The following is a 72,089-nucleotide window of genomic DNA, read 5'->3' as shown; positions in this document are numbered from 1 at the left end:
AGCACCCTTTTACGGTCAAGCCAGCCAGCCCTTTACTTATGACACAGGCGCACGCTTGGCACTACATTGTTGATGCACGTGAGGCTACTGCGCACACAATTCACAAACACAGAAAATATTTTTTTATTTGGTTTGGAGTGTACTTTGGGGGTTACAGCACCCTTTAACGGTTAAGCCAGCCGGCCCTTTACTTATGACACAGGCGCACGCTTGGCACTACTTTGTTGATGCACGTGCGGCTACTGCGCACACAATTCACAAACACAGAAAATATTTTTTTATTTGGTTTGGAGTGTACTTTGGGGGTTACAGCACCCTTTAACGGTCAAGGCAGCCGGCCCTTTACTTATGACACAGGCGCACGCTTGGCACTACTTTGTTGATGCACGTGCGGCTACTGCGCACACAATTCACAAACAGAGAAAATATTTTTTTATTTGGTTTGGAGTTTACTTTGGTTGTTACAGCACCCTTTAACGGTCAAGCCAGCCGGCCCTTTACTTATGACACAGGCACACGCTTGGCAGTACTTTGTTGATGTACGTGCGGCTACAGCGCACACAATTCACAAACACAGAAAATATTTTTTTATTTGGTTTGGAGTGTACTTTGGGGGTTACAGCACCCTTTAACGGTCAAGCCAGCTGGCCCTTTACTTATGACACAGGCGCACGCTTGGCACTACTTTGTTGATGCACGTGCGGCTACTGCGCACACAATTCACAAACACAGAAAATGTTTTTTTATTTGGTTTGGAGTGTACTTTGGGGGTTACAGCACCCTTTAACGGTCAAGCCAGCTGGCCCTTTGCTTATGACACAGGCGCATGCTTGGCACTACTTTGTTGATGCACGTGCGGCTACTGCGCACACAATTCACAAACACAGAAAATATTGTTTTATTTGGTTTGGACTGGAGTGTACTTTGGGGGTTACAGCACCCTTTAACGGTCAAGCCAGCCGGCCCTTTACTTATGACACAGGCGCACGCTTGGCACTACTTTGTTGATGCACGTGCGGCTACTGCGCACACAATTCACAAACACAGAAAATATTTTTTTATTTGGTTTGGAGTGTACTTTGGGGGTTACAGCACCCTTTAACGGTCAAGCCAGCCGGCCCTTTACTTATGACACAGGCGCACGCTTGGCACTACATTGTTGATGCACGTGCGGCTACTGCGCACACAATTCACAAACACAGAAAATATTATATTATTTGGTTTGGACTGGAGTGTACTTTGGGGGTTACAGCACCCTTTAACGGTCAAGCCAGCCGGCCCTTTACTTATGACACCGGCGCACGCTTGACACTACTTTGTTGATGCACGTGCGGCTACTGCGCACGCAATTCACAAACACAGAAAATATTTTTTTATTTGGTTTGGAGTGTACTTTGGGGGTTACAGCACCCTTTAACGGTCAAGCCAGCCGGCCCTCTACTTATGACACAGGCGCACGCTTGGCACTACTTAGTTGATGCACGTGCGCTACTGCGCACACAATTCACAAACACAGAAAATATTTTTTATTTGGTTTGGAGTGTACTTTGGGGGTTACAGCACCCTTTAACGGTCAAGCCAGCCGGCCCTTTACTTATGACACAGGTACACGCTTGGCACTACTTTGTTGATGCACGTGCGGCTACTGCGCACACAATTCACAAACACAGAAAATATTTTTTTATTTGGTTTGGAGTGTACTTTGGGGGTTACAGCACCCTTTAACGGTCAAGGCAGCCGGCCCTTTACTTATGACACAGGCGCACGCTTGGCACTACTTTGTTGATGCACGTGCGGCTACTGCGCACACAATTCACAAACAGAGAAAATATTTTTTTATTTGGTTTGGAGTTTACTTTGGTTGTTACAGCACCCTTTAACGGTCAAGCCAGCCGGCCCTTTACTTATGACACAGGCACACGCTTGGCAGTACTTTGTTGATGTACGTGCGGCTACAGCGCACACAATTCACAAACACAGAAAATGTTTTTTTATTTGGTTTGGAGTGTACTTTGGGGGTTACAGCACCCTTTAACGGTCAAGCCAGCTGGCCCTTTACTTATGACACAGGCGCACGCTTGGCACTACTTTGTTGATGCACGTGCGGCTACTGCGCACACAATTCACAAACACAGAAAATGTTTTTTTATTTGGTTTGGAGTGTACTTTGGGGGTTACAGCACCCTTTAATGGTCAAGCCAGCTGGCCCTTTGCTTATGACACAGGCGCATGCTTGGCACTACTTTGTTGATGCACGTGCGGCTACTGCGCACACAATTCACAAACACAGAAAATATTGTTTTATTTGGTTTGGACTGGAGTGTACTTTGGGGGTTACAGCACCCTTTAACGGTCAAGCCAGCCGGCCCTTTACTTATGACACAGGCGCACGCTTGGCACTACTTTGTTGATGCACGTGCGGCTACTGCGCACACAATTCACAAACACAGAAAATATTTTTTTATTTGGTTTGGAGTGTACTTTGGGGGTTACAGCACCCTTTAATGGTCAAGCCAGCCGGCCCTTTACTTATGACACAGGCGCACGCTTGGCACTACATTGTTGATGCACGTGCGGCTACTGCGCACACAATTCACAAACACAGAAAATATTATATTATTTGGTTTGGACTGGAGTGTACTTTGGGGGTTACAGCACCCTTTAACGGTCAAGCCAGCCGGCCCTTTACTTATGACACCGGCGCACGCTTGACACTACTTTGTTGATGCACGTGCGGCTACTGCGCACGCAATTCACAAACACAGAAAATATTTTTTTATTTGGTTTGGAGTGTACTTTGGGGGTTACAGCACCCTTTAACGGTCAAGCCAGCCGGCCCTCTACTTATGACACAGGCGCACGCTTGGCACTACTTAGTTGATGCACGTGCGCTACTGCGCACACAATTCACAGACACAGAAAATATTTTTTATTTGGTTTGGAGTGTACTTTGGGGGTTACAGCACCCTTTAACGGTCAAGCCAGCCGGCCCTTTACTTATGACACAGGTACACGCTTGGCACTACTTTGTTGATGCACGTGCGGCTACTGCGCACACAATTCACAAACACAGAAAATATTTTTTTATTTGGTTTGGAGTGTACTTTGGGGGTTACAGCACCCTTTAACGGTCAAGCCAGCCGGCCCTTTACTTATGACACAGGCGCACGCTTGGCACTACTTTGTTGATGCACGTGCGGCTACTGCGCACACAATTCAAAAACACAGAAAATATTGTTTTATTTGGTTTGGACTGGAGTGTACTTTGGGGTTTACAGCACCCTTTATCGGTCAAGCCAGCCGGCCCTTTACTTATGACACAGGCGCACGCATGGCACTACTTTGTTGATGCACGTGCAGCTACTGCGCACACAATTCACAAACACAGAAAATATTGTTTTAATTGGTTTGGAGTGTACTTTGGGGGTTACAGCACCCTTTAATTGTCAAGCCAGCCGGCCCTTTACTTATGACACAGGCGCACGCTTGGCACTACATTGTTGATGCACGTGCGGCTACTGCGCACACAATTCGCAAACACAGAAAATATTTTTTTATTTGGTTTGGAGTGTACTTTGGGGGTTACAGCACCCTTTATCGGTTAAGCCAGCCGGCCCTTTACTTATGACACAGGCGCACGCATGGCACTACTTTGTTGATGCACGTGCGGCTACTGCGCACACAATTCACAAACACAGAAAATATTTTTTTATTTGGTTTGGAGTGTACTTTGGGGGTTATAGCACCCTTTAACGGTCAAGCCAGCCGGCCCTTTACTTATGACACAGGCGCATGCTTGGCACTACTTTGTTGATGCACGTGCGGCTACTGCGGACACAATTCACAAACAGAGAAAATATTTTTTTATTTGGTTTGGAGTGTACTTTGGTTGTTACAGCACCCTTTAATGGTCATGCCAGCCGGCCCTTTACTTATGACACAGGCACAAGGTTGGCAGTACTTTGTTGATGTACGTGCGGCTACTGCGCACACAATTCACAAACACAGAAAATATTTTTTTATTTGGTTTGGAGTGTACTTTGGGGGTTACAGCACCCTTTAACGGTCCAGCCAGCTGGCCCTTTACTTATGACACAGGCGCACGCTTGGCACTACTTTGTTGATGCACGTGCGGCTACTGCGCACACAATTCACAAACACAGAAAATGTTTTTTTATTTGGTTTGGAGTGTACTTTGGGGGTTACAGCACCCTTTAACGGTCAAGCCAGCCGGCCCTTTGCTTATGACACAGGCGCATGCTTGGCACTACTTTGTTGATGCACGTGCGGCTACTGCGCACACAATTCACAAACACAGAAAATATTGTTTTATTTGGTTTGGACTGGAGTGTACTTTGGGGGTTACAGCACCCTTTAATGGTCAAGCCAGCCGGCCCTTTACTTATGACACAGGCGCACGCTTGGCACTACTTTGTTGATGCACGTGCGGCTACTGCGCACACAATTCACAAACACAGAAAATATTTTTTTATTTGGTTTGGAGTGTACTTTGGGGGTTACAGCACCCTTTAACGGTCAAGCCAGCCGGCCCTTTACTTATGAAACAGGCGCACGCTTGGCACTACTTAGTTGATGCACGTCCGGCTACTGCGCACACAATTCACAAACACAGAAAATATTTTTTTATTTGGTTTGGAGTGTACTTTGGGGGTTACAGCACCCTTTAATGGTCAAGCCAGCTGGCCCTTTACTTATGACACAGGCGCACGCTTGGCAATACTTTGTTGATGCACGTGCGGCTACTGCGCACACAATTCACAAACACAGAAAATATTGCTTCATTTGGTTTGGAGTGTACTTTGGGGGTTACAGCACCCTTTAACGGTTAAGCCAGCCGGCCCTTTACTTATGACACAGGCGCACGCTTGGCACTACTTTGTTGATGCACGTGCGGCTACTGCGCACACAATTCACAAACACAGAAAATATTTTTTCATTTGGTTTGGAGGGTACTTTGGGGGTTACAGCACCCTTTAACGGTCAAGCCAGCTGGCCCTTTACTTATGACACAGGCGCACGCTTGGCACTACTTTGTTGATGCACGTGCGGCTACTGCGCACACAATTCACAAACAGAGAAAATATTTTTTTATTTGGTTTGGAGTGTACTTTGGTTGTTACAGCACCCTTTAATGGTCAAGCCAGCCGGCCCTTTACTTATGACACAGGCACACGCTTGGCAGTACTTTGTTGATGTACGTGCGGCTACTGCGCACACAATTCACAAACACAGAACATATTTTTTATTTGGTTTGGAGTGTACTTTGGGGGTTACAGCACCCTTTAACGCTCAAGCCAGCTGGCCCTTTACTTATGACACAGGCGCACTCTTGGCACTACTTTGTTGATGCACGTGCGGCTACTGCGCACACAATTCACAAACACAGAAAATGTTTTTTTATTTGGTTTGGAGTGTACTTTGGGGGTTACAGCACCCTTTAACGGTCAAGCCAGCCGGCCCTTTGCTTATGACACAGGCGCATGCTTGGCACTACTTTGTTGATGCACGTGCGGCTACTGCGCACACAATTCACAAACACAGAAAATATTGTTTTATTTAATTTGGACTGGAGTGTACTTTGGGGGTTACAGCACCCTTTAATGGTCAAGCCAGCCGGCCCTTTACTTATGACACAGGCGCACGCTTGGCACTACTTTGTTGATGCACGTGCGGCTACTGCGCACACAATTCACAAACACAGAAAATATTTTTTTATTTGGTTTGGAGTGTACTTTGGGGGTTACAGCACCCTTTAACGGTCAAGCCAGCCGGCCCTTTACTTATGACACAGGCGCACGCTTGGCACTACTTAGTTGATGCACGTGCGGCTACTGCGCACACAATTCACAAACACAGAAAATATTTTTTTATTTGGTTTGGAGTGTACTTTGGGGGTTACAGCACCCTTTAACGGTCAAGCCAGCCGGCCCTTTAATTATGACACAGGCGCACGCTTGGCACTACTTTGTTGATGCACGTGCGGCTACTGCGCACACAATTCACAAACACAGAAAATATTGTTTTATTTGGTTTGGAGTGTACTTTGGGGGTTACAGCACCCTTTAACGGTCAAGCCAGCCGGCCCTTTACTTATGACACAGGCACACGCTTGGCACTACATTGTTGATGCACGTGCGGCTACTGCGCACACAATTCACAAACACAGAAAATATTTTTTTATTTGGTTTGGAGTGTACTTTGGGGGTTACAGCACCCTTTAATGGTCAAGCCAGCCGGCCCTTTACTTATGACACAGGCGCACGCTTGGCACTACTTTGTTGATGCACGTGCGGCTACTGCGCACACAATTCACAAACACAGAAAATATTTTTTATTTGGTTTGGAGTGTACTTTGGGGGTTACAGCACCCTTTAACGGTCAAGCCAGCCGGCCCTTTACTTATGACACAGGCGCACGCTTGGCACTACTTTGTTGATGCACGTGCGGCTACTGCGCACACAATTCACAAACACAGAAAATATTTTTTTATTTGGTTTGGAGTGTACTTTGGGGGTTACAGCACCCTTTAACGGTCAAGCCAGCCGGCCCTTTACTTATGACACAGGCGCACGCTTGGCACTACTTTGTTGATGCACGTGCGGCTACTGCGCACACAATTCACAAACACAGAAAATATTGTTTTATTTGGTTTGGACTGGAGTGTAGTTTGGGGGTTACAGCACCCTTTAACGGTCAAGCCAGCCGGCCCTTTACTTATGACACAGGCGCACGCTTGGCACTACTTTGTTGATGCACGTGCGGCTACTGCGCACACAATTCACAAACACAGAAAATATTTTTTTATTTGGTTTGGAGTGTACTTTGGGGGTTACAGCACCCTTTAACGGTCAAGCCAGCCGGCCCTTTACTTATGACACAGGCGCACGCTTGGCACTACTTTGTTGATGCACGTGCGGCTACTGCGCACACAATTCACAAACACAGAAAATATTGTTTTATGTGGTTTGGACTGGAGTGTAGTTTGGGGGTTACAGCACCCTTTAACGGTCAAGCCAGCCGGCCCTTTACTTATGACACAGGCGCACGCTTGGCACTACTTTGTTGATGCACGTGCGGCTACTGCGCACGCAATTCACAAACACAGAAAATATTTTTTTATTTGGCTTGGAGTGTACTTTGGGGGTTACAGCACCCTTTAACGGTCAAGCCAGCCGGCCCTTTACTTATGACACAGGCGCACGCTTGGCACTACTTAGTTGATGCACGTGCAGCTACTGCGCACACAATTCACAAACACAGAAAATATTGTTTTATTTGGTTTGGAGTGTACTTTGGGGGATACAGCACCCTTTAACGGTCAAGCCAGCTGGCCCTTTACTTATGACACAGGCGCACGCTTGGCACTACTTTGTTGATGCACGTGCGGCTACTGCGCACACAATTCACAAACACAGAAAATATTGTTTTATTTGGTTTGGACTGGAGTGTACTTTGTGGGTTACAGCACCCTTTAACGGTCAAGCCAGCCGGCCCTTTACTTATGACACAGGCGCACGCTTGGCACTACTTTGTTGATGCACGTGCGGCTACAGCGCACACAATTCAAAAACACAGAAAATATTGTTTTATTTGGTTTGGACTGGAGTGTACTTTGGGGGTTACAGCACCCTTAAACGGTCAAGCCAGCCGGCCCTTTACTTATGACCCAGGCGCACGCTTGGCAATACTTAGTTGATACACGTGCGGCTACTGCGCACACAATTCACAAACACAGAAAATATTTTTTCATTTGGTTTGGAGGGTACTTTGGGGGTTACAGCACCCTTTAACGGTCAAGCCAGCTGGCCCTTTACTTATGACACAGGCGCACGCTTGGCACTTCTTTGTTGATGCACGTGCGGCTACTGCGCACACAATTCACAAACAGAGAAAATATTTTTTTATTTGGTTTGGAGTGTACTTTGGTTGTTACAGCACCCTTTAATGGTCAAGCCAGCCGGCCCTTTACTTATGACACAGGCACACGCTTGGCAGTACTTTGTTGATGTACGTGCGGCTACTGCGCACACAATTCACAAACACAGAACATATTTTTTATTTGGTTTGGAGTGTACTTTGGGGGTTACAGCACCCTTTAACGCTCAAGCCAGCTGGCCCTTTACTTATGACACAGGCGCACTCTTGGCACTACTTTGTTGATGCACGTGCGGCTACTGCGCACACAATTCACAAACACAGAAAATGTTTTTTTATTTGGTTTGGAGTGTACTTTGGGGGTTACAGCACCCTTTAACGGTCAAGCCAGCCGGCCCTTTGCTTATGACACAGGCGCATGCTTGGCACTACTTTGTTGATGCACGTGCGGCTACTGCGCACACAATTCACAAACACAGAAAATATTGTTTTATTTAATTTGGACTGGAGTGTACTTTGGGGGTTACAGCACCCTTTAATGGTCAAGCCAGCCGGCCCTTTACTTATGACACAGGCGCACGCTTGGCACTACTTTGTTGATGCACGTGCGGCTACTGCGCACACAATTCACAAACACAGAAAATATTTTTTTATTTGGTTTGGAGTGTACTTTGGGGGTTACAGCACCCTTTAACGGTCAAGCCAGCCGGCCCTTTACTTATGACACAGGCGCACGCTTGGCACTACTTAGTTGATGCACGTGCGGCTACTGCGCACACAATTCACAAACACAGAAAATATTTTTTTATTTGGTTTGGAGTGTACTTTGGGGGTTACAGCACCCTTTAACGGTCAAGCCAGCCGGCCCTTTAATTATGACACAGGCGCACGCTTGGCACTACTTTGTTGATGCACGTGCGGCTACTGCGCACACAATTCACAAACACAGAAAATATTGTTTTATTTGGTTTGGAGTGTACTTTGGGGGTTACAGCACCCTTTAACGGTCAAGCCAGCCGGCCCTTTACTTATGACACAGGCACACGCTTGGCACTACATTGTTGATGCACGTGCGGCTACTGCGCACACAATTCACAAACACAGAAAATATTTTTTTATTTGGTTTGGAGTGTACTTTGGGGGTTACAGCACCCTTTAATGGTCAAGCCAGCCGGCCCTTTACTTATGACACAGGCGCACGCTTGGCACTACTTTGTTGATGCACGTGCGGCTACTGCGCACACAATTCACAAACACAGAAAATATTTTTTATTTGGTTTGGAGTGTACTTTGGGGGTTACAGCACCCTTTAACGGTCAAGCCAGCCGGCCCTTTACTTATGACACAGGCGCACGCTTGGCACTACTTTGTTGATGCACGTGCGGCTACTGCGCACACAATTCACAAACACAGAAAATATTTTTTTATTTGGTTTGGAGTGTACTTTGGGGGTTACAGCACCCTTTAACGGTCAAGCCAGCCGGCCCTTTACTTATGACACAGGCGCACGCTTGGCACTACTTTGTTGATGCACGTGCGGCTACTGCGCACACAATTCACAAACACAGAAAATATTGTTTTATTTGGTTTGGACTGGAGTGTAGTTTGGGGGTTACAGCACCCTTTAACGGTCAAGCCAGCCGGCCCTTTACTTATGACACAGGCGCACGCTTGGCACTACTTTGTTGATGCACGTGCGGCTACTGCGCACGCAATTCACAAACACAGAAAATATTTTTTTATTTGGTTTGGAGTGTACTTTGGGGGTTACAGCACCCTTTAACGGTCAAGCCAGCCGGCCCTTTACTTATGACACAGGCGCACGCTTGGCACTACTTAGTTGATGCACGTGCAGCTACTGCGCACACAATTCACAAACACAGAAAATATTGTTTTATTTGGTTTGGAGTGTACTTTGGGGGATACAGCACCCTTTAACGGTCAAGCCAGCTGGCCCTTTACTTATGACACAGGCGCACGCTTGGCACTACTTTGTTGATGCACGTGCGGCTACTGCGCACACAATTCACAAACACAGAAAATATTGTTTTATTTGGTTTGGACTGGAGTGTACTTTGTGGGTTACAGCACCCTTTAACGGTCAAGCCAGCCGGCCCTTTACTTATGACACAGGCGCACGCTTGGCACTACTTTGTTGATGCACGTGCGGCTACAGCGCACACAATTCAAAAACACAGAAAATATTGTTTTATTTGGTTTGGACTGGAGTGTACTTTGGGGGTTACAGCACCCTTTAACGGTCAAGCCAGCCGGCCCTTTACTTATGACCCAGGCGCACGCTTGGCAATACTTAGTTGATACACGTGCGGCTACTGCGCACACAATTCACAAACACAGAAAATATTTTTTTATTTGGTTTGGAGTGTACTTTGGGGGTTACAGCACCCTTTAACGGTCAAGCCAGCCGGCTCTTTACTTATGACACAGGCGCACGCTTGGCACTACTTTGTTGATGCACGTGCGGCTACTGCACACACAATTCACAAACACAGAAAATATTTTTTTATTTGGTTTGGAGTGTACTTTGGAGGTTACAGCACCCTTTAACGGTCAAGCCAGCCGGCCCTTTACTTATGACACAGGCGCACGCTTGGCACTACTTTGTTGATGCACGTGCGGCTACTGCGCACACAATTCACAAACAGAAAATATTTTTTTATTTGGTTTGGAGTGTACTTTGGGGGTTTCAGCACCCTTTAACGGTCAAGCCAGCCGGCCCTTTACTTATGACACAGGCGCACGCTTGGTACTACTTTGTTGATGCACGTGCGGCTACTGCGCACACAATTCACAAACACAGAAAATATTGTTTTATTTGGTTTGGACTGGAGTGTACTTTGGGGGTTACAGCACCCTTTAATGGTCAAGCCAACCGGCCCTTTACTTATGACACAGGCGCACGCTTGGCACTACTTAGTTGATGCACGTGCGGCTACTGCGCACACAATTCACAAACACAGAAAATATTTTTTTATTTGGTTTGGAGTGTACTTTGGGGGTTACAGCACCCTTTAACGGTCAAGCCAGCCGGACCTTTACTTATGACACAGGTGCACCCTTGGCACTACTTTGTTGATGCACGTGCGCTACTGCACACACAATTCACAAACACAGAAAATATTTTTTTATTAGGTTTGGAGTGTACTTTGGGGGTTACAGCACCCTTTAACGGTCAAGCCAGCCGGCCCTTTACTTATGACACAGGCGCACGCTTGGCACTACTTTGTTGATGCACGTGCGGCTACTGCGCACACAATTCACAAACAGAAAATATTTTTTTATTTGGTTTGGAGTGTACTTTGGGGGTTACAGCACCCTTTAACGGTCAAGCCAGCCGGCCCTTTTCTTATGACACAGGCGCACGCTTGGCACTACTTTGTTGATGCACGTGCGGCTACTGCGCACACAATTCACAAACACAGAAAATATTGTTTTATTTGGTTTGGACTGGAGTGTACTTTGGGGGTTACAGCACCCTTTAACGGTCAAGCCAGCCGGCCCTTTACTTATGACACAGGCGCACGCTTGGCACTACTTAGTTGATGCACGTGCGGCTACTGCGCACACAATTCACAAACACAGAAAATATTTTTTTATTTGGTTTGGAGTGTACTTTGGGGGTTACAGCACCCTTTAATGGTCAAGCCAGCCGGACCTTTACTTATGACACAGGCGCACGCTTGGCACTACTTTGTTGATGCACGTGCGGCTACTGCACACACAATTCACAAACACAGAAAATATTTTTTTATTAGGTTTGGAGTGTACTTTGGGGGTTACAGCACCCTTTAACGGTCAAGCCAGCCGGCCCTTTACTTATGACACAGGCGCACGCTTGGCACTACTTTGTTGATGCACGTGCGGCTACTGCGCACACAATTCACAAACAGAAAATATTTTTTTATTTGGTTTGGAGTGTACTATGGGGTTACAGCACCCTTTAACGGTCAAGCCAGCCGGCCCTTTACTTATGACACAGGCGCACGCTTGGCACTACTTTGTTGATGTTACCTGCGGCTACTGCGCACATAATTCACAAACACAGAAAATATTTTTTTATTTGGTTTGGAGTGTACTTTGGGGGTTACAGCACCCTTTAATGGTCAAGCCAGCCGGCCCTTTACTTATGACACAGGCGCACGCTAGGCACTACTTTGTTGATGCACGTGCGGCTGCTGCGCACATAATTCACAAACACAGAAAATGTTTTTTTATTTGGTTTGGAGTGTACTTTGGGGGTTACAGCACCCTTTAACGGTCAAGCCAGCCGGTCCTTTACTTATGACACAGGCACACGCTTGGCACTACTTAGTTGATGCACGTGCGGTTACTGCGCACACAGTTCACAAACACAGAAAATAATTTTTTATTTGGTTTGGAGTGTACTTTGGGGGTTACAGCACCCTTTAACGGTCAAGCCAGCCGGACCTTTACTTATGACACAGGCGCACGCTTGGCACTACTTTGTTGATGCACGTGCGGCTACTGCACACACAATTCACAAACACAGAAAATATTTTTTATTAGGTTTGGAGTGTACTTTGGGGGTTACAGCACCCTTTAACGGTCAAGCCAGCCGGCCCTTTACTTATGACACAGGCGCACGCTTGGCACTACTTTGTTGATGCACGTGCGGCTACTGCGCACACAATTCACAAACAGAAAATATTTTTTTATTTTGTTTGGTGTACTTTGGGGGTTACAGCACCGTTTAACAGTGAAGCCAGCCGGCCCTTTACTTATGACACAGGCGCACGCTTGGCACTACTTTGTTGATGCACGTGTGGCTACTGCGCACACAATTCACAAACACAGAAAATATTTTTTTATTTGGTTTGGAGTGTACTTTGGGGGTTACAGCACCCTTTAACGGTCAAGCCAGCCGGCCCTTTACTTATGACACAGGCGCACGCTTGGCACTACTTTGTTGATGCACGTGCGGCTACTGCGCACACAATTCACAAACACAGAAAATATTGTTTTATTTGGTTTGGAGTGTACTTTGGGGGTTACAGCTCCCTTTAACGGTCAAGCCAGCCGGCCCTTTACTTATGACACAGGCACACGCTTGGCACTACTTAGTTGATGCACGTGCGGCTACTGCGCACACAATTCACAAACACAGAAAATATTTTTTTTTATTTGGTTTGGAGTGTACTTTGGGGGTTACAGCACCCTTTAACGGTCAAGCCAGCCGGCCCTTTACTTATGACACAGGCGCACACTTGGCACTACTTTGTTGATGCACGTGCGGCTACTGCGCACACAATTCACAAACAGAAAATATTTTTTTATTTGGTTTGGAGTGTACTTTGGGGGTTACAGCACCCTTTCACGGTCAAGCCAGCCGGCCCTTTACTTATGACACAGGCGCACGCTTGGCACTACTTTGTTGATGCACGTGCGGCTACTGCGCACACAATTCACAAACACAGAAAATATTGTTTTATTTGGTTTGGACTGGAGTGTACTTTGGGGGTTACAGCACCCTTTAACGGTCAAGCCAGCCGGCCCTTTACTTATGACACAGGCGCACGCTTGGCACTACTTAGTTGATGCACGTGCGGCTACTGCGCACACAATTCACAAACACAGAAAATATTTTTTTATTTGGTTTGGAGTGTACTTTGGGGGTTACAGCACCCTTTAACGGTCAAGCCAGCCGGCCCTTTACTTATGACACAGGCGCACGCTTGGCACTACTTTGTTGATGCACGTGCGGCTACTGCGCACACAATTCACAAACACAGAAAATATTGTTTTATTTGGTTTGGAGTGTACTTTGGGGGTTACAGCTCCCTTTAACGGTCAAGCCAGATGGCCCTTTACTTATGACACAGGCACACGCTTGGCACTACTTAGTTGATGCACGTGCGGCTACTGCGCACACAATTCACAAACACAGAAAATATTTTTTTTTATTTGTTTGGAGTGTACTTTGGGGGTTACAGCACCCTTTAACGGTCAAGCCAGCCGGCCCTTTACTTATGACACAGGCGCACACTTGGCACTACTTTGTTGATGCACGTGCGGCTACTGCGCACACAATTCACAAACAGAAAATATTTTTTTATTTGGTTTGGAGTGTACTTTGGGGGTTACAGCACCCTTTAATGGTCAAGCCAGCCGGCCCTTTACTTATGACACAGGCGCCCGCTTGGCACTACTTTGTTGATGCACGTGCGGCTACTGCGCACACAATTCACAAACACAGAAAATATTGTTTTATTTGGTTTGGACTGGAGTGTACTTTGGGGGTTACAGCACCCTTTAACGGTCAAGCCAGCCGGCCCTTTACTTATGACACAGGCGCACGCTTGGCACTACTTAGTTGATGCACGTGCAGCTACTGCGCACACAATTCACAAACACAGAAAATATTTTTTTATTTGGTTTGGAGTGTACTTTGGGGGTTACAGCACCCTTTAACGGTCAAGCCAGCCGGACCTTTACTTATGACACAGGCGCACGCTTGGCACTACTTTGTTGATGCACGTGCGGCTACTGCACACACAATTCACACACACAGAAAATATTTTTTTATTAGGTTTGGAGTGTACTTTGGGGGTTACAGCACCCTTTAACGGTCAAGCCAGCCGGCCCTTTGCTTATGACACAGGCGCATGCTTGGCACTACTTTGTTGATGCACGTGCGGCTACTGCGCACACAATTCACAAACACAGAAAATATTTTTTTATTAGGTTTGGAGTGTACTTTGGGGGTTACAGCACCCTTTAACGGTCAAGCCAGCCGGCCCTTTACTTATGACACAGGCGCACGCTTGGCACTACTTTGTTGATGCACGTGCGGCTACTGCGCACACAATTCACAAACACAGAAAATATTGTTTTATTTGGTTTGGACTGGAGTGTACTTTGGGGGTTACAGCACCCTTTAACGGTCAAGCCAGCCGGCCCTTTACTTATGACACAGGCGCACGCTTGGCACTACTTTGTTGATGCACGTGCGGCTACTGCGCACACAATTCACAAACACAGAAAATATTGTTTTATTTGGTTTGGACTGGAGTGTACTTTGGGGGTTACAGCACCCTTTAACGGTCAAGCCAGCCGGCCCTTTACTTATGACACAGGCGCACGCTTGGCACTACTTAGTTGATGCACGTGCAGCTACTGCGCACACAATTCACAAACACAGAAAATATTTTTTTATTTGGTTTGGAGTGTACTTTGGGGGTTACAGCACCCTTTAACGGTCAAGCCAGCCGGACCTTTACTTATGACACAGGCGCACGCTTGGCACTACTTTGTTGATGCACGTGCGGCTACTGCACACACAATTCACAAACACAGAAAATATTTTTTTATTAGGTTTGGAGTGTACTTTGGGGGTTACAGCACCCTTTAACGGTCAAGCCAGCCGGCCCTTTGCTTATGACACAGGCGCATGCTTGGCACTACTTTGTTGATGCACGTGCGGCTACTGCGCACACAATTCACAAACACAGAAAATATTTTTTTATTAGGTTTGGAGTGTACTTTGGGGGTTACAGCACCCTTTAACGGTCAAGCCAGCCGGCCCTTTACTTATGACACAGGCGCACGCTTGGCACTACTTTGTTGATGCACGTGCGGCTACTGCGCACACAATTCACAAACACAGAAAATATTGTTTTATTTGGTTTGGACTGGAGTGTACTTTGGGGGTTACAGCACCCTTTAACGGTCAAGCCAGCCGGCCCTTTACTTATGACACAGGCGCACGCTTGGCACTACTTAGTTGATGCACGTGCGGCTACTGCGCACACAATTCACAAACACAGAAAATATTTTTTTATTTGGTTTGGAGTGTACTTTGGGGGTTACAGCACCCTTTAACGGTCAAGCCAGCCGGACCTTTACTTATGACACAGGCGCACGCTTGGCACTACTTTGTTGATGCACGTGCGGCTACTGCACACACAATTCACAAACACAGAAAATATTTTTTTATTAGGTTTGGAATTTACTTTGGGGGTTACAGCACCCTTTAACGGTCAAACCAGCCGGCCCTTTACTTATGACACAGGCGCACGCTTGGCACTACTTTGTTGATGCACGTGCGGCTACTGCGCACACAATTCACAAACAGAAAATATTTTTTTATTTGGTTTGGAGTGTACTATGGGGTTACAGCACCCTTTAACGGTCAAGCCAGCCGGCCCTTTACTTATGACACAGGCGCACGCTTGGCACTACTTTGTTGATGTACGTGCGGCTACTGCGCACATAATTCACAAACACAGAAAATATTTTTTTATTTGGTTTGGAGTGTACTTTGGGGGTTACAGTACCCTTTAATGGTCAAGCCAGCCGGCCCTTTACTTATGACACAGGCGCACGCTTGGCACTACTTTGTTGATGCACGTGCGGCTGCTGCGCACATAAATCACAAACACAGAAAATGTTTTTTTATTTGGTTTGGAGTGTACTTTGGGGGTTACAGCACCCTTTAACGGTCAAGCCAGCCGGTCCTTTACTTATGACACAGGCACACGCTTGGCACTACTTAGTTGATGCACGTGCGGTTACTGCGCACACAGTTCACAAACACAGAAAATAATTTTTTATTTGGTTTGGAGTGTACTTTGGGGGTTACAGCACCCTTTAACGGTCAAGCCAGCCGGACCTTTACTTATGACACAGGCGCACGCTTGGCACTACTTTGTTGATGCACGTGCGGCTACTGCACACACAATTCACAAACACAGAAAATATTTTTTTATTAGGTTTGGAGTGTAGTTTGGGGGTTACAGCACCCTTTAACGGTCAAGCCAGCCGGCCCTTTACTTATGACACAGGCGCACGCTTGGCACTACTTTGTTGATGCACGTGCGGCTACTGCGCACACAATTCACAAACAGAAAATATTTTTTTATTTTGTTTGGTGTACTTTGGGGGTTACAGCACCGTTTAACAGTGAAGCCAGCCGGCCCTTTACTTATGACACAGGCGCACGCTTGGCACTACTTTGTTGATGCACGTGTGGCTACTGCGCACACAATTCACAAACACAGAAAATATTTTTTTATTTGGTTTGGAGTGTACTTTGGGGGTTACAGCACCCTTTAACGGTCAAGCCAGCCGGACCTTTACTTATGACACAGGCGCACGCTTGGCACTACTTTGTTGATGCACGTGCGGCTACTGCGCACACAATTCACAAACACAGAAAATATTGTTTTATTTGGTTTGGAGTGTACTTTGGGGGTTACAGCTCCCTTTAACGGTCAAGCCAGCCGGCCCTTTACTTATGACACAGTCACACGCTTGGCACTACTTAGTTGATGCACGTGCGGCTACTGCGCACACAATTCACAAACACAGAAAATATTTTTTTTTATTTGGTTTGGAGTGTACTTTGGGGGTTACAGCACCCTTTAACGGTCAAGCCAGCCGGCCCTTTACTTATGACACAGGCGCACACTTGGCACTACTTTGTTGATGCACGTGCGGCTACTGCGCACACAATTCACAAACAGAAAATATTTTTTTATTTGGTTTGGAGTGTACTTTGGGGGTTACAGCACCCTTAAACGGTCAAGCCAGCCGGCCCTTTACTTATGACACAGGCGCACGCTTGGCACTACTTTGTTGATGCACGTGCGGCTACTGCGCACACAATTCAAAAACACAGAAAATATTGTATTATTTGGTTTGGACTGGAGTGTACTTTGGGGGTTACAGCACCCTTTAACGGTCAAGCCAGCCGGCCCTTTACTTATGACACAGGCGCACGCTTGGCACTACTTTGTTGATGCACGTGCGGCTACTGCGCACACAATTCACTAACAGAAAATATTTTTTTATTTGGTTTGGAGTGTACTATGGGGTTACAGCACCCTTTAACGGTCAAGCCAGCCGGCCCTTTACTTATGACACAGGCGCACGCTTGGCACTACTTTGTTGATGTTCGTGCGGCTACTGCGCACATAATTCACTAACACAGAAAATATTTTTTTATTTGGTTTGGAGTGTACTTTGGGGGTTACAGCACCCTTTAATGGTCAAGCCAGCCGGCCCTTTACTTATGACACAGGCGCACGCTTGGCACAACTTTGTTGATGCACGTGCGGCTGCTGCGCACATAATTCACAAACACAGAAAATGTTTTTTTATTTGATTTGGAGTGTACTTTGGGGGTTACAGCACCCTTTAACGGTCAAGCCAGCCGGTCCTTTACTTATGACACAGGCGCACGCTTGGCACTACTTTGTTGATGCTCGTGCGGCTACTGCGCACACAATTCACAAACACAGAAAATATTGTTTTATTTGGTTTGGAGTGTACTTTGGGGGTTACAGCACCCTTTAACGGTCAAGCCAGCCGGCCCTTTACTTATGACACAGGCACACGCTTGGCACTACTTAGTTGATGCACGTGCGGCTACTGCGCACACAGTTCACAAACACAGAAAATAATTTTTTATTTGGTTTGGAGTGTACTTTGGGGGTTACAGCACCCTTTAACGGTCAAGCCAGCCGGCCCTTTACTTATGACACAGGCGCACGCTTGACACTACTTTGTTGATGCACGTGCGGCTACAGCGCACACAATTCACAAACACAGAAAATATTTTTTTATTTGGTTTGGAGTGTACTTTGGGGGTTACAGCACCCTTTAACGGTCAAGCCAGCCGGACCTTTACTTATGACACAGGCGCACGCTTGGCACTACTCTGTTGATGCACGTGCGGCTACTGCACACACAATTCACAAACACAGAAAATATTTTTTTATTAGGTTTGGAGTGTACTTTGGGGGTTACAGCACCCTTTAACGGTCAAGCCAGCCGGCCCTTTACTTATGACACAGGCGCACGCTTGGCACTACTTTGTTGATGCACGTGCGGCTACTGCGCACACAATTCACAAACAGAAAATATTTTTTTATTTTGTTTGGTGTACTTTGGGGGTTACAGCACCCTTTAACAGTGAAGCCAGCCGGCCCTTTACTTATGACACAGGTGCACGCTTGGCACTACTTTGTTGATGCACGTGTGGCTACTGCGCACACAATTCACAAACACAGAAAATATTTTTTTATTTGGTTTGGAGTGTACTTTGGGGGTTACAGCACCCTTTAACGGTCAAGCCAGCCGGTCCTTTACTTATGACACAGGCGCACGCTTGGCACTACTTTGTTGATGCACGTGCGGCTACTGCGCACACAATTCACAAACACAGAAAATATTGTTTTATTTGGTTTGGAGTGTACTTTGGGGGTTACAGCACCCTTTAACGGTCAAGCCAGCCGGCCCTTTACTTATGACACAGGCACACGCTTGGCACTACTTAGTTGATGCACGTGCGGCTACTGCGCACACAATTCACAAACACAGAAAATATTTTTTTATTTGGTTTGGAGTGTACTTTGGGGGTTACAGCACACTTTAACGGTCAAGCCAGCCGGCCCTTTACTTATGACACAGGCGCACGCTTGGCACTACTTTGTTGATGCACGTGCGGCTACTGCGCACATAATTCACAAACATAGAAAATGTTTTTTTATTTGGTTTGGAGTGTACTTTGGGGGTTACAGCACCCTTTAATGGTCAAGCCAGCCGGTCCTTTAGTTATGACACAGGCGCACGCTTGGCACTACTTTGTTGATGCTCGTGCGGCTACTGCGCACACAATTCACAAACACAGAAAATATTGTTTTATTTGGTTTGGAGTGTAGTTTGGGGGTTACAGCACCCTTTAACGGTCAAGCCAGCCGGCCCTTTACTTATGACACAGGCGCACGCTTGGCACTACTTTGTTGATGCACGTGCGGCTACTGCGCACACAATTCACAAACAGAAAATATTTTTTTATTTTGTTTGGTGTACTTTGGGGGTTACAGCACCGTTTAACAGTGAAGCCAGCCGGCCCTTTACTTATGACACAGGCGCACGCTTGGCACTACTTTGTTGATGCACGTGTGGCTACTGCGCACACAATTCACAAACACAGAAAATATTTTTTTATTTGGTTTGGAGTGTACTTTGGGGGTTACAGCACCCTTTAACGGTCAAGCCAGCCGGCCCTTTACTTATGACACAGGCGCACGCTTGGCACTACTTTGTTGATGCACGTGCGGCTACTGCGCACACAATTCACAAACACAGAAAATATTGTTTTATTTGGTTTGGAGTGTACTTTGGGGGTTACAGCTCCCTTTAACGGTCAAGCCAGCCGGCCCTTTACTTATGACACAGTCACACGCTTGGCACTACTTAGTTGATGCACGTGCGGCTACTGCGCACACAATTCACAAACACAGAAAATATTTTTTTTTATTTGGTTTGGAGTGTACTTTGGGGGTTACAGCACCCTTTAACGGTCAAGCCAGCCGGCCCTTTACTTATGACACAGGCGCACACTTGGCACTACTTTGTTGATGCACGTGCGGCTACTGCGCACACAATTCACAAACAGAAAATATTTTTTTATTTGGTTTGGAGTGTACTTTGGGGGTTACAGCACCCTTTAACGGTCAAGCCAGCCGGCCCTTTACTTATGACACAGGCGCACGCTTGGCACTACTTTGTTGATGCACGTGCGGCTACTGCGCACACAATTCAAAAACACAGAAAATATTGTATTATTTGGTTTGGACTGGAGTGTACTTTGGGGGTTACAGCACCCTTTAACGGTCAAGCCAGCCGGCCCTTTACTTATGACACAGGCGCACGCTTGGCACTACTTAGTTGATGCACGTGCGGCTACTGCGCACACAATTCACAAACAGAAAATATTTTTTTATTTTGTTTGGTGTACTTTGGGGGTTACAGCACCCTTTAACAGTGAAGCCAGCCGGCCCTTTACTTATGACACAGGTGCACGCTTGGCACTACTTTGTTGATGCACCTGTGGCTACTGCGCACACAATTCACAAACACAGAAAATATTTTTTTATTTGGTTTGGAGTGTACTTTGGGGGTTACAGCACCCTTTAACGGTCAAGCCAGCCGGCCCTTTACTTATGACACAGGCGCACGCTTGGCACTACTTTGTTGATGCACGTGCGGCTACTGCGCACACAATTCACAAACACAGAAAATATTGTTTTATTTGGTTTGGAGTGTACTTTGGGGGTTACAGCACCCTTTAACGGTCAAGCCAGCCGGCCCTTTACTTATGACACAGGCACACGCTTGGCACTACTTAGTTGATGCACGTGCGGCTACTGCGCACACAATTCACAAACACAGAAAATATTTTTTTATTTGGTTTGGAGTGTACTTTGGGGGTTACAGCACCCTTTAACGGTCAAGCCAGCCAGCCCTTTACTTATGACACAGGCGCACGTTTGGCACTACTTTGTTGATGCACGTGCGGCTACTGCGCACACAATTCACAAACACAGAAAATATTTTTTTATTTGGTTTGGAGTGTACTTTGGGGGTTACAGCACCCTTTAACGGTCAAGCCAGCCGGACCTTTACTTATGACACAGGCGCACGCTTGGCACTACTTTGTTGATGCACGTGCGGCTACTGCGCACACAATTCACAAACACAGAAAATATTTTTTTATTTGGTTTGGTGTACTTTGGGGGTTACAGCACCCTTTAACAGTCAAGCCAGCTGGCCCTTTACTTATGACACAGGCGCACGCTTGGCATTACTTTGTTGATGCACGTGCGGCTACTGCGCACACAATTTACAAACACAGAAAATATTGTTTTATTTGGTTTGGAGTGTACTTTGGGGGTTACAGCACCCTTTAACGGTCAAGCCAGCCGGACCTTTACTTATGACACAGGCGCACGCTTGGCACTACTTTGTTGATGCACGTGCGGCTACTGCACACACAATTCACAAACACAGAAAATATTTTTTTATTAGGTTTGGAGTGTACATTGGGGGTTACAGCACACTTTAACGGTCAAGCCTGCCGGCCCTTTACTTATGACACATGCGCACGCTTGGCACTACTTTGTTGATGTACGTGCGGCTACTGCGCACATAATTCACAAACACAGAAAATATTTTTTTATTTGGTTTGGAGTGTACTTTGGGGGATACAGCACCCTTTAACGGTCAAGCCAGCCGGCCCTTTACTTATGACACAGGCGCACGCTTGGCACTACTTTGTTGATGCACGTGCGGCTACTGCGCACATAATTCACAAACATAGAAAATGTTTTTTTATTTGGTTTGGAGTGTACTTTGGGGGTTACAGCACCCTTTAATGGTCAAGCCAGCCGGTCCTTTAGTTATGACACAGGCGCACGCTTGGCACTACTTTGTTGATGCTCGTGCGGCTACTGCGCACACAATTCACAAACACAGAAAATATTGTTTTATTTGGTTTGGAGTGTACTTTGGGGGTTACAGTACACTTTAACGGTCAAGCCAGCCGGCCCTTTACTTATGACACAGGCGCACGCTTGACACTACTTTGTTGATGCACCTGCGGCTACTGCACACACAATTCACAAACACAGAAAATATTTAATTTGGTTTGGAGTGTGCTTTGGGGGTTACAGCACCCTTTAACGGTCAAGCCAGCCGGCCCTTTACTTATGACACAGGCGCACGCTTGGCACTACTTTGTTGATGCACGTGCGGCTACTGCGCACACAATTCACAAACAGAAAATATTTTTTTATTTAGTTTGGAGTGTACTTTGGGGGTTACAGCACCCTTTAACGGTCAAGCCAGCCGGCCCTTTAGTTATAACACAGGCGCACGCTTGGCACTACTTTGTTGATGCACGTGCGGCTACTGCGCACACAATTCACTAACAGAAAATATTTTTTTATTTGGTTTGGAGTGTACTATGGGGTTACAGCACCCTTTAACGGTCAAGCCAGCCGGCCCTTTACTTATGACACAGGCGCACGCTTGGCACTACTTTGTTGATGCACGTGCGGCTACTGCGCACACACACACACAATTCACAAACACAGAAAATATTTAATTTGGTTTGGAGTGTACTTTGGGGGTTACAGCACCCTTTAACGGTCAAGCCAGCTGGCCCTTTACTTATGACACAGGCGCACGCTTGGCACTACTTTGTTGATGCACGTGCGGCTACTGCGCACACAATTCACAAACAGAAAATATTTTTTTATTTGGTTTGGAGTGTACTTTGGGGGTTACAGCACCCTTTAACGGTCAAGCCAGCCGGCCCTTTAGTTATAACACAGGCGCACGCTTGGCACTACTTTGTTGATGCACGAGCGGCTACTGCGCACACAATTCACAAACAGAGAAAATATTTTTTTATTTGGTTTGGAGTGTACTTTGGGGGTAACAGCACCCTTTAACGGTCAAGCCAGCCGGCCCTTTACTTATGACACAGGCGCACGCTTGGCACTACTTTGTTGATGTACGTGCGGCTACTGCGCACATAATTCACAAACACAGAAAATATTTTTTTATTTGGTTTGCAGTGTACTTTGGGGGTTACAGCACCCTTTAACGGTCAAGCCAGCCGGCCCTTTACTTATGACACAGGCGCACGCTTGGCACTACTTTGTTGATGCACGTGCGGCTGCTGCGCACATAATTCACAAACATAGAAAATGTTTTTTTATTTGGTTTGGAGTGTACTTTGGGGGTTACAGCACCCTTTAATGGTCAAGCCAGCCGGTCCTTTACTTATGACACAGGCGCACGCTTGGCACTACTTTGTTGATGCTCGTGCGGCTACTGGGCACACAATTCACAAACACAGAAAATATTGTTTTATTTGGTTTGGAGTGTACATTGGGGGTTACAGCACCCTTTAACAGTCAAGCCAGCCGGCCCTTTACTTATGACACAGGCACACGCTTGGCACTACTTAGTTGGTGCACGTGCGGCTACTGCGCACACAATTCACAAACACAGAAAATATTTTTTTATTTGATTTGGAGTGTACTTTGGGGGTTACAGCACCCTTTAACGGTCAAGCCAGCCAGCCCTTTACTTATGACACAGGCGCACGTTTGGCACTACTTTGTTGATGCACGTGCGGCTACTGCGCACACAATTCACAAACACAGAAAATATTTTTTTATTTGGTTTGGAGTGTACTTTGGGGGTTACAGCACCCTTTAACGGTCATGCCAGCTGGCCCTTTACTTATGACACAGGCGCACGCTTGGCACTACTTTGTTGATGCACGTGCGGCTACTGCGCACACAATTCACAAACACAGAAAATATTTTTTTATTTGATTTGGAGTGTACTTTGGGGGTTACAGCACCCTTTAACGGTCAAGCCAGCCGGCCCTTTACTTATGACACAGGCGCACGCTTGACACTACTTTGTTGATGCACCTGCGGCTACTGCACACACAATTCACAAACACAGAAAATATTTAATTTGGTTTGGAGTGTACTTTGGGGGTTACAGCACCCTTTAACGGTCAAGCCAGCCGGCCCTTTACTTATGACACAGGCGCACGCTTGGCACTACTTTGTTGATGCATGTGCGGCTACTGCGCACACAATTCACAAACAGAAAATATTTTTTTATTTGGTTTGGAGTGTACTTTGGGGGTTACAGCACCCTTTAACGGTCAAGCCAGCCGGCCCTTTAGTTATAACACAGGCGCACGCTTGGCACTACTTTGTTGATGCACGAGCGGCTACTGCGCACACAATTCACAAACAGAGAAAATATTTTTTTATTTGGTTTGGAGTGTACTTTGGGGGTAACAGCACCCTTTAGCGGTCAAGCCAGCCAGCCCTTTACTTATGACACAGGCGCACGCTTGGCACTACTTTGATGATGCACATGCGGCTACTGCGCACACAATTCACAAACACAGAAAATATTTTTTTATTTGGTTTTTAGTGTACTTTGGGGGTTACAGCACCCTTTAACGGTCAAGCCAGCCTGCCTTTTACTTATGACACAGGCGCACGCTTGGCACTACTTTGTTGATGCACGTGCGGCTACTGCGCACACAATTCACAAACACAGAAAATATTGTTTTATTTGGTTTGGAGTGTACTTTGGGGGTTACAGCACCCTTTAACGGTCCAGCCAGCTGGCCCTTTACTTATGACACAGGCGCACGCATGGCACTACTTTGTTGATGCACGTGTGGCTACTGCGCACACAATTCACAAACACAGAAAATATTTTTTTATTTTGTTTGGAGTGTACTTTGGGGGTTACAGCACCCTTTAACGGTCAAGCCAGCCGGCCCTTTACTTATGACACAGGCGCACGCATGGCACTACTTTGTTGATGCACGTGCGGCTACTGCGCACACAATTCACAAACACAGAAAATATTTTTTTATTTGGTTTGAAGTGTACTTTGGGAGTTACAGCACCCTTTAACGGTCAAGCCAGCCGGCCCTTTACTTATAACACAGGCACACGCTTGGCACTACTTTGTTGATGCACGTGCGGCTACTGCGCACACAATTCACAAACACAGAAAATATTGTTTAATTTGATTTGAACTGGAGTGTACTTTGGGGGTTACAGCACCCTTTAACGGTCAAGCCAGCCGGCCCTTTACTTATGACACAGGCGCACGCATGGCACTACTTTGTTGATGCACGTGCGGCTACTGCGCACACAATTCACAAACACAGAAAATATTTTTTTACTTGGTTTGGAGGGTACTTTGGGGGTTACAGCACCCTTTAACGGTCAAGCCAGCTGGCCCTTTACTTATGACACAGGCGCACGCTTGGCACTACTTTGTTGATGCACGTGCGGCTACTGCGCACACAATTCACAAACACAGAAAATATTGTTTTATTTGGTTTGGAGTGTACTTTGGGGGATACAGCACCCTTTAACGGTCAAGCCAGCCGGCCCTTTACTTATGACACAGGCGCACGCATGGCACTACTTTGTTGATGCACGTGCGGCTACTGCGCACACAATTCACAAACACAGAAAATATTTTTTTATTTGGTTTGGAGTGTACTTTGGGGGTTACAGCACCCTTTAATGGTCCAGCCAGCTGGCCCTTTACTTATGACACAGGCGCACGCATGGCACTACTTTGTTGATGCACGTGTGGCTACTGCGCACACAATTCACAAACACAGAAAATATTTTTTTATTTTGTTTGGAGTGTACTTTGGGGGTTACAGCACCCTTTAACGGTCAAGCCAGCCGGCCCTTTACTTATGACACAGGCGCACGCATGGCACTACTTTGTTGATGCACGTGCGGCTACTGCGCACACAATTCACAAACACAGAAAATATTGTTTTATTTGGTTTGGAGTGTACTTTGGGAGTTACAGCACCCTTTAACGGTCAAGCCAGCCGGCCCTTTACTTATGACACAGGCACACGCTTGGCACTACTTTGTTGATGCACGTGCGGCTACTGCACACACAATTCACAAACACAGAAAATATTGTTTAATTTGGTTTGAACTGGAGTGTACTTTGGGGGTTACAGCACCCTTTAACAGTCAAGCCAGCCGGCCCTTTACTTATGACACAGGCGCACGCATGGCACTACTTTGTTGATGCACGTGCGGCTACTGCGCACACAATTCACAAACACAGAAAATATTTTTTTACTTGGTTTGGAGGGTACTTTGGGGGTTACAGCACCCTTTAATGGTCCAGCCAGCTGGCCCTTTACTTATGACACAGGCGCACGCATGGCACTACTTTGTTGATGCACGTGTGGCTACTGCGCACACAATTCGCAAACACAGAAAATATTTTTTTATTTTGTTTGGAGTGTACTTTGGGGGTTACAGCACCCTTTAACGGTCAAGCCAGCCGGCCCTTTACTTATGACACAGGCGCACGCATGGCACTACTTTGTTGATGCACGTGCGGCTACTGCGCACACAATTCACAAACACAGAAAATATTGTTTTATTTGGTTTGGAGTGTACTTTGGGAGTTACAGCACCCTTTAATGGTCAAGCCAGCCGGCCCTTTACTTATGACACAGGCACACGCTTGGCACTACTTTGTTGATGCACGTGCGGCTACTGCGCACACAATTCACAAACACAGAAAATATTGTTTAATTTGGTTTGAACTGGAGTGTACTTTGGGGGTTACAGCACCCTTTAACAGTCAAGCCAGCCGGCCCTTTACTTATGACACAGGCGCACGCATGGCACTACTTTGTTGATGCACGTGCGGCTACTGCGCACACAATTCACAAACACAGAAAATATTTTTTTACTTGGTTTGGAGGGTACTTTGGGGGTTACAGCACCCTTTAACGGTCAAGCCAGCTGGCCCTTTACTTATGACACAGGCGCACGCTTTGCACTACTTTGTTGATGCACGTGCGGCTACTGCGCACACAATTCACAAACACAGAAAATATTGTTTTATTTGGTTTGGAGTGTACTTTGGGGGTTACAGCACCCTTTAACGGTCAAGCCAGCCGGCCCTTTACTTATGACACAGGCGCACGCATGGCACTACGTTGTTGATGCACGTGCGGCTAATGCGCACACAATTCACAAACACAGAAAATATTTTTTTATTTGGTTTGGAGTGTACTTTGGGGGTTACAGCACCCTTTAACGGTCCAGCCAGCTGGCCCTTTACTTATGACAAAGGCGCACGCATGGCACTACTTTGTTGATGCACGTGTGGCTACTGCGCACACAATTCACAAACACAGAAAATATTTTTTTATTTTGTTTGGAGTGTACTTTGGGGGTTACAGCACCCTTTAACAGTCAAGGCAGCCGGCCCTTTACTTATGACACAGGCGCACGCATGGCACTACTTTGTTGATGCACGTGCGGCTACTGCGCACACAATTCACAAACACAGAAAATATTTTTTTATTTGGTTTGGAGTGTACTTTGGGAGTTACAGCACCCTTTAACGGTCAAGCCAGCCGGCCCTTTACTTATGACACAGGCACACGCTTGGTACTACTTTGTTGATGTACGTGCGGCTACTGCGCACACAATTCACAAACACAGAAAATATTGTTTAATTTGGTTTGAACTGGAGTGTACTTTGGGGGTTACAGCACCCTTTAACGGTCAAGCCAGCCGGCCCTTTACTTATGACACAGGCGCACGCATGGCACTACTATGTTGATGCACGTGCGGCTACTGCGCACACAATTCACAAACACAGAAAATATTTTTTTACTTGGTTTGGAGGGTACTTTGGGGGTTACAGCACCCTTTAACGGTCAAGCCAGCTGGCCCTTTACTTATGACACAGGCGCACGCTTGGCACTACTTTGTTGATGCACGTGCGGCTACTGCGCACACAATTCACAAACACAGAAAATATTTTTTTATTTTGTTTGGAGTGTACTTTGGGGGTTACAGCACCCTTTAACGGTCAAGCCAGCCGGCCCTTTACTTATGACACAGGCGCACGCTTGGCACTACTTTGTTGATGCACGTGCGGCTACTGCGCACACAATTCACAAACACAGAAAATATTTTTTTATTTGGTTTGGAGTGTACTTTGGGGGTTACAGCACCCTTTAACGGTCACGCCAGCTGGCCCTTTACTTATGACACAGGCGCACGCTTGGCACTACTTTGTTGATGCACGTGCGGCTACTGCGCACACAATTCACAAACACAGAAAATAATTTTTTATTTGATTTGGTGTGTACTTTGGGGGTTACAGCACCCTTTAACGGTCAAGCCAGCCGGCCCTTTACTTATGACACAGGCGCACGCTTGACACTACTTTGTTGATGCACCTGCGGCTACTGCACACACAATTCACAAACACAGAAAATATTTAATTTGGTTTGGAGTGTACTTTGGGGGTTACAGCACCCTTTAACGGTCAAGCCAGCCGGCCCTTTACTTATGACACAGGCGCACGCTTGGCACTACTTTGTTGATGCACGTGCGGCTACTGCGCACACAATTCACAAACAGAAAATATTTTTTTATTTGGTTTGGAGTGTACTTTGGGGGTTACAGCACCCTTTAACGGTCAAGCCAGCCGGCCCTTTAGTTATAACACAGGCGCACGCTTGGCACTACTTTGTTGATGCACGAGCGGCTACTGCGCACACAATTCACAAACAGAGAAAATATTTTTTTATTTGGTTTGGAGTGTACTTTGGGGGTAACAGCATCCTTTAACGGTCAAGCCAGCCAGCCCTTTACTTATGACACAGGCGCACGCTTGGCACTACTTTGATGATGCACATGCGGCTACTGCGCACACAATTCACAAACACAGAAAATATTTTTTTATTTGGTTTTTAGTGTACTTTGGGGGTTACAGCACCCTTTAATGGTCAAGCCAGCCGGCCTTTTACTTATGACACAGGCGCACGCTTGGCACTACTTTGTTGATGCACGTGCGGCTACTGCGCACACAATTCACAAACACAGAAAATATTGTTTTATTTGGTTTGGAGTGTACTTTGGGGGTTACAGCACCCTTTAACGGTCAAGCCAGCCGGCCCTTTACTTATGACACAGGCGCACGCATGGCACTACTTTGTTGATGCACGTGCGGCTACTGCGCACACAATTCACAAACACAGAAAATATTTTTTTATTTGGTTTGGAGTGTACTTTGGGGGTTACAGCACCCTTTAACGGTCCAGCCAGCTGGCCCTTTACTTATGACACAGGCGCACGCATGGCACTACTTTGTTGATGCACGTGTGGCTACTGCGCACACAATTCACAAACACAGAAAATATTTTTTTATTTTGTTTGGAGTGTACTTTGGGGGTTACAGCACCCTTTAACGGTCAAGCCAGCCGGCCCTTTACTTATGACACAGGCGCACGCATGGCAGTACTTTGTTGATGCACGTGCGGCTACTGCGCACACAATTCACAAACACAGAAAATATTTTTTTATTTGGTTTGGAGTGTACTTTGGGAGTTACAGCACCCTTTAACGGTCAAGCCAGCCGGCCCTTTACTTATAACACAGGCACACGCTTGGCACTACTTTGTTGATGCACGTGCGGCTACTGCGCACACAATTCACAAACACAGAAAATATTGTTTAATTTGGTTTGAACTGGAGTGTACTTTGGGGGTTACAGCACCCTTTAACGGTCAAGCCAGCCGGCCCTTTACTTATGACACAGGCGCACGCATGGCACTACTTTGTTGATGCACGTGCGGCTACTGCGCACACAATTCACAAACACAGAAAATATTGTTTTACTTGGTTTGGAGGGTACTTTGGGGGTTACAGCACCCTTTAACGGTCAAGCCAGCTGGCCCTTTACTTATGACACAGGCGCACGCTTGGCACTACTTTGTTGATGCACGTGCGGCTACTGCGCACACAATTCACAAACACAGAAAATATTGTTTTATTTGGTTTGGAGTGTACTTTGGGGGTTACAGCACCCTTTAACGGTCAAGCCAGCCGGCCCTTTACTTATGACACAGGCGCACGCATGGCACTACGTTGTTGATGCACGTGCGGCTACTGCGCACACAATTCACAAACACAGAAAATATTTTTTTATTTGGTTTGGAGTGTACTTTGGGGGTTACAGCACCCTTTAATGGTCCAGCCAGCTGGCCCTTTACTTATGACACAGGAGCACGCATGGCACTACTTTGTTGATGCACGTGTGGCTACTGCGCACACAATTCACAAACACAGAAAATATTTTTTTACTTGGTTTGGAGGGTACTTTGGGGGTTACAGCACCCTTTAACGGTCAAGCCAGCTGGCCCTTTACTTATGACACAGGCGCACACTTGGCACTACTTTGTTGATGCACGTGCGGCTACTGCGCACACAATTCACAAACACAGAAAATATTGTTTTATTTGGTTTGGAGTGTACTTTGGGGGTTACAGCACCCTTTAACGGTCAAGCCAGCCGGCCCTTTACTTATGACACAGGCGCACGCATGGCACTACTTTGTTGATGCACGTGCGGCTACTGCGCACACAATTCACAAACACAGAAAATATTTTTTTATTTTTATTTGGAGTGTACTATGGGGGTTACAGCACCCTTTAACGGTCCAGCCAGCTGGCCCTTTACTTATGACACAGGCGCACGCATGGCACTACTTTGTTGATGCACGTGTGGCTACTGCGCACACAATTCACAAACACAGAAAATATTTTTTTATTTTGTTTGGAGTGTACTTTGGGGGTTACAGCACCCTTTAACAGTCAAGCCAGCCGGCCCTTTACTTATGACACAGGCGTTCGCATGGCACTACTTTGTTGATGCACGTGCGGCTACTGCGCACACAATTCACAAACACAGAAAATATTTTTTTATTTGGTTTGGAGTGTACTTTGGGAGTTACAGCACCCTTTAACGGTCAAGCCAGCCGGCCCTTTACTTATGACACAGGCACACGCTTGGCACTACTTTGTTGATGTACGTGCGGCTAGTGCGCACACAATTCACAAACACAGAAAATATTGTTTAATTTGGTTTGAACTGGAGTGTACTTTGGGGGTTACAGCACCCTTTAACGGTCAAGCCAGCCGGCCCTTTATTTATGACACAGGCGCACGCATGGCACTACTATGTTGATGCACGTGCGGCTACTGCGCACACAATTCACAAACACAGAAAATATTTTTTTACTTGGTTTGGAGGGTACTTTGGGGGTTACAGCACCCTTTAACGGTCAAGCCAGCTGGCCCTTTACTTATGACACAGGCGCACGCTTGGCACTACTTTGTTGATGCACGTGCGGCTACTGCGCACACAATTCACAAACACAGAAAATATTGTTTTATTTGGTTTGGAGTGTACTTTGGGGGTTACAGCACCCTTTAACGGTCAAGCCAGCCGGCCCTTTACTTATGACACAGGCGCACGCATGGCACTACTTTGTTGATGCACGTGCGGCTACTGCGCACACAATTCACAAACACAGAAAATATTTTTTTATTTGGTTTGGAGTGTACTTTGGGGGTTACAGCACCCTTTAATGGTCCAGCCAGCTGGCCCTTTACTTATGACACAGGCGCACGCATGGCACTACTTTGTTGATGCACGTGTGGCTACTGCGCACACAATTCACAAACACAGAAAATATTTTTTTATTTTGTTTGGAGTGTACTTTGGGGGTTACAGCACCCTTTAACGGTCAAGCCAGCTGGCCCTTTACTTATGACACAGGCGCACGCATGGCACTACTTTGTTGATGCACGTGCGGCTACTGCGCACACAATTCACAAACACAGAAAATATTGTTTTATTTGGTTTGGAGTGTACTTTGGGAGTTACAGCACCCTTTAACGGTCAAGCCAGCCGGCCCTTTACTTATGACACAGGCACACGCTTGGCACTACTTTGTTGATGCACGTGCGGCTACTGCGCACACAATTCACAAACACAGAAAATATTGTTTAATTTGGTTTGAACTGGAGTGTACTTTGGGGGTTACAGCACTCTTTAACGGTCAAGCCAGCCGGCCCTTTACTTATGACACAGGCGCACGCATGGCACTACTTTGTTGATGCACGTGCGGCTACTGCGCACACAATTCACAAACACAGAAAATATTTTTTTACTTGGTTTGGAGGGTACTTTGGGGGTTACAGCACCCTTTAACGGTCAAGCCAGCTGGCCCTTTACTTATGACACAGGCGCAAGCTTGGCACTACTTTGTTGATGCACGTGCGGCTACTGCGCACACAATTCACAAACACAGAAAATATTATTTTATTTGGTTTGGAGTGTACTTTGGGGGTTACAGCACCCTTTAATGGTCAAGCCAGCCGGCCCTTTACTTATGACACAGGCGCACGCTTGGCACAACTTTGTTGATGCACGTGCGGCTGCTGCTCACATAATTCACAAACACAGAATATGTTTTTTTATTTGGTTTGGAGTGTACTTTGGGGGTTACAGCACCCTTTAATGGTCAAGCCAGCCGGTCCTTTACTTATGACACAGGCGCACGCTTGGCACTACTTAGTTGATGCACGAGCGGCTACTGCGCACACAATTCACAAACACAGAAAATATTGTTTTGTTTGGTTTGGAGTGTACTTTGGCGGTTACAGCACCCTTTAACGGTCAAGCCAGCCGGCCCTTTACTTATGACACAGGCGCACGTTTGGCACTACTTTGTTGATGCACGTGCGGCTACTGCGCACACAATTCACAAACACAGAAAATATTTTTTTAATTGGTTTGGAGTGTACTTTGGGGGTTACAGCACCCTTAAACGGTCAAGCCAGCCGGCCCTTTACTTATGACATAGGCGCACGCTTGGCACTACTTTGTTGATGCACGTGCGGCTACTGCGCACACAATTCACAAACACAGAAAATATTTTTTTATTTGGTTTGGACTGGAGTGTACTTTGGGGGTTACAGCACCCTTTAACGGTCAAGCCAGCCGGCCCTTTACTTATGACACAGGCGCACGCTTGGCACTACTTTGTTGATGCACGTGCGGCTACTGCGCACACAATTCACAAACACAGAAAATATATTTTCATTTGGTTTGGAGTGTACTTTGGGGGTTTCAGCACCCTTTATTGGTCAAGCAAGCCGGCCCTTTACTTATGACACAGGCGCACGCTTGGCACTACTTTGTTGATGCACGTTCGGCTACTGCGCACACAATTCACAAACACAGAAAATATTTTTTTATTTGATTTGGAGTGTACTTTGGGGTTTACAGCACCCTTTAACGGTCAAGCCAGCCGGCCCTTTACTTATGACACAGGCGCACGCTTGACACTACTTTGTTGATGCACCTGCGGCTACTGCGCACACAATTCACAAACACAGAAAATATTTAATTTGGTTTGGAGTGTACTTTGGGGGTTACAGCACCCTTTAACGGTCAAGCCAGCCGGCCCTTTACTTATGACACAGGCGCACGCTTGGCACTACTTTGTTGATGCACGTGCGGCTAATGCGCACACAATTCACAAACACAGAAAATATTGTTTTATTTGGTTTGGAGTGTACTTTGGGGGTTACAGCACCCTTTAACGGTCAAGCCAGCCGGCCCTTTACTTATGACACAGGCGCATGCTTGGCACTACTTTGTTGATGCACGTGCGGCTACTGCGCACACAATTCACAAACAGAGAAAATATTTTTTTATTTGGTTTGGAGTGTACTTTGGTTGTTACAGCACCCTTTAATGGTCATGCCAGCCGGCCCTTTACTTATGAAACAGGCACAAGCTTGGCAGTACTTTGTTGATGTACGTGCGGCTACTGCGCACACAATTCACAAACACAGAAAATATTTTTTTATTTGGTTTGGAGTGTACTTTGGGGGTTACAGCACCCTTTAACGGTCAAGCCAGCTGGCCCTTTACTTATGACACAGGCGCACGCTTGGCACTACTTTGTTGATGCACGTGCGGCTACTGTGCACACAATTCACAAACACAGAAAATGTTTTTTTATTTGGTTTGGAGTGTACTTTGGGGGTTACAGCACCCTTTAACGGTCAAGCCAGCCGGCCCTTTGCTTATGACACAGGCGCATGCTTGGCACTACTTTGTTGATGCACGTGCGGCTACTGCGCACACAATTCACAAACACAGAAAATATTGTTTTATTTGGTTTGGACAGGAGTGTACTTTGGGGGTTACAGCACCCTTTAATGGTCATCCCAGCCGGCCCTTTACTTATGACACAGGCGCACGCTTGGCACTACTTTGTTGATGCACGTGCGGCTACTGCGCACACAATTCACAAACACAGAAAATATTTTTTTATTTGGTTTGGAGTGTACTTTGGGGGTTACAGCACCCTATAATGGTCAAGCCAGCCGGCCCTTTACTTATGAAACAGGCGCACGCTTGGCACTACTTAGTTGATACACGTCCGGTTATTGCGCACACAATTCACATACACAGAAAATATTTTTTTATTTGGTTTGGAGTGTACTTTGGGGGTTACAGCACCCTTTAACCGTCAAGCCAGCTGGCCCTTTACTTATGACACAGGCGCACGCTTGGCAATACTTTGTTGATGCACGTGCGGCTACTGCGCACACAATTCACAAACACAGAAAATATTGTTTCATTTTATTTGGAGTGTACTTTGGTTGTTACAGCTCCCTTTAATGGTCAAGCCAGCTGGCCCTTTACTTATGACACAGGCACACGCTTGGCACTACATTGTTGATGCACGTGCGGCTACAGCGCACACAATTTACAAACACAGAAAATATTTTTTTCTTTGGTTTGGAGCGTACTTTGGGGGTTACAGCACCCTTTAACGGTCAAGCCAGCCGGCCCTTTACTTATGACACAGGCGCACGCATGGCACTACTTTGTTGATGCACGTGCGGCTACTGCGCACACAATTCACAAACACAGAAAATATTTTTTTTTTTGGTTTGGAGGGTACTTTGGGGGTTACAGCACCCTTTAATGGTCAAGCCAGCTAGCCCTTTACTTATGACACAGGCGCACGCTTCGCACTACTTTGTTGATGCACGTGCGGCTACTGCGCACACAATTCACAAACACAGAAAATATTTTTTTATTTGGTTTGGAGTGTACTTTGGGGGTTACAGCACCCTTTAATGGTCAAGCCAGCCGGCCCTTTACTTATGACACAGGCGCACGCTTGGCACTACTTTGTTGATGCACGTGCGGCTACTGCGCACACAATTCACAAACACAGAAAATATTTTTTCATTTGGTTTGGAGTGTACTTTGGGGGTTACAGCACCCTTTAATGGTCAAGCCAGCTGGCCCTTTACTTATGACACAGGCGCACGCTTGGCACTACTTTGTTGATGCACGTGCGGCTACTGCGCACACAATTCACAAACACAGAAAATATTTTTTTATTTGGTTTGGAGTGTACTTTGGGGGTTACAGCACCCTTTAACGGACAAGCCAGCCGGCCCTTTACTTATGACACAGGCGCACGCTTGGCACTACATAGTTGATGCACGTGCGGCTACTGCGCACACAATTCACAAACACCGAAAATATTTTTTTATTTGGTTTGGAGTGTACTTTGGGGGTTACAGCACCCTTTAACGGTCAAGCCAGCCGGCCCTTTAATTATGACACAGGCGCACGATTGGCACTACTTTGTTGATGCACGTGCGGCTACTGCGCACACAATTCACAAACACAGAAAATATTGTTTTATTTGGTTTGGAGTGTACTTTGGGGGTTACAGCACCCTTTAACGGTCAAGCCAGCCGGCCCTTTACTTATGACACAGGCACACGCTTGGCACTACATTGTTGATGCACGTGCGGCTACTGCGCACACAATTCACAAACACAGAAAATATTTTTTTCTTTGGTTTGGAGTGTACTTTGTTGGTTACAGCACCCTTTAATGGTCAAGCCAGCCGGCCCTTTACTTATGACACAGGCGCACGCATGGCACTACTTTGTTGATGCACGTGCGGCGACTGCGCACACAATTCACAAACACAGAAAATATTTTTTTATTTGGTTTGGAGGGTACTTTGGGGTTACAGCACCCTTTAACGGTCAAGCCAGATGGCCCTTTACTTATGACACAGGCGCACGCTTCGCACTACTTTGTTGATGCACGTGCAGCTACTGCGCACACAATTCACAAACACCGAAAATATTTTTTTATTTGGTTTGGAGTGTACTTTGGGGGTTACAGCACCCTTTAACGGTCAAGCCAGCCGGCCCTTTAATTATGACACAGGCGCACGATTGGCACTACTTTGTTGATGCACGTGCGGCTACTGCGCACACAATTCACAAACACAGAAAATATTGTTTTATTTGGTTTGGAGTGTACTTTGGGGGTTACAGCACCCTTTAACGGTCAAGCCAGCCGGCCCTTTACTTATGACACAGGCACACGCTTGGCACTACATTGTTGATGCACGTGCGGCTACTGCGCACAATTCACATCACAAACACAGAAAATATTTTTTTCTTTGGTTTGGAGTGTACTTGTTGGTTACAGCACCCTTTAATGGTCAAGCCAGCCGGCCCCTTTACTTATGACACAGGCGCACGCATGGCACTACTTTGTTGATGCACGTGCGGCGACTGCGCACCACAATTCACAAACACAGAAAATATTTTTTTATTTGGTTTGGAGGGTACTTTGGGGTTACAGCACCCTTTAACGGTCAAGCCAGATGGCCCTTTACTTATGACACAGGCGCACGCTTCGCACTACTTTGTTGATGCACGTGCGGCTACTGCGCACACAATTTACAAACACAGAAAATATTTTTTTATTTGGTTTGGAGTGTACTTTGGGGGTTACAGCACCCTTTAATGGTCAAGCCAGCCGGCCCTTTACTTATGACACAGGCGCACGCTTGGCACTACTTTGTTGATGCACGTGCGGCTACTGCGCACCACAATTCACAAACACAGAAAATATTTTTTATTTGGTTTGGAGTGTACTTTGGGGGTTACAGCACCCTTTAACGGTCAAGCCAGCCGGCCCTTTACTTATGACACAGGCGCACGCTTGGCACTACTTTGTTGATGCACGTGCGGCTACTGCGCACTACAATTCACAAACACAGAAAATATTGTTTTATTTGGTTTGGAGTGTACTTTGGGGGTTACAGCACCCTTTAACGGTCAAGCCAGCCGGCCCTTTACTTATGACACAGGCGCACGCTTGGCACTACTTTGTTGATGCACGTGCGGCTACTGCGCACACACAATTCACAAACACAGAAAATATTGTTTTATTTGGTTTGGACTGGAGTGTAGTTTGGGGGTTACAGCACCCTTTTAACGGTCAAGCCAGCCGGCCCTTTACTTATGACACAGGCGCACGCTTGGCACTACTTTGTTGATGCACGTGCGGCTACTGCGCACGCAATTCACAAACACAGAAAATATTTTTTTATTTGGTTTGGAGTGTATTTTGGGGGTTACAGCACCCTTTAACGGTCAAGCCAGCTGGCCCTTTACTTATGACACAGGCGCACGCTTGGCACTACTTAGTTGATGCACGTGCAGCTACTGCGCACACACAATTCACAAAACACAGAAAATATTGTTTTATTTGGTTTGGAGTGTACTTTGGGGGATACAGCACCCTTTAACGGTCAAGCCAGCTGGCCCTTTACTTATGACACAGGCGCACGCTTCGCACTACTTTGTTGATGCACGTGCGGCTACTGCGCACACAATTCACAAACACAGAAAATATTGTTTTATTTGGTTTGGACTGGAGTGTACTTTGTGGGTTACAGCACCCTTTAACGGTCAAGCCAGCCGGCCCTTTACTTATGACACAGGCGCACGCTTGGCACTACTTTGTTGATGCACGTGCGGCTACAGCGCACACAATTCAAAAACACAGAAAATATTGTTTTATTTGGTTTGGACTGGAGTGTACTTTGGGGGTTACAGCACCCTTTAATGGTCAAGCCAGCCGGCCCTTTACTTATGACACAGGCGCACGCTTGGCAATACTTAGTTGATACACGTGCGGCTACTGCGCACACAATTCACAAACACAGAAAATATTTTTTTATTTGGTTTGGAGTGTACTTTGGGGGTTACAGCACCCTTTAACGGTCAAGCCAGCTGGCTCTTTACTTATGACACAGGCGCACGCTTGGCACTACTTTGTTGATGCACGTGCGGCTACTGCGCACACAATTCACAAACACAGAAAATATTTTTTTATTTGGTTTGGAGTGTACTTTGGGGGTTACAGCAGCCTTTAACGGTCAAGCCAGCCAGCCCTTTACTTATGACACAGGCGCACGCTTGGCACTACTTTGTTGAAGCACGTGCGGCTACTGCGCACACAATTCACAAACACAGAAAATATTTTTTTATTTGATTTTCAGTGAACTTTGGGGGTTACAGCACCCTTTAACGGTCAAGCCAGCCGGCCCTTTACTTATGACACAGGCGCACGCTTGACACTACTTTGTTGATGCACGTGCGGCTACAGCGCACACAATTCACAAACACAGAAAATATTTTTTTATTTGGTTTGGAGTGTACTTTGGGGGTTACAGCACCCTTTAACGGTCAAGCCAGCCGGACCTTTACTTATGACACAGGCGCACGCTTGGCACTACTTTGTTGATGCACGTGCGGCTACTGCACACACAATTCACAAACACAGAAAATATTTTTTTATTAGGTTTGGAGTGTACTTTGGGGGTTACAGCACCCTTTAACGGTCAAGCCTGCCGGCCCTTTACTTATGACACAGGCGCACGCTTGGCACTACTTTGTTGATGCACGTGCGGCTACTGCGCACACAATTCACAAACAGAAAATATTTTTTTATTTGGTTTGGTGTACTTTGGGGGTTACAGCACCCTTTAACAGTCAAGCCAGCCGGCCCTTTACTTATGACACAGGCGCACGCTTGGCACTACTTTGTTGATGCACGTGCGGCTACTGCGCACACAATTCACAAACACAGAAAATATTGTTTTATTTGGTTTGGAGTGTACTTTGGGGGTTACAGCACCCTTTAACGGTCAAGCCAGCCGGACCTTTACTTATGACACAGGCGCACGCTTGGCACTACTTTGTTGATGTACGTGCGGCTACTGCGCACATAATTCACAAACACAGAAAATATTTTTTTATTTGGTTTGGAGTGTACTTTGGGGGTTACAGCACCCTTTAACGGTCAAGCCAGCCGGCCCTTTACTTATGACACAGGCGCACGCTTGGCACTACTTTGTTGATGCACGTGCGGCTGCTGCGCACATAATTCACAAACATAGAAAATGTTTTTTTATTTGGTTTGGAGTGTACTTTGGGGGTTACAGCACCCTTTAATGGTCAAGCCTGCCGGTCCTTTACTTATGACACAGGCGCACGCTTGGCACTACTTTGTTGATGCTCGTGCGGCTACTGCGCACACAATTCACAAACACAGAAAATATTGTTTTATTTGGTTTAGAGTGTACTTTGGGGGTTACAGCACCCTTTAACGGTCAAGCCAGCTGGCCCTTTACTTATGACACAGGCACACGCTTGGCACTACTTAGTTGATGCACGTGCGGCTACTGCGCACACAATTCACAAACACAGAAAATATTTTTTTATTTGGTTTGGAGTGTACTTTGGGGGTTACAGCACCCTTTAACGGTCAAGCCAGCCAGCCCTTTACTTATGACACAGGCGCACGTTTGGCACTACTTTGTTGATGCACGTGCGGCTACTGCGCACACAATTCACAAACACAGAAAATATTTTTTTATTTGGTTTGGAGTGTACTTTGGGGGTTACAGCACCCTTTAACGGTCAAGCCAGCCGGACCTTTACTTATGACACAGGCGCACGCTTGGCACTACTTTGTTGATGCACGTGCAGCTACTGCGCACACAATTCACAAACACAGAAAATATTTTTTTATTTGGTTTGGTGTACTTTGGGGGTTTCAGCACCCTTTAACAGTCAAGCCAGCCGGCCCTTTACTTATGACACAGGCGCACGCTTGGTACTACTTTGTTGATGCACGTGCGGCTACTGCGCACACAATTTACAAACACAGAAAATATTGTTTTATTTGGTTTGGAGTGTACTTTGGGGGTTACAGCACCCTTTAATGGTCAAGCCAGCCGGACCTTTACTTATGACACAGGCGCACGCTTGGCACTACTTTGTTGATGCACCTGCGGCTACTGCACACACAATTCACAAACACAGAAAATATTTTTTTATTAGGTTTGGAGTGTACATTGGGGGTTACAGCACCCTTTAACGGTCAAGCCTGCCGGCCCTTTACTTATGACACAGGCGCATGCTTGGCACTACTTTGTTGATGTACGTGCGGCTACTGCGCACATAATTCACAAACACAGAAAATATTTTTTTATTTGGTTTGGAGTGTACTTTGGGGGTTACAGCACCCTTTAACGGTCAAGCCAGCCGGCCCTTTACTTATGACACAGGCGCACGCTTGGCACTACTTTGTTGATGCACGTGCGGCTGCTGCGCACATAATTCACAAACATAGAAAATGTTTTTTTATTTGGTTTGGAGTGTACTTTGGGGGTTACAGCACCCTTTAATGGTCAAGCCAGCCGCTCCTTTACTTATGACACAGGCGCACGCTTGGCACTACTTTGATGATGCACGTGTGGCTACTGCACACACAATTCACAAACACAGAAAATATTTTTTTATTAGGTTTGGAGTGTACATTGGGGGTTACAGCACCCTTTAACGGTCAAGCCTGCCACCCCTTTACTTATGACACAGGCGCACGCTCGGCACTACTTTGTTGATGTACGTGCGGCTACTGCGCACATAATTCACAAACATAGAAAATGTTTTTTTATTTGGTTTGGAGTGTACTTTGGGGGTTACAGCACCCTTTAATGGTCAAGCCAGCCGGTCCTTTACTTATGACACAGGCGCACGCTTGGCACTACTTTGTTGATGCTCGTGCGGCTACTGCGCACACAATTCACAAACACAGAAAATATTGTTTTATTTGGTTTGGAGTGTACTTTCGGGATTACAGCACCCTTTAATGGTCAAGCCAGCCGGTCCTTTACTTATGACACAGGCGCACGCTTGGCACTACTTTGTTGATGCTCGTGCGGCTACTGCGCACACAATTCACAAACACAGAAAATATTGTTTTATTTGGTTTGGAGTGTACTTTCGGGATTACAGCACCCTTTAACGGTCAAGCCAGCCGGCCCTTTACTTATGACACAGGCACACGCTTGGCACTACTTAGTTGATTCACGTGCGGCTACTGCGCACACAATTCACAAACACAGAAAATATTTTTTTATTTGGTTTGGAGTGTACTTTGGGGGTTACAGCACCCTTTAACGGTCAAGCCAGCCAGCCCTTTACTTATGACACAGGCGCACGTTTGGCACTACTTTGTTGATGCACGTGCGGCTACTGCGCACACAATTCGCAAACACAGAAAATATTTTTTTATTTGGTTTGGAGTGTACTTTGGGGGTTACAGCACCCTTTAACGGTCAAGCCAGCTGGCCCTTTACTTATGACACAGGCGCACGCTTGGCACTACTTTGTTGATGCATGTGCGGCTACTGCGCACACAATTCACAAACACAGAAAATATTTTTTTATTTGATTTGGAGTGTACTTTGGGGGTTACAGCACCCTTTAACGGTAAAGCCAGCCGGCCCTTTACTTATGACACAGGCGCACGCTTGACACTACTTTGTTGATGCACCTGCGGCTACTGCACACACAATTCACAAACACAGAAAATATTTAATTTGGTTTGGAGTGTACTTTGGGGGTAACAGCACCCTTTAACGGTCAAGCCAGCCGGCCCTTTACTTATGACACAGGCGCACGCTTGGCACTACTTTGTTGATGTACGTGTGGCTACTGCGCACACAATTCACAAACACAGGAAAAAATTTTTTATTTGGTTTGGAGTGTACTTTGGGGGTTACAGCACCCTTTAACTGTCAAGCCAGCCGGCCCTTTACTTATGACACAGGTGCACGCTTGGCACTACTTTGATGATGCACATGCAGCTACTGCGCACACAATTCACAAACACAGAAAATATTTTTTTATTTGGTTTTTAGTGTACTTTGGGGGTTACAGCACCCTTTAACGGTCAAGCCAGCCGGCCCTTTACTTATGACACAGGTGCACGCTTGGCACAACTTTGTTGATGCACGTGCGGCTGCTGCTCACATAATTCACAAACATAGAAAATGTTTTTTTATTTGGTTTGGAGTGTACTTTGGGGGTTACAGCACCCTTTAACGGTCAAGCCATCCGGTCCTTTACTTATGACACAGGCGCACGCTTGGCACTACTTTGTTGATGCTCGTGCGGCTACTGCGCACACAATTCACAAACACAGAAAATATTGTTTTATTTGGTTTGGAGTGTACTTTGGGGGTTACAGCACCCTTTAACGGTCAATCCAGCCGGCCCTTTACTTATCACACAGGCACACGCTTGGCACTACTTTGTTGATGCACGAGCGGCTACTGCGCACACAATTCACAAACACAGAAAATATTTTTTTGTTTGGTTTGGAGTGTACTTTGGGGGTTACAGCACCCTTTAACGGTCAAGCCAGCCGGCCCTTTACTTATGACACAGGCGCACGTTTGGCACTACTTTGTTGATGCACGTGCGGCTACTGCGCACACAATTCACAAACACCGAAAATATTTTTTTATTTGGTTTGGAGTGTACTTTGGGGGTTACAGCACCCTTTAACGGTCAAGCCAGCCGGCCCTTTACTTATGACATAGGCGCACGCTTGGCACTACTTTGTTGATGCACGTGCGGCTACTGCGCACACAATTCACAAACACAGAAAATATTGTTTTATTTGGTTTGGACTGGAGTGTACTTTGGGGGTTACAGCACCCTTTAACGGTCAAGCCAGCCGGCCTTTTACTTATGACACAGGCGCACGCTTGGCACTACTTTGTTGATGCACGTGCGGCTACTGCGCACACAATTCACAAACACAGAAAATATTTTTTTATTTGGTTTGGAGTGTACTTTGGGGGTTTCAGCACCCTTTATTGGTCAAGCAAGCCGGCCCTTTACTTATGACACAGGCGCACGCTTGGCACTACTTTGTTGATGCACGTGCGGCTACTGCGCACACAATTCACAAACAGAAAATATTTTTTTATTTGGTTTGGTGTACTTTGGGGGTTACAGCACCCTTTAACAGTCAAGCCAGCCGGCCCTTTACTTATGACACAGGCGCACGCTTGGCACTACTTTGTTGATGCACGTGCGGCTACTGCGCACACAATTCACAAACACAGAAAATATTGTTTTATTTGGTTTGGAGTGTACTTTGGGGGTTACAGCACCCTTTAACGGTCAAGCCAGCCGGACCTTTACTTATGACACAGGCGCACGCTTGGCACTACTTTGATGATGCACATGCGGCTACTGCGCACACAATTCACAAACACAGAAAATATTTTTTTATTTGGTTTTTAGTGTACTTTGGGGGTTACAGCACCCTTTAACGGTCAAGCCAGCCGGCCTTTTACTTATGACACAGGCGCACGCTTGGCACTACTTTGTTGATGCACGTGCGGCTACTGCGCACACAATTCACAAACACAGAAAATATTGTTTTATTTGGTTTGGAGTGTACTTTGGGGGTTACAGCACCCTTTAATGGTCAAGCCAGCCGGCCCTTTACTTATGACACAGGCGCACGCATGGCACTACTTTGTTGATGCACGTGCGGCTACTGCGCACACAATTCACAAACACAGAAAATATTTTTTTATTTGGTTTGGAGTGTACTTTGAGGGATACAGCACCCTTTAACGGTCCAGCCAGCTGGCCCTTTACTTATGACACAGGCGCACGCATGGCACTACTTTGTTGATGCTCGTTTGGCTACTGCGCACACAATTCACAAACACAGAAAATATTTTTTTATTTTGTTTGGAGTGTACTTTGGGGGTTACAGCACCCTTTAATGGTCAAGCCAGCCGGCCCTTTACTTATGACACAGGCGCACGCATGGCACTACTTTGTTGATGCACGTGCGGCTACTGCGCACACAATTCACAAACACAGAAAATATTTTTTTATTTGGTTTGGAGTGTACTTTGGGAGTTACAGCACCCTTTAACGGTCAAGCCAGCCGGCCCTTTACTTATGACACAGGCACACGCTTGGCACTACTTTGTTGATGCACATGCGGCTACTGCGCACACAATTCACAAACACAGAAAATATTGTTTAATTTGGTTTGAACTGGAGTGTACTTTGGGGGTTACAGCACCCTTTAACGGTCAAGCCAGCCGGCCCTTTACTTATGACACAGGCGCACGCATGGTACTACTTTGTTGATGCACGTGCGGCTACTGCGCACACAATTCACAAACACAGAAAATATTTTTTTACTTGGTTTGGAGGGTACTTTGGGGGTTACAGCACCCTTTAACGGTCAAGCCAGCTGGCCCTTTACTTATGACATAGGCGCACGCTTGGCACAACTTTGTTGATGCACGTGCGGCTGCTGCTCACATAATTCACAAACATAGAAAATGTTTTTTTATTTGGTTTGGAGTGTACTTTGGGGGTTACAGCACCCTTTAACGGTCAAGCCAGCCGGTCCTTTACTTATAACACAGGCGCACGCTTGGCACTACTTTGTTGATGCTCGTGCGGCTACTGCGCACACAATTCACAAACACAGAAAATATTGTTTTATTTGGTTTGGAGTGTACTTTGGGGGTTACAGCACCCTTTAACGGTCAATCCAGCCGGCCCTTTACTTATGACACAGGCACACGCTTGGCACTACTTAGTTGATGCACGAGCGGCTACTGCGCACACAATTCACAAACACAGAAAATATTTTTTTGTTTGGTTTGGAGTGTACTTTGGGGGTTACAGCACCCTTTAACGGTCAAGCCAGCCGGCCCTTTACTTATGACACAGGCGCACGTTTGGCACTACTTTGTTGATGCACGTGCGGCTACTGCGCACACAATTCACAAACACCGAAAATATTTTTTTATTTGGTTTGGAGTGTACTTTGGGGGTTACAGCACCCTTTAACGGTCAAGCCAGCCGGCCCTTTACTTATGACATAGGCGCACGCTTGGCACTACTTTGTTGATGCACGTGCGGCTACTGCGCACACAATTCACAAACACAGAAAATATTGTTTTATTTGGTTTGGACTGGAGTGTACTTTGGGGGTTACAGCACCCTTTAACGGTCAAGCCAGCCGGCCTTTTACTTATGACACAGGCGCACGCTTGGCACTACTTTGTTGATGCACGTGCGGCTACTGCGCACACAATTCACAAACACAGAAAATATTTTTTTATTTGGTTTGGAGTGTACTTTGGGGGTTTCAGCACCCTTTATTGGTCAAGCAAGCCGGCCCTTTACTTATGACACAGGCGCACGCTTGGCACTACTTTGTTGATGCACGTGCGGCTACTGCGCACACAATTCACAAACAGAAAATATTTTTTTATTTGGTTTGGTGTACTTTGGGGGTTACAGCACCCTTTAACAGTCAAGCCAGCCGGCCCTTTACTTATGACACAGGCGCACGCTTGGCACTACTTTGTTGATGCACGTGCGGCTACTGCGCACACAATTCACAAACACAGAAAATATTGTTTTATTTGGTTTGGAGTGTACTTTGGGGGTTACAGCACCCTTTAACGGTCAAGCCAGCCGGACCTTTACTTATGACACAGCCGCACGCTTGGCACTACTTTGTTGATGTACGTGCGGCTACTGCGCACATAATTCACAAACACAGAAAATATTTTTTTATTTGGTTTGGAGTGTACTTTGGGGGTTACAGCACCCTTTAATGGTCAAGCCAGCCGGCCCTTTACTTATGACACAGGCGCACGCTTGGCACTACTTTGTTGATGCACGTGCGGCTGCTGCGCACATAATTCACAAACATAGAAAATGTTTTTTTATTTGGTTTGGAGTGTACTTTGGGGGTTACAGCACCCTTTAATGGTCAAGCCTGCCGGTCCTTTACTTATGACACAGGCGTACGCTTGGCACTACTTTGTTGATGCTCGTGCGGCTACTGCGCACACAATTCACAAACACAGAAAATATTGTTTTATTTGGTTTGGAGTGTACTTTGGGGGTTACAGCACCCTTTAACGGTCAAGCCAGCCGGCCCTTTACTTATGACACAGGCACACGCTTGGCACTACTTAGTTGATGCACGTGCGGCTACTGCGCACACAATTCACAAACACAGAAAATATTTTTTTATTTGGTTTGGAGTGTACTTTGGGGGTTACAGCACCCTTTAACGGTCAAGCCAGCCAGCCCTTTACTTATGACACAGGCGCACGTTTGGCACTACTTTGTTGATGCACGTGCGGCTACTGCGCACACAATTCACAAACACAGAAAATATTTTTTTATTTGGTTTGGAGTGTACTTTGGGGGTTACAGCACCCTTTAACGGTCAAGCCAGCCGGACCTTTACTTATGACACAGGCGCACGCTTGGCACTACTTTGTTGATGCACGTGCAGCTACTGCGCACACAATTCACAAACAGAAAATATTTTTTTATTTGGTTTGGAGTGTACTTTGAGGGATACAGCACCCTTTAATGGTCCAGCCAGCTGGCCCTTTACTTATGACACAGGCGCACGCATGGCACTACTTTGTTGATGCTCGTTTGGCTACTGCGCACACAATTCACAAACACAGAAAATATTTTTTTATTTTGTTTGGAGTGTACTTTGGGGGTTACAGCACCCTTTAATGGTCAAGCCAGCCGGCCCTTTACTTATGACACAGGCGCACGCATGGCACTACTTTGTTGATGCACGTGCGGCTACTGCGCACACAATTCACAAACACAGAAAATATTTTTTTATTTGGTTTGGAGTGTACTTTGGGAGTTACAGCACCCTTTAACGGTCAAGCCAGCTGGCCCTTTACTTATGACACAGGCACACGCTTGGCACTACTTTGTTGATGCACATGCGGCTACTGCGCACACAATTCACAAACACAGAAAATATTGTTTAATTTGGTTTGAACTGGAGTGTACTTTGGGGGTTACAGCACCCTTTAACGGTCAAGCCAGCCGGCCCTTTACTTATGACACAGGCGCACGCATGGCACTACTTTGTTGATGCACGTGCGGCTACTGCGCACACAATTCACAAACACAGAAAATATTTTTTTACTTGGTATGGAGGGTACTTTGGGGGTTACAGCACCCTTTAACGGTCAAGCCAGCTGGCCCTTTACTTATGACACAGGCGCACGCTTGGCACAACTTTGTTGATGCACGTGCGGCTGCTGCTCACATAATTCACAAACATAGAAAATGTTTTTTTATTTGGTTTGGAGTGTACTTTGGGGGTTACAGCACCCTTTAACGGTCAAGCCAGCCGGTCCTTTACTTATGACACAGGCGCACGCTTGGCACTACTTTGTTGATGCTCGTGCGGCTACTGCGCACACAATTCACAAACACAGAAAATATTGTTTTATTTGGTTTGGAGTGTACTTTGGGGGTTACAGCACCCTTTAACGGTCAATCCAGCCGGCCCTTTACTTATGACACAGGCACACGCTTGGCACTACTTAGTTGATGCACGAGCGGCTACTGCGCACACAATTCACAAACACAGAAAATATTTTTTTGTTTGGTTTGGAGTGTACTTTGGGGGTTACAGCACCCTTTAACGGTCAAGCCAGCCGGCCCTTTACTTATGACACAGGCGCACGTTTGGCACTACTTTGTTGATGCACGTGCGGCTACTGCGCACACAATTCACAAACACCGAAAATATTTTTTTATTTGGTTTGGAGTGTACTTTGGGGGTTACAGCACCCTTTAACGGTCAAGCCAGCCGGCCCTTTACTTATGACATAGGCGCACGCTTGGCACTACTTTGTTGATGCACGTGCGGCTACTGCGCACACAATTCACAAACACAGAAAATATTGTTTTATTTGGTTTGGACTGGAGTGTACTTTGGGGGTTACAGCACCCTTTAACGGTCAAGGCAGCCGGCCTTTTACTTATGACACAGGCGCACGCTTGGCACTACTTTGTTGATGCACGTGCGGCTACTGCGCACACAATTCACAAACACAGAAAATATTTTTTTATTTGGTTTGGAGTGTACTTTGGGGGTTTCAGCACCCTTTATTGGTCAAGCAAGCCGGCCCTTTACTTATGACACAGGCGCACGCCTGGCACTACTTTGTTGATGCACGTGCGGCTACTGCGCACACAATTCACAAACAGAAAATATTTTTTTATTTGGTTTGGTGTACTTTGGGGGTTACAGCACCCTTTAACAGTCAAGCCAGCCGGCCCTTTACTTATGACACAGGCGCACGCTTGGCACTACTTTGTTGATGCACGTGCGGCTACTGCGCACACAATTCACAAACACAGAAAATATTGTTTTATTTGGTTTGGAGTGTACTTTGGGGGTTACAGCACCCTTTAACGGTCAAGCCAGCCGGACCTTTACTTATGACACAGCCGCACGCTTGGCACTACTTTGTTGATGTACGTGCGGCTACTGCGCACATAATTCACAAACACAGAAAATATTTTTTTATTTGGTTTGGAGTGTACTTTGGGGGTTACAGCACCCTTTAACGGTCAAGCCAGCCGGCCCTTTACTTATGACACAGGCGTACGCTTGGCACTACTTTGTTGATGCTCGTGCGGCTACTGCGCACACAATTCACAAACACAGAAAATATTGTTTTATTTGGTTTGGAGTGTACTTTGGGGGTTACAGCACCCTTTAATGGTCAAGCCAGCCGGCCCTTTACTTATGACACAGGCACACGCTTGGCACTACTTAGTTGATGCACGTGCGGCTACTGCGCACACAATTCACAAACACAGAAAATATTTTTTTATTTGGTTTGGAGTGTACTTTGGGGGTTACAGCACCCTTTAACGGTCAAGCCAGCCAGCCCTTTACTTATGACACAGGCGCACGTTTGGCACTACTTTGTTGATGCACGTGCGGCTACTGCGCACACAATTCACAAACACAGAAAATATTTTTTTATTTGGTTTGGAGTGTACTTTGGGGGTTACAGCACCCTTTAACGGTCAAGCCAGCCGGACCTTTACTTATGACACAGGCGCACGCTTGGCACTACTTTGTTGATGCACGTGCAGCTACTGCGCACACAATTCACAAACACAGAAAATATTTTTTTATTTGGTTTTTAGTGTACTTTGGGGGTTACAGCACCCTTTAACGGTCAAGCCAGCCGGCCTTTTACTTATGACACAGGCGCACGCTTGGCACTACTTTGTTGATGCACGTGCGGCTACTGCGCACACAATTCACAAACACAGAAAATATTGTTTTATTTGGTTTGGAGTGTACTTTGGGGGTTACAGCACCCTTTAACGGTCAAGCCAGCCGGCCCTGTACTTATGACACAGGCGCACGCATGGCACTACTTTGTTGATGCACGTGCGGCTACTGCGCACACAATTCACAAACACAGAAAATATTTTTTTATTTGGTTTGGAGTGTACTTTGAGGGATACAGCACCCTTTAATGGTCCAGCCAGCTGGCCCTTTACTTATGACACAGGCGCACGCATGGCACTACTTTGTTGATGCACGTGTGGCTACTGCGCACACAATTCACAAACACAGAAAATATTTTTTTATTTTGTTTGGAGTGTACTTTGGGGGTTACAGCACCCTTTAATGGTCAAGCCAGCCGGCCCTTTACTTATGACACAGGCGCACGCATGGCACTACTTTGTTGATGCACGTGCGGCTACTGCGCACACAATTCACAAACACAGAAAATATTTTTTTATTTGGTTTGGAGTGTACTTTGGGAGTTACAGCACCCTTTAACGGTCAAGCCAGCCGGCCCTTTACTTATGACACAGGCACACGCTTGGCACTACTTTGTTGATGCACATGCGGCTACTGCGCACACAATTCACAAACACAGAAAATATTGTTTAATTTGGTTTGAACTGGAGTGTACTTTGGGGGTTACAGCACCCTTTAACGCTCAAGCCAGCCGGCCCTTTACTTATGACACAGGCGCACGCATGGCACTACTTTGTTGATGCACGTGCGGCTACTGCGCACACAATTCACAAACACAGAAAATATTTTTTTACTTGGTTTGGAGGGTACTTTGGGGGTTACAGCACCCTTTAACGGTCAAGCCAGCTGGCCCTTTACTTATGACACAGGCGCTCGCTTGGCACAACTTTGTTGATGCACGTGCGGCTGCTGCTCACATAATTCACAAACATAGAAAATGTTTTTTTATTTGGTTTGGAGTGTACTTTGGGGGTTACAGCACCCTTTAACGGTCAAGCCAGCCGGTCCTTTACTTATGACACAGGCGCACGCTTGGCACTACTTTGTTGATGCTCGTGCGGCTACTGCGCACACAATTCACAAACACAGAAAATATTGTTTTATTTGGTTTGGAGTGTACTTTGGGGGTTACAGCACCCTTTAACGGTCAATCCAGCCGGCCCTTTACTTATCACACAGGCACACGCTTGGCACTACTTAGTTGATGCACGAGCGGCTACTGCGCACACAATTCACAAACACAGAAAATATTTTTTTGTTTGGTTTGGAGTGTACTTTGGGGGTTACAGCACCCTTTAATGGTCAAGCCAGCCGGCCCTTTACTTATGACACAGGCGCACGTTTGGCACTACTTTGTTGATGCACGTGCGGCTACTGCGCACACAATTCACAAACACAGAAAATATTTTTTTATTTGGTTTGGAGTGTACTTTGGGGGTTACAGCACCCTTTAACGGTCAAGCCAGCCGGCCCTTTACTTATGACATAGGCGCACGCTTGGCACTACTTTGTTGATGCACGTGCGGCTACTGCGCACACAATTCACAAACACAGAAAATATTGTTTTATTTGGTTTGGACTGGAGTGTACTTTGGGGGTTACAGCACCCTTTAACGGTCAAGCCAGCCGGCCTTTTACTTATGACACAGGCGCACGCTTGGCACTACTTTGTTGATGCACGTGCGGCTACTGCGCACACAATTCACAAACACAGAAAATATTTTTTTATTTGGTTTGGAGTGTACTTTGGGGGTTTCAGCACCCTTTATTGGTCAAGCAAGCCGGCCCTTTACTTATGACACAGGCGCACGCTTGGCACTACTTTGTTGATGCACGTGCGGCTACTGCGCACACAATTCACAAACAGAAAATATTTTTTTATTTGGTTTGGTGTACTTTGGGGGTTACAGCACCCTTTAACAGTCAAGCCAGCCGGCCCTTTACTTATGACACAGGCGCACGCTTGGCACTACTTTGTTGATGCACGTGCGGCTACTGCGCACACAATTCACAAACACAGAAAATATTGTTTTATTTGGTTTGGAGTGTACTTTGGGGGTTACAGCACCCTTTAACGGTCAAGCCAGCCGGACCTTTACTTATGACCCAGGCGCACGCTTGGCACTACTTTGATGATGCACATGCGGCTACTGCGCACACAATTCACAAACACAGAAAATATTTTTTTATTTGGTTTTTAGTGTACTTTGGGGGTTACAGCACCCTTTAACGGTCAAGCCAGCCGGCCTTTTACTTATGACACAGGCGCACGCTTGGCACTACTTTGTTGATGCACGTGCGGCTACTGCGCACACAATTCACAAACACAGAAAATATTGTTTTATTTGGTTTGGAGTGTACTTTGGGGGTTACAGCACCCTTTAATGGTCAAGCCAGCCGGCCCTTTACTTATGACACAGGCGCACGCATGGCACTACTTTGTTGATGCACGTGCGGCTACTGCGCACACAATTCACAAACACAGAAAATATTTTTTTATTTGGTTTGGAGTGTACTTTGAGGGATACAGCACCCTTTAACGGTCCAGCCAGCTGGCCCTTTACTTATGACACAGGCGCACGCATGGCACTACTTTGTTGATGCTCGTTTGGCTACTGCGCACACAATTCACAAACACAGAAAATATTTTTTTATTTTGTTTGGAGTGTACTTTGGGGGTTACAGCACCCTTTAATGGTCAAGCCAGCCGGCCCTTTACTTATGACACAGGCGCACGCATGGCACTACTTTGTTGATGCACGTGCGGCTACTGCGCACACAATTCACAAACACAGAAAATATTTTTTTATTTGGTTTGGAGTGTACTTTGGGAGTTACAGCACCCTTTAACGGTCAAGCCAGCCGGCCCTTTACTTATGACACAGGCACACGCTTGGCACTACTTTGTTGATGCACATGCGGCTACTGCGCACACAATTCACAAACACAGAAAATATTGTTTAATTTGGTTTGAACTGGAGTGTACTTTGGGGGTTACAGCACCCTTTAACGGTCAAGCCAGCCGGCCCTTTACTTATGACACAGGCGCACGCATGGCACTACTTTGTTGATGCACGTGCGGCTACTGCGCACACAATTCACAAACACAGAAAATATTTTTTTACTTGGTTTGGAGGGTACTTTGGGGGTTACAGCACCCTTAAACGGTCAAGCCAGCTGGCCCTTTACTTATGACACAGGCGCACGCTTGGCACAACTTTGTTGATGCACGTGCGGCTGCTGCTCACATAATTCACAAACATAGAAAATGTTTTTTTATTTGGTTTGGAGTGTACTTTGGGGGTTACAGCACCCTTTAACGGTCAAGCCAGCCGGTCCTTTACTTATGACACAGGCGCACGCTTGGCACTACTTTGTTGATGCTCGTGCGGCTACTGCGCACACAATTCACAAACACAGAAAATATTGTTTTATTTGGTTTGGAGTGTACTTTGGGGGTTACAGCACCCTTTAACGGTCAATCCAGCCGGCCCTTTACTTATGACACAGGCACACGCTTGGCACTACTTAGTTGATGCACGAGCGGCTACTGCGCACACAATTCACAAACACAGAAAATATTTTTTTGTTTGGTTTGGAGTGTACTTTGGGGGTTACAGCACCCTTTAACGGTCAAGCCAGCCGGCCCTTTACTTATGACACAGGCGCACGTTTGGCACTACTTTGTTGATGCACGTGCGGCTACTGCGCACACAATTCACAAACACCGAAAATATTTTTTTATTTGGTTTGGAGTGTACTTTGGGGGTTACAGCACCCTTTAACGGTCAAGCCAGCCGGCCCTTTACTTATGACATAGGCGCACGCTTGGCACTACTTTGTTGATGCACGTGCGGCTACTGCGCACACAATTCACAAACACAGAAAATATTGTTTTATTTGGTTTGGACTGGAGTGTACTTTGGGGGTTACAGCACCCTTTAACGGTCAAGCCAGCCGGCCTTTTACTTATGACACAGGCGCACGCTTGGCACTACTTTGTTGATGCACGTGCGGCTACTTCGCACACAATTCACAAACACAGAAAATATTTTTTTATTTGGTTTGGAGTGTACTTTGGGGGTTTCAGCACCCTTTATTGGTCAAGCAAGCCGGCCCTTTACTTATGACACAGGCGCACGCTTGGCACTACTTTGTTGATGCACGTGCGGCTACTGCGCACACAATTCACAAACAGAAAATATTTTTTTATTTGGTTTGGTGTACTTTGGGGGTTACAGCACCCTTTAACAGTCAAGCCAGCCGGCCCTTTACTTATGACACAGGCGCACGCTTGGCACTACTTTGTTGATGCACGTGCGGCTACTGCGCACACAATTCACAAACACAGAAAATATTGTTTTATTTGGTTTGGAGTGTACTTTGGGGGTTACAGCACCCTTTAACGGTCAAGCCAGCCGGACCTTTACTTATGACACAGCCGCACGCTTGGCACTACTTTGTTGATGTACGTGCGGCTACTGCGCACATAATTCACAAACACAGAAAATATTTTTTTATTTGGTTTGGAGTGTACTTTGGGGGTTACAGCACCCTTTAACGGTCAAGCCAGCCTGCCCTTTACTTATGACACAGGCGCACGCTTGGCACTACTTTGTTGATGCACGTGCGGCTGCTGCGCACATAATTCACAAACATAGAAAATGTTTTTTTATTTGGTTTGGAGTGTACTTTGGGGGTTACAGCACCCTTTAATGGTCAAGCCTGCCGGTCCTTTACTTATGACACAGGCGTACGCTTGGCACTACTTTGTTGATGCTCGTGCGGCTACTGCGCACACAATTCACAAACACAGAAAATATTGTTTTATTTGGTTTGGAGTGTACTTTGGGGGTTACAGCACCCTTTAACGGTCAAGCCAGCCGGCCCTTTACTTATGACACAGGCACACGCTTGGCACTACTTTGTTGATGCACGTGCGGCTACTGCGCACACAATTCACAAACACAGAAAATATTTTTTTATTTGGTTTGGAGTGTACTTTGGGAGTTACAGCACCCTTTAACGGTCAAGCCAGCCGGCCCTTTACTTATGACACAGGCACACGCTTGGCACTACTTTGTTGATGCACATGCGGCTACTGCGCACACAATTCACAAACACAGAAAATATTGTTTAATTTGGTTTGAACTGGAGTGTACTTTGGGGGTTACAGCACCCTTTAACGGTCAAGCCAGCCGGCCCTTTACTTATGACACAGGCGCACGCATGGCACTACTTTGTTGATGCACGTGCGGCTACTGCGCACACAATTCACAAACACAGAAAATATTTTTTTACTTGGTTTGGAGGGTACTTTGGGGGTTACAGCACCCTTTAACGGTCAAGCCAGCTGGCCCTTTACTTATGACACAGGCGCACGCTTGGCACAACTTTGTTGATGCACGTGCGGCTGCTGCTCACATAATTCACAAACATAGAAAATGTTTTTTTATTTGGTTTGGAGTGTACTTTGGGGGTTACAGCACCCTTTAACGGTCAAGCCAGCCGGTCCTTTACTTATGACACAGGCGCACGCTTGGCACTACTTTGTTGATGCTCGTGCGGCTACTGCGCACACAATTCACAAACACAGAAAATATTGTTTTATTTGGTTTGGAGTGTACTTTGGGGGTTACAGCACCCTTTAACGGTCAATCCAGCCGGCCCTTTACTTATGACACAGGCACACGCTTGGCACTACTTAGTTGATGCACGAGCGGCTACTGCGCACACAATTCACAAACACAGAAAATATTTTTTTGTTTGGTTTGGAGTGTACTTTGGGGGTTACAGCACCCTTTAACGGTCAAGCCAGCCGGCCCTTTACTTATGACACAGGCGCACGTTTGGCACTACTTTGTTGATGCACGTGCGGCTACTGCGCACACAATTCACAAACACCGAAAATATTTTTTTATTTGGTTTGGAGTGTACTTTGGGGGTTACAGCACCCTTTAACGGTCAAGCCAGCCGGCCCTTTACTTATGACATAGGCGCACGCTTGGCACTACTTTGTTGATGCACGTGCGGCTACTGCGCACACAATTCACAAACACAGAAAATATTGTTTTATTTGGTTTGGACTGGAGTGTACTTTGGGGGTTACAGCACCCTTTAACGGTCAAGGCAGCCGGCCTTTTACTTATGACACAGGCGCACGCTTGGCACTACTTTGTTGATGCACGTGCGGCTACTGCGCACACAATTCACAAACACAGAAAATATTTTTTTATTTGGTTTGGAGTGTACTTTGGGGGTTTCAGCACCCTTTATTGGTCAAGCAAGCCGGCCCTTTACTTATGACACAGGCGCACGCTTGGCACTACTTTGTTGATGCACGTGCGGCTACTGCGCACACAATTCACAAACAGAAAATATTTTTTTATTTGGTTTGGTGTACTTTGGGGGTTACAGCACCCTTTAACAGTCAAGCCAGCCGGCCCTTAACTTATGACACAGGCGCACGCTTGGCACTACTTTGTTGATGCACGTGCGGCTACTGCGCACACAATTCACAAACACAGAAAATATTGTTTTATTTGGTTTGGAGTGTACTTTGGGGGTTACAGCACCCTTTAACGGTCAAGCCAGCCGGACCTTTACTTATGACACAGCCGCACGCTTGGCACTACTTTGTTGATGTACGTGCGGCTACTGCGCACATAATTCACAAACACAGAAAATATTTTTTTATTTGGTTTGGAGTGTACTTTGGGGGTTACAGCACCCTTTAACGGTCAAGCCAGCCGGCCCTTTACTTATGACACAGGCGCACGCTTGGCACTACTTTGTTGATGCACGTGCGGCTGCTGCGCACATAATTCACAAACATAGAAAATGTTTTTTTATTTGGTTTGGAGTGTACTTTGGGGGTTACAGCACCCTTTAATGGTCAAGCCTGCCGGTCCTTTACTTATGACACAGGCGTACGCTTGGCACTACTTTGTTGATGCTCGTGCGGCTACTGCGCACACAATTCACAAACACAGAAAATATTGTTTTATTTGGTTTGGAGTGTACTTTGGGGGTTACAGCACCCTTTAATGGTCAAGCCAGCCGGCCCTTTACTTATGACACAGGCACACGCTTGGCACTACTTAGTTGATGCACGTGCGGCTACTGCGCACACAATTCACAAACACAGAAAATATTTTTTTATTTGGTTTGGAGTGTACTTTGGGGGTTACAGCACCCTTTAACGGTCAAGCCAGCCAGCCCTTTACTTATGACACAGGCGCACGTTTGGCACTACTTTGTTGATGCACGTGCGGCTACTGCGCACACAATTCACAAACACAGAAAATATTTTTTTATTTGGTTTGGAGTGTACTTTGGGGGTTACAGCACCCTTTAACGGTCAAGCCAGCCGGACCTTTACTTATGACACAGGCGCACGCTTGGCACTACTTTGTTGATGCACGTGCAGCTACTGCGCACACAATTCACAAACACAGAAAATATTTTTTTATTTGGTTTGGTGTACTTTGGGGGTTACAGCACCCTTTAACAGTCAAGCCAGCTGGCCCTTTACTTATGACACAGGCGCACGCTTGGCACTACTTTGTTGATGCACGTGCGGCTACTGCGCACACAATTTACAAACACAGAAAATATTGTTTTATTTGGTTTGGAGTGTACTTTGGGGGTTACAGCACCCTTTAATGGTCAAGCCAGCCGGACCTTTACTTATGACACAGGCGCACGCTTGGCACTACTTTGTTGATGCACCTGCGGCTACTGCACACACAATTCACAAACACAGAAAATATTTTTTTATTAGGCTTGGAGTGTACATAGGGGGTTACAGCACCCTTTAACGGTCAAGCCTGCCGGCCCTTTACTTATGACACAGGCGCACGCTTGGCACTACTTTGTTGATATACGTGCGGCTACTGCGCACATAATTCACAAACACAGAAAATATTTTTTTATTTGGTTTGGAGTGTACTTTGGGGGTTACAGCACCCTTTAACGGTCAAGCCAGCTGGCCCTTTACTTATGACACAGGCGCACGCTTGGCACTACTTTGTTGATGCACGTGCGGCTGCTGCGCACATAATTCACAAACATAGAAAATGTTTTTTTATTTGGTTTGGAGTGTACTTTGGGGGTTACAGCACCCTTTAATGGTCAAGCCAGCCGGTCCTTTACTTATGACACAGGCGCACGCTTGGCACTACTTTGATGATGCACGTGCGGCTACTGCACACACAATTCACAAACACAGAAAATATTTTTTTATTAGGTTTGGAGTGTACATTGGGGGTTACAGCACCCTTTAATGGTCAAGCCTGCCGCCCCTTTACTTATGACACAGGCGCACGCTTGGCACTACTTTGTTGATGTACGTGCGGCTACTGCGCACTTAATTCACAAACACAGAAAATATTTTTTTATTTGGTTTGGAGTGTACTTTGGGGGTTACAGCACCCTTTAACGGTCAAGCCAGCCGGCCCTTTACTTATGACACAGGCGCACGCTTGGCACTACTTTTTGATGCACGTGCGGCTGCTGCGCACATAATTCACAAACATAGAAAATGTTTTTTTATTTGGTTTGGAGTGTACTTTGGGGGTTACAGCACCCTTTAATGGTCAAGCCAGCCGGTCCTTTACTTATGACACAGGCGCACGCTTGGCACTACTTTGTTGATGCTCGTGCGGCTACTGCGCACACAATTCACAAACACAGAAAATATTGTTTTATTTGGTTTGGAGTGTACTTTCGGGGTTACAGCACCCTTTAACGGTCAAGCCAGCCGGCCCTTTACTTATGACACAGGCACACGCTTGGCACTACTTAGTTGATTCACGTGCGGCTACTGCGCACACAATTCACAAACACAGAAAATATTTTTTTATTTGGTTTGGAGTGTACTTTGGGGGTTACAGCACCCTTTAACGGTCAAGCCAGCCAGCCAGCCCTTTACTTATGACACAGGCGCACGCTTGGCACTACTTTGTTGATGCATGTGCGGCTACTGCGCACACAATTCACAAACATGAAAATATTTTTTTATTTGATTTGGAGTGTACTTTGGGGGTTACAGCACCCTTTAACAGTCAAGCCAGCCGGCCCTTTACTTATGACACAGGCGCACGCTTGACACTACTTTGTTGATGCACCTGCGGCTACTGCACACACAATTCACAAACACAGAAAATATTTAATTTGGTTTGGAGTGTACTTTGGGGGTAACAGCACCCTTTAACGGTCAAGCCAGCCGGCCCTTTACTTATGACACAGGCGCACGCTTGGCACTACTTTGTTGATGTACGTGTGGCTACTGCGCACACAATTCACAAACACAGGAAAAAAAATTTTTATTTGGTTTGGAGTGTACTTTGGGGGTTACAGCACCCTTTAACTGTCAAGCCAGCCGGCCCTTTACTTATGACACAGGCGCACGCTTGGCACTACTTTGATGATGCAACTGCGGCTACTGAGCACACAATTCACAAACACAGAAAATATTTTTTTATTTGGTTTGGAGTGTACTTTGGGGGTTACAGCACCCTATAACGGTCAAGCCAGCCGGCCCTTTACTTATGAAACAGGCGCACGCTTGGCACTACTTAGTTGATGCACGTCCGGTTATTGCGCACACAATTCACATACACAGAAAATATTTTTTTATTTGGTTTGGAGTGTACTTTGGGGGTTACAGCACCCTTTAACCGTCAAGCCAGCCGGCCCTTTACTTATGACACAGGCGCACGCTTGGCAATACTTTGTTGATGCACGTGCGGCTACTGCGCACACAATTCACAAACACAGAAAATATTGTTTCATTTTATTTGGAGTGTACTTTGGTTGTTACAGCTCCCTTTAATGGTCAAGCCAGCTGGCCCTTTACTTATGACACAGGCACACGCTTGGCACTACATTGTTGATGCACGTGCGGCTACAGCGCACACAATTCACAAACACAGAAAATATTTTTTTATTTGGTTTGGAGGGTACTTTGGGGGTTACAGCACCCTTTAACGGTCAAGCCAGCTAGCCCTTTACTTATGACACAGGCGCACGCTTCGCACTACTTTGTTGATTCACGTGCGGCTACTGCGCACACAATTCACAAACACAGAAAATATTTTTTTATTTGGTTTGGAGTGTACTTTTGTGGGTTACAGCACCCTTTAACGGTCAAGCAAGCCGGCCCTTTACTTATGACACAGGCGCACGCTTGGCACTACTTTGTTGATGCACGTGCGGCTACTGCGCACACAATTCACAAACACAGAAAATATTTTTTCATTTGGTTTGGAGTGTACTTTGGGGGTTACAGCACCCTTTAACGGTCAAGCCAGCCGGCCCTTTACTTATGACACAGGCGCACGCTTGGCACTACTTTGTTGATGCACGTGCGGCTACTGCGCACACAATTCACAAACACAGAAAATATTTTTTTATTTGGTTTGGAGTGTACTTTGGGGGTTACAGCACCCTTTAACGGACAAGCCAGCCGGCCCTTTACTTATGACACAGGCGCACGCTTGGCACTACATAGTTGATGCACGTGCGGCTACTGCGCACACAATTCACAAACACCGAAAATATTTTTTTATTTGGTTTGGAGTGTACTTTGGGGGTTACAGCACCCTTTAACGGTCAAGCCAGCCGGCCCTTTAATTATGACACAGGCGCACGCTTGGCACTACTTTGTTGATGCACGTGCGGCTACTGCGCACACAATTCACAAACACAGAAAATATTGTTTTATTTGGTTTGGAGTGTACTTTGGGGGTTACAGCACCCTTTAACGGTCAAGCCAGCCGGCCCTTTACTTATGACACAGGCACACGCTTGGCACTACATTGTTGATGCACGTGCGGCTACTGCGCACACAATTCACAAACACAGAAAATATTTTTTTCTTTGGTTTGGAGTGTACTTTGGGGGTTACAGCACCCTCTAATGGTCAAGCCAGCCGGCCCTTTACTTATGACACAGGCGCACGCATGGCACTACTTTGTTGATGCACGTGCGGCGACTGCGCACACAATTCACAAACACAGAAAATATTTTTTTATTTGGTTTGGAGGGTACTTTGGGGTTACAGCACCCTTTAACGGTCAAGCCAGATGGCCCTTTACTTATGACACAGGCGCACGCTTCGCACTACTTTGTTGATGCACGTGCGGCTACTGCGCACACAATTCACAAACACAGAAAATATTTTTTTATTTGGTTTGGAGTGTACTTTGGGGGGTTACAGCACCCTTTAATGGTCAAGCCAGCCGGCCCTTTACTTATGACACAGGCGCACGCTTGGCACTACTTTGTTGATGCACGTGCGGCTACTGCGCACACAATTCACAAACACAGAAAATATTTTTTATTTGGTTTGGAGTGTACTTTGGGGGTTACAGCACCCTTTAACGGTCAAGCCAGCCGGCCCTTTACTTATGACACAGGCGCACGCTTGGCACTACTTTGTTGATGCACGTGCGGCTACTGCGCACACAATTCACAAACACAGAAAATATTTTTTTATTTGGTTTGGAGTGTACTTTGGGGGTTACAGCACCCTTTAACGGTCAAGCCAGCCGGCCCTTTACTTATGACACAGGCGCACGCTTGGCACTACTTTGTTGATGCACGTGCGGCTACTGCGCACGCAATTCACAAACACAGAAAATATTTTTTTATTTGGTTTGGAGTGTATTTTGGGGGTTACAGCACCCTTTAACGGTCAAGCCAGCCGGCCCTTTACTTATGACACAGGTGCACGCTTGGCACTACTTAGTTGATGCACGTGCAGCTACTGCGCACACAATTCACAAACACAGAAAATATTGTTTTATTTGGTTTGGAGTGTACTTTGGGGGATACAGCACCCTTTAACGGTCAAGCCAGCTGGCCCTTTACTTATGACACAGGCGCACGCTTCGCACTACTTTGTTGATGCACGTGCGTCTACTGCGCACACAATTCACAAACACAGAAAATATTGTTTTATTTGGTTTGGACTGGAGTGTACTTTGTGGGTTACAGCACCCTTTAACGGTCAAGCCAGCCGGCCCTTTACTTATGACACAGGCGCACGCTTGGCACTACTTTGTTGATGCACGTGCGGCTACAGCGCACACAATTCAAAAACACAGAAAATATTGTTTTATTTGGTTTGGACTGGAGTGTACTTTGGGGGTTACAGCACCCTTTAATGGTCAAGCCAGCCGGCCCTTTACTTATGACACAGGCGCACGCTTGGCAATACTTAGTTGATACACGTGCGGCTACTGCGCACACAATTCACAAACACAGAAAATATTTTTTTATTTGGTTTGGAGTGTACTTTGGGGGTTACAGCACCCTTTAACGGTCAAGCCAGCTGGCTCTTTACTTATGACACAGGCGCACGCTTGGAACTACTTTGTTGATGCACGTGCGGCTACTGCGCACACAATTCACAAACACAGAAAATATTTTTTTATTTGGTTTGGAGTGTACTTTGGGGGTTACAGCAGCCTTTAACGGTCAAGCCAGCCGGCCCTTTACTTATGACACAGGCGCACGCTTGGCACTACTTTGTTGAAGCACGTGCGGCTACTGCGCACACAATTCACAAACACAGAAAATATTTTTTTATTTGATTTGGAGTGTACTTTGGGGGTTACAGCACCCTTTAACGGTCAAGCCAGCCGGCCCTTTACTTATGACACAGGCGCACGCTTGACACTACTTTGTTGATGGACGTGCGGCTACAGCGCACACAATTCACAAACACAGAAAATATTTTTTTATTTGGTTTGGAGAGTACTTTGGGGGTTACAGCACCCTTTAACGGTCAAGCCAGCCGGACCTTTACTTATGACACAGGCGCACGCTTGGCACTACTTTGTTGATGCACGTGCGGCTACTGCACACACAATTCACAAACACAGAAAATATTTTTTTATTAGGTTTGGAGTGTACTTTGGGGGTTACAGCACCCTTTAACGGTCAAGCCAGCCGGCCCTTTACTTATGACACAGGCGCACGCTTGGCACTACTTTGTTGATGCACGTGCGGCTGCTGCGCACATAATTCACAAACATAGAAAATGTTTTTTTATTTGGTTTGGAGTGTACTTTGGGGGTTACAGCACCCTTTAATGGTCAAGCCTGCCGGTCCTTTACTTATGACACAGGCGCACGCTTGGCACTACTTTGTTGATGCTCGTGCGGCTACTGCGCACACAATTCACAAACACAGAAAATATTGTTTTATTTGGTTTGGAGTGTACTTTGGGTGTTACAGCACCCTTTAACGGTCAAGCCAGCCGGACCTTTACTTATGACACAGGCACACGCTTGGCACTACTTAGTTGATGCACGTGCGGCTACTGCGCACACAATTCACAAACACAGAAAATATTTTTTTATTTGGTTTGGAGTGTACTTTGGGGGTTACAGCACCCTTTAACGGTCAAGAAAGCCAGCCCTTTACTTATGACACAGGCGCACGTTTGGCACTACTTTGTTGATGCACGTGCGGCTAAAGCGCACACAATTCACAAACACAGAAAATATTTTTTTATTTGGTTTGGAGTGTACTTTGGGGGTTACAGCACCCTTTAACGGTCAAGCCAGCCGGACCTTTACTTATGACACAGGCGCACGCTTGGCACTACTTTGTTGATGCACGTGCAGCTACTGCGCACACAATTCACAAACACAGAAAATATTTTTTTATTTGGTTTGGTGTACTTTGGGGGTTACAGCACCCTTTAACAGTCAAGCCAGCCGGCCCTTTACTTATGACACAGGCGCACGCTTGGCACTACTTTGTTGATGCACGTGCGGCTACTGCGCACACAATTTACAAACACAGAAAATATTGTTTTATTTGGTTTGGAGTGTACTTTGGGGGTTACAGCACCCTTTAATGGTCAAGCCAGCCGGACCTTTACTTATGACACAGGCGCACGCTTGGCACTACTTTGTTGATGCACCTGCGGCTACTGCACACACAATTCACAAACACAGAAAATATTTTTTTATTAGGTTTGGAGTGTACATTGGGGGTTACAGCACCCTTTAACGGTCAAGCCTGCCGGCCCTTTACTTATGACACAGGCGCACGCTTGGCACTACTTTGTTGATGTACGTGTGGCTACTGCGCACACAATTCACAAACACAGGAAAAAAATTTTTTATTTGGTTTGGAGTGTACTTTGGGGGTTACAGCACCCTTTAACTGTCAAGCCAGCCGGCCCTTTACATATGACACAGGCGCACGCTTGGCACTACTTTGATGATGCACATGCGGCTACTGCGCACACAATTCACAAACACAGAAAATATTTTTTTATTTGGTTTGGAGTGTACTTTGGGGGTTACAGCACCCTATAACGGTCAAGCCAGCCGGCCCTTTACTTATGAAACAGGCGCACGCTTGGCACTACTTAGTTGATGCACGTCCGGTTATTGCGCACACAATTCACATACACAGAAAATATTTTTTTATTTGGTTTGGAGTGTACTTTGGGGGTTACAGCACCCTTTAACCGTCAAGCCAGCCGGCCCTTTACTTATGACACAGGCGCACGCTTGGCAATACTTTGTTGATGCACGTGCGGCTACTGCGCACACAATTCACAAACACAGAAAATATTGTTTCATTTTATTTGGAGTGTACTTTGGTTGTTACAGCTCCCTTTAATGGTCAAGCCAGCTGGCCCTTTACTTATGACACAGGCACACGCTTGGCACTACATTGTTGATGCACGTGCGGCTACAGCGCACACAATTCACAAACACAGAAAATATTTTTTTCTTTGGTTTGGAGCGTACTTTGGGGGTTACAGCACCCTTTAACGGTCAAGCCAGCCGGCCCTTTACTTATGACACAGGCGCACGCATGGCACTACTTTGTTGATGCACGTGCGGCTACTGCGCACACAATTCACAAACACAGAAAATATTTTTTTATTTGGTTTGGAGGGTACTTTGGGGGTTACAGCACCCTTTAACGGTCAAGCCAGCTAGCCCTTTACTTATGACACAGGCGCACGCTTCGCACTACTTTGTTGATGCACGTGCGGCTACTGCGCACACAATTCACAAACACAGAAAATATTTTTTTATTTGGTTTGGAGTGTACTTTGGGGGTTACAGCACCCTTTAACGGTCAAGCCAGCCGGCCCTTTACTTATGACACAGGCGCACGCTTGGCACTACTTTGTTGATGCACGTGCGGCTACTGCGCACACAATTCACAAACACAGAAAATATTTTTTCATTTGGTTTGGAGTGTACTTTGGGGGTTACAGCACCCTTTAACGGTCAAGCCAGCCGGCCCTTTACTTATGACACAGGCGCACGCTTGGCACTACTTTGTTGATGCACGTGCGGCTACTGCGCACACAATTCACAAACACAGAAAATATTTTTTTATTTGGTTTGGAGTGTACTTTGGGGGTTACAGCACCCTTTAACGGACAAGCCAGCCGGCCCTTTACTTATGACACAGGCGCACGCTTGGCACTACATAGTTGATGCACGTGCGGCTACTGCGCACACAATTCACAAACACCGAAAATATTTTTTAATTTGGTTTGGAGTGTACTTTGGGGGTTACAGCACCCTTTAACGGTCAAGCCAGCCGGCCCTTTAATTATGACACAGGCGCACGCTTGGCACTACTTTGTTGATGCACGTGCGGCTACTGCGCACACAATTCACAAACACAGAAAATATTGTTTTATTTGGTTTGGAGTGTACTTTGGGGGTTACAGCACCCTTTAACGGTCAAGCCAGCCGGCCCTTTACTTATGACACAGGCACACGCTTGGCACTACATTGTTGATGCACGTGCGGCTACTGCGCACACAATTCACAAACACAGAAAATATTTTTTTCTTTGGTTTGGAGTGTACTTTGGGGGTTACAGCACACTCTAATGGTCAAGCCAGCCGCCCCTTTACTTATGACACAGGCGCACGCATGGCACTACTTTGTTGATGCACGTGCGGCGACTGCGCACACAATTCACAAACACAGAAAATATTTTTTTATTTGGTTTGGAGGGTACTTTGGGGTTACAGCACCCTTTAACGGTCAAGCCAGATGGCCCTTTACTTATGACACAGGCGCACGCTTCGCACTACTTTGTTGATGCACGTGCGGCTACTGCGCACACAATTCACAAACACAGAAAATATTTTTTTATTTGGTTTGGAGTGTACTTTGGGGGTTACAGCACCCTTTAATGGTCAAGCCAGCCGGCCCTTTACTTATGACACAGGCGCACGCTTGGCACTACTTTGTTGATGCACGTGCGGCTACTGCGCACACAATTCACAAACACAGAAAATATTTTTTATTTGGTTTGGAGTGTACTTTGGGGGTTACAGCACCCTTTAACGGTCAAGCCAGCCGGCCCTTTACTTATGACACAGGCGCACGCTTGGCACTACTTTGTTGATGCACGTGCGGCTACTGCGCACACAATTCACAAACACAGAAAATATTTTTTTATTTGGTTTGGAGTGTACTTTGGGGGTTACAGCACCCTTTAACGGTCAAGCCAGCCGGCCCTTTACTTATGACACAGGCGCACGCTTGGCACTACTTTGTTGATGCACGTGCGGCTACTGCGCACACAATTCACAAACACAGAAAATATTGTTTTATTTGGTTTGGACTGGAGTGTAGTTTGGGGGTTACAGCAACCTTTAATGGTCAAGCCAGCCGGCCCTTTACTTATGACACAGGCGCACGCTGGGCACTACTTTGTTGATGCACGTGCGGCTACTGCGCACGCAATTCACAAACACAGAAAATATTTTTTTATTTGGTTTGGAGTGTATTTTGGGGGTTACAGCACCCTTTAACGGTCAAGCCAGCCGGCCCTTTACTTATGACACAGGCGCACGCTTGGCACTACTTAGTTGATGCACGTGCAGCTACTGCGCACACAATTCACAAACACAGAAAATATTGTTTTATTTGGTTTGGAGTGTACTTTGGGGGATACAGCACCCTTTAACGGTCAAGCCAGCTGGCCCTTTACTTATGACACAGGCGCACGCTTCGCACTACTTTGTTGATGCACGTGCGGCTACTGCGCACACAATTCACAAACACAGAAAATATTGTTTTATTTGGTTTGGACTGGAGTGTACTTTGTGGGTTACAGCACCCTTTAACGGTCAAGCCAGCCGGCCCTTTACTTATGACACAGGCGCACGCTTGGCACTACTTTGTTGATGCACGTGCGGCTACAGCGCACACAATTCAAAAACACAGAAAATATTGTTTTATTTGGTTTGGACTGGAGTGTACTTTGGGGGTTACAGCACCCTTTAATGGTCAAGCCAGCCGGCCCTTTACTTATGACACAGGCGCACGCTTGGCAATACTTAGTTGATACACGTGCGGCTACTGCGCACACAATTCACAAACACAGAAAATATTTTTTTATTTGGTTTGGAGTGTACTTTGGGGGTTACAGCACCCTTTAACGGTCAAGCCAGCCGGCCCTTTACTTATGACACAGGCGCACGCTTGACACTACTTTGTTGATGCACGTGCGGCTACAGCGCACACAATTCACAAACACAGAAAATATTTTTTTATTTGGTTTGGAGTGTACTTTGGGGGTTACAGCACCCTTTAACGGTCAAGCCAGCCGGACCTTTACTTATGACACAGGCGCACGCTTGGCACTACTTTGTTGATGCACGTGCGGCTACTGCACACACAATTCACAAACACAGAAAATATTTTTTTATTAGGTTTGGAGTGTACTTTGGGGGTTACAGCACCCTTTAACGGTCAAGCCTGCCGGCCCTTTACTTATGACACAGGCGCACGCTTGGCACTACTTTGTTGATGCACGTGCGGCTACTGCGCACACAATTCACAAACAGAAAATATTTTTTTATTTGGTTTGGTGTACTTTGGGGGTTACAGCACCCTTTAACAGTCAAGCCAGCCGGCCCTTTACTTATGACACAGGCGCACGCTTGGCACTACTTTGTTGATGCACGTGCGGCTACTGCGCACACAATTCACAAACACAGAAAATATTGTTTTATTTGGTTTGGAGTATACTTTGGGGGTTACAGCACCCTTTAACGGTCAAGCCAGCCGGACCTTTACTTATGACACAGGCGCACGCTTGGCACTACTTTGTTGATGTACGTGCGGCTACTGCGCACATAATTCACAAACACAGAAAATATTTTTTTATTTGGTTTGGAGTGTACTTTGGGGGTTACAGCACCCTTTAACGGTCAAGCCAGCCGGCCCTTTACTTATGACACAGGCGCACGCTTGGCACTACTTTGTTGATGCACGTGCGGCTGCTGCGCACATAATTCACAAACATAGAAAATGTTTTTTTATTTGGTTTGGAGTGTACTTTGGGGGTTACAGCACCCTTTAATGGTCAAGTCTGCCGGTCCTTTACTTATGACACAGGCGCACGCTTGGCACGACTTTGTTGATGCTCGTGCGGCTACTGCGCACACAATTCACAAACACAGAAAATATTGTTTTATTTGGTTTGGAGTGTACTTTGGGGGTTACAGCACCCTTTAACGGTCAAGCCAGCAGGCCCTTTACTTATGACACAGGCACACGCTTGGCACTACTTAGTTGATGCACGTGCGGCTACTGCGCACACAATTCACAAACACAGAAAATATTTTTTTATTTGGTTTGGAGTGTACTTTGGGGGTTACAGCACCCTTTAACGGTCAAGAAAGCCAGCCCTTTACTTATGACACAGGCGCACGTTTGGCACTACTTTGTTGATGCACGTGCGGCTAAAGCGCACACAATTCACAAACACAGAAAATATTTTTTTATTTGGTTTGGAGTGTACTTTGGGGGTTACAGCACCCTTTAACGGTCAAGCCAGCCGGACCTTTACTTATGACACAGGCGCACGCTTGGCACTACTTTGTTGATGCACGTGCAGCTACTGCGCACACAATTCACAAACACAGAAAATATTTTTTTATTTGGTTTGGTGTACTTTGGGGGTTACAGCACCCTTTAACAGTCAAGCCAGCCGGCCCTTTACTTATGACACAGGCGCACGCTTGGCACTACTTTGTTGATGCACGTGCGGCTACTGCGCACACAATTTACAAACACAGAAAATATTGTTTTATTTGGTTTGGAGTGTACTTTGGGGGTTACAGCACCCTTTAATGGTCAAGCCAGCCGGACCTTTACTTATGACACAGGCGCACGCTTGGCACTACTTTGTTGATGCACCTGCGGCTACTGCACACACAATTCACAAACACAGAAAATATTTTTTTATTAGGTTTGGAGTGTACATTGGGGGTTACAGCACCCTTTAACAGTCAAGCCTGCCAGCCCTTTACTTATGACACAGGCGCACGCTTGGCACTACTTTGTTGATGTACGTGCGGCTACTGCGCACATAATTCACAAACACAGAAAATATTTTTTTATTTGGTTTGGAGTGTACTTTGGGGGATACAGCACCCTTTAACGGTCAAGCCAGCCGGCCCTTTACTTATGACACAGGCGCACTCTTGGCACTACTTTGTTGATGCACGTGCGGCTGCTGCGCACATAATTCACAAACATAGAAAATGTTTTTTTATTTGGTTTGGAGTGTACTTTGGGGGTTACAGCACCCTTTAATGGTCAAGCCAGCCGGTCCTTTACTTATGACACAGGCGCACGCTTGGCACTACTTTGATGATGCACGTGCGGCTACTGCACACACAATTCACAAACACAGAAAATATTTTTTTATTAGGTTTGGAGTGTACATTGGGGGTTACAGCACCCTTTAACGGTCAAGCCTGCCGCCCCTTTACTTATGACACAGGCGCACGCTTGGCACTACTTTGTTGATGTACGTGCGGCTACTGCGCACATAATTCACAAACACAGAAAATATTTTTTTATTTGGTTTGGAGTGTACTTTGGGGGTTACAGCACCCTTTAACGGTCAAGCCAGCCGGCCCTTTACTTATGACACAGGCGCACGCTTGGCACTACTTTGTTGATGCACGTGCGGCTGCTGCGCACATAATTCACAAACATAGAAAATGTTTTTTTATTTGGTTTGGAGTGTACTTTGGGGGTTACAGCACCCTTTAATGGTCAAGCCAGCCGGTCCTTTACTTATGACACAGGCGCACGCTTGGCACTACTTTGTTGATGCTCGTGCGGCTACTGCGCACACAATTCACAAACACAGAAAATATTGTTTTATTTGGTTTGGAGTGTACTTTCGGGATTACAGCACCCTTTAACGGTCAAGCCAGCCGGCCCTTTACTTATGACACAGGCACACGCTTGGCACTACTTAGTTGATTCACGTGCGGCTACTGCGCACACAATTCACAAACACAGAAAATATTTTTTTATTTGGTTTGGAGTGTACTTTGGGGGTTACAGCACCCTTTAACGGTCAAGCCAGCCAGCCCTTTACTTATGACACAGGCGCACGTTTGGCACTACTTTGTTGATGCACGTGCGGCTACTGCGCACACAATTCGCAAACACAGAAAATATTTTTTTATTTGGTTTGGAGTGTACTTTGGGGGTAACAGCACCCTTTAACGGTCAAGCCAGCCGGCCCTTTACTTATGACACAGGCGCACGCTTGGCACTACTTTGATGATGCACATGCGGCTACTGCGCACACAATTCACAAACACAGAAAATATTTTTTTATTTGGTTTTTAGTGTACTTTGGGGGTTACAGCACCCTTTAACGGTCAAGCCAGCCGGCCTTTTACTTATGACACAGGCGCACGCTTGGCACTACTTTGTTGATGCACGTGCGGCTACTGCGCACACAATTCACAAACACAGAAAATATTGTTTTATTTGGTTTGGAGTGTACTTTGGGGGTTACAGCACCCTTTAACGGTCAAGCCAGCCGGCCCTTTACTTATGACACAGGCGCACGCATGGCACTACTTTGTTGATGCACGTGCGGCTACTGCGCACACAATTCACAAACACAGAAAATATTTTTTTATTTGGTTTGGAGTGTACTTTGAGGGATACAGCACCCTTTAACGGTCCAGCCAGCTGGCCCTTTACTTATGACACAGGCGCACGCATGGCACTACTTTGTTGATGCACGTGTGGCTACTGCGCACACAATTCACAAACACAGAAAATATTTTTTTATTTTGTTTGGAGTGTACTTTGGGGGTTACAGCACCCTTTAATGGTCAAGCCAGCCGGCCCTTTACTTATGACACAGGCGCACGCATGGCACTACTTTGTTGATGCACGTGCGGCTACTGCGCACACAATTCACAAACACAGAAAATATTGTTTTATTTGGTTTGGACTGGAGTGTACTTTGGGGGTTACAGCACCCTTTAACGGTCAAGCCAGCCGGCCTTTTACTTATGACACAGGCGCACGCTTGGCACTACTTTGTTGATGCACGTGCGGCTACTGCGCACACAATTTACAAACACAGAAAATATTGTTTTATTTGGTTTGGAGTGTACTTTGGGGGTTTCAGCACCCTTTATTGGTCAAGCAAGCCGGACCTTTACTTATGACACAGGCGCACGCTTGGCACTACTTTGTTGATGCACCTGCGGCTACTGCACACACAATTCACAAACACAGAAAATATTTTTTTATTAGGTTTGGAGTGTACATTGGGGGTTACAGCACCCTTTAACGGTCAAGCCTGCCGGCCCTTTACTTATGACACAGGCGCACGCTTGGCACTACTTTGTTGATGTACGTGCGGCTACTGCGCACATAATTCACAAACACAGAAAATATTTTTTTATTTGGTTTGGAGTGTATTTTGGGGGTTACAGCACCCTTTAACGGTCAAGCCAGCCGGCCCTTTACTTATGACACAGGCGCACGGTTGGCACTACTTTGTTGATGCACGTGCGGCTGCTGCGCACATAATTCACAAACATAGAAAATGTTTTTTTATTTGGTTTGGAGTGTACTTTGGGGGTTACAGCACCCTTTAATGGTCAAGCCAGCCGGTCCTTTACTTATGACACAGGCGCACGCTTGGCACTACTTTGATGATGCACGTGCGGCTACTGCACACACAATTCACAAACACAGAAAATATTTTTTTATTAGGTTTGGAGTGTACATTGGGGGTTACAGCACCCTTTAACGGTCAAGCCTGCCACCCCTTTACTTATGACACAGGCGCACGCTTGGCACTACTTTGTTGATGTACGTGCGGCTACTGCGCACATAATTCACAAACACAGAAAATATTTTTTTATTTGGTTTGGAGTGTACTTTGGGGGTTACAGCACCCTTTAACGGTCAAGCCAGCCGGCCCTTTACTTATGACACAGGCGCACGCTTGGCACTACTTTGTTGATGCACGTGCGGCTGCTGCGCACATAATTCACAAACATAGAAAATGTTTTTTTATTTGGTTTGGAGTGTACTTTGGGGGTTACAGCACCCTTTAATGGTCAAGCCTGCCGGTCCTTTACTTATGACACAGGCGCACGCTTGGCACTACTTTGTTGATGCTCGTGCGGCTACTGCGCACACAATTCACAAACACAGAAAATATTGTTTTATTTGGTTTGGAGTGTACTTTGGGGGTTACAGC

This window comes from Taudactylus pleione, unplaced genomic scaffold (genome assembly GCF_031769625.1).
Source record: "Taudactylus pleione unplaced genomic scaffold, aTauple2 ptg000398l, whole genome shotgun sequence".
Taxonomy (NCBI): domain Eukaryota; kingdom Metazoa; phylum Chordata; class Amphibia; order Anura; family Myobatrachidae; genus Taudactylus; species Taudactylus pleione.
The sequence above is the reverse complement of the archived record's forward strand: the minus strand, read 5'-3'. Positions refer to the sequence as shown.